This window comes from Parasteatoda tepidariorum, chromosome X2 (genome assembly GCF_043381705.1).
Source record: "Parasteatoda tepidariorum isolate YZ-2023 chromosome X2, CAS_Ptep_4.0, whole genome shotgun sequence".
NCBI classification, from domain to species: Eukaryota; Metazoa; Arthropoda; class Arachnida; order Araneae; family Theridiidae; genus Parasteatoda; species Parasteatoda tepidariorum.
Genome location: NC_092215.1, coordinates 6,006,622 through 6,078,710, shown reverse-complemented (window position 1 = coordinate 6,078,710; position 72,089 = coordinate 6,006,622). Strand labels below are relative to the sequence as shown.

General features: G+C 27.4%; 1 protein-coding gene across 2 annotated transcripts; it reads left to right on the top strand.

Moving 5' to 3' along the window:
• Positions 1-12,900: 12,900 nt before the first annotated feature.
• Positions 12,901-68,358, top strand: LOC107439758 (protein lap4). 2 transcript variants are annotated; one of them, XM_016052450.4, is made up of 28 exons: positions 12,901-13,176; positions 14,688-14,805; positions 17,135-17,213; positions 19,032-19,121; positions 20,581-20,701; positions 21,387-21,461; positions 25,717-25,890; positions 26,295-26,584; positions 27,342-27,408; positions 27,755-27,860; positions 27,976-28,064; positions 28,140-28,256; positions 29,889-30,000; positions 31,060-31,187; positions 35,729-35,819; positions 39,244-39,359; positions 39,435-39,512; positions 39,898-40,014; positions 40,697-41,272; positions 42,017-42,127; positions 43,586-43,648; positions 43,754-43,870; positions 45,482-45,598; positions 46,021-46,083; positions 50,560-50,769; positions 57,369-57,554; positions 60,063-60,115; positions 67,621-68,358. In XM_016052450.4, the coding sequence occupies exons 1-27, from the start codon at positions 13,027-13,029 to the stop codon at positions 60,099-60,101; spliced, it is 3,600 nt and encodes a 1,199-aa protein (XP_015907936.2). In that variant the 5' UTR covers positions 12,901-13,026; the 3' UTR covers positions 60,102-60,115; positions 67,621-68,358. The 2 variants fall into 2 exon arrangements, with proteins under 2 accessions (XP_015907936.2, XP_071044474.1); XM_071188373.1 differs by lacking the exon at positions 67,621-68,358 and adding an exon at positions 65,682-66,051.
• Positions 68,359-72,089: the final 3,731 nt, after the last annotated feature.

Below are 72,089 nucleotides of genomic sequence, written 5' to 3'. Positions count from 1 at the left end.
TTTATAAAATAAGTTCTAACTTTTGAAAATGGCACATTTAATTTAATGAAATTTGATTTTTTTTTCAATTATTTTCTCTTAATACACTGATCATTAATTTTACTAATATTTTACAAATTATATAATGATTTTCAACTCAAAACATTTCAAAATTAAAAAAAAAAGGAAACAATTGACAATTCATTTTATGTTGAATTGTCAACAAAAAATATTTACCTTTCTGTCAACAATAGGCTGCATCCTCTTCTTTTGTGTTGGATTTTACAAAACTCTTTTTAAATTATAAAATATCCCTCGTCGATGTAACAAATATATAATATAAAATGTTTACGTACAGTAAAAGGTCAATAAAACGAGTTCGGCATATTACGAGACGAGAAATTCGCTACTACGACAAATTTCCAAGTCACCGTCAAAATACTAATATAGTCAAACCCTGCTATAGTAAACACGGTTTATAGTGAACTCCCGGATACAATGAACTAAATGTTCACTCCCGTGCCTTGCTATACACTCGCATAGTGTTATTTATTGTGGATATAGTGAACCAAAAAAAGAGGGGAAGTTGGATACGATGAACTTTTTTCTGTCTCTGACTGATTTATTTTCTTCATTTTTTATATCATAATTTTGAAATTTCTACTTCAAAAAAAAATACATGTACAGATTTTTAAACCATATATAGTATGGAATGCAGCAATAAGCATTTTTTCTTTTTTTTCTTCATTATTGAATAGCATTATTGAATTGATTCAGCATTCAAAATAGCCGCAATCTTCCAGTTTCTGGACAAATGCTTCAAGTCAAAGCAGATGAATTTGCTGAGCGATTTGGTCAGACTACTGTTATGCGCCCGAATGCTTGGGTAGACAGGTTTAAAAAGCGGAATAATATAAATTCAGGAAAAATTATCGGAGAATCTGGAAGAGTGTTTCCATATCTGATGATGAGGATTGCTCATCAGCTAAAGATTATTAATCTTTTTTGTACGCAAGACGAAGAGTAATAAAAAATAAAAGTTAACATATTTTTGTTGATACGTATTATTTTTCAGTCATTTTTGTAATTCGTTTTATTGGTCATTTATTTAAAAAAATATTAAATAAAAAAGGGGCGTTTGAAACCATTAGTTAAAATTGTTTGCGGAACGGATATAGTGAAGTCCCGGTTATATTGACCGAAATTTCAATCCCCTGAAAGTTCACTATAGCGGGGTCTCTATAGCAGGGTTCGTATAAAGGACGCAAAAATAGTACGTTTATAATAGGTATTTCGAAAAAAAAAAAAAATTATGCTGTTTTTAAGTGAGCAATGTTGTACGAAAGAAGTTGTAAATGGAAGGCATTTTTATTTATTTCTGGTATCAATATAAAAAAGCAAAAAACGAACATTGTTTTCATTTTACTTTTCTAACCCTCTATTTTAATAAAGCAAAGTATTGTGTGTGATCACCGGCTAAGTTATCCTCTTCTTAGCTAACACAGTAGAAAATAGTTTCTCAAATATCACGAAACTTTTTTTGTTTTTTATAAAATCGTTTTCTGATGTATGATCCAAGAAAAAATTTCGTCAAAGTGACGATATTCACTTCTTCGAGGAAACGAATTTCGTCAAAATTAAAGAAATATTTCGTCATTCCATTTTTCCTATTTGATTACATTTAGTCACACGTTCTTCTTTTAAAACGATTTTTAAAGCACTCTTAACAAAATAAAATAAGAAACATCCACCATAGAAAAACAGTAAAACATGCACACAATATAAAAATATTTACCTATTTGACTTCGATCAGCAGCACCTTCTTCTTTTGAAATGGATTTTATAACACACTTTACGAAATATGAAACATCCTCTGTTGATAAAACACCGCCATTTCGTTTTGTTTCAATGATCTTTGTCAATTTTAAATTCGCCATAATAAATCTAAACCTTTATTCAATAACGCAAACCTCTTGTAAGAGCTTCTTAACATTCTACATAAGTCTGACTCAAAATGAGTGGATGTTGACACAGTTGCCACTAGTGCAATTAGTAAAGAAACCAGATATTCTGAAGGAGGAAATATTGAGACCTAAAACAATTTAATGGAGGATTTTTGAGGAAACTCAAATATTGGTAAATTATAACATGAAATACATCGCCCTAATAAGTAAATTAATGTTATTATATTTTAATTTCGACTAAAAAAAATTTTTTTACATTAAATTCCGTTTTTTTTTTAAATGGCAAAAGAGTTATCCTTGTTATGTGTAGGAATGAAAAAAATAATAAAAAAAATAACTCTTGATTTCGATTAGATGGGCTTCTTTTTATCAGTCTAGTAATAAAAAGAAGATAAATTTATCTTCAAAGCATTTCAAAACAAAATGTTCAGAAAAAAGAAGTATTACAGAAAGTTTTCCTTATCATACAGTTATTAGTGGCATAATAAAAACATTCGAACTATTATTTATTGTTAACTGACATACATTATTAAAAACGAATAAAAGTTTTAGTGGTAGATTCTGAATATATTTCTCTATAAAATTTTCTAAAGTACATTTATTGTACAAGGTAATTATAAGATAACTTAACCTCCACACTTAAGCATACTGTTAACGGGCACAGAATAAAATTTTGAGTAAAAGTATTATAAGGTATCTTCTCAAGAACAGTTTTCAAACTAATTCACGGTTATGGTTACTGTGACAAAATTTTAAAGTGACAACATCTACTTTTTTCATCGAAATGCAATTTAAAGAGTAAACAAATTACAATGAAGTGCATAATAGCGGCGACGCTTATACAGTACAATTGTTGCGACGCTAGACAAAGTTGAAGAGATCTCCGCCAATGGGCTCTCTTCTGCCTTCTCATTGCCATCAGAGAGAGCTAAATAAAGCTGAATCAATGACACATCAAAGTACTATAGTGTATCTACCACTACAAAAATACAATTCCAATTTCCTAGTATATAAGACATGTTAACACGATTCTATGTTGGGGTACCTTAACATAGATGAAGGTTGACATGGTCGATAACAACTATCCCCACATTGGTGACCTTCAGACGTGACGTGAACATGCCTACCTTGACAGAAGCTCCCACTTCGACCTCAACATGTCTACTTCGATGGATGGTCCACATTGAACTGTTGACCTGCTACATGTTACTGCGACATTATCCACCTCCTCACGCTGTTGTTACTCAGTCTCGATCACACACAACATCGACCTGTGTGCACTCGACTGCTAATGGCAACACAGGAGCAATCACGACCCAGGAGCCCTGAACTTAATTCAGCTCTCATGATTAGCAAAAGTATGGTGATCTTAATAAAGCTCTCCCGGCTTCTGACAAAACAGCAATGAATCAACTAGTGGTATCCGTTCATCGAATTCTATCACAGATAAAATTCTGGTGGGGGAGTAGTGTATCTACCACTACAAAAATACAATTCCAATTCCCTAGTATATACGACATGTTAACTCTATTCTATGTTGGGGTACCTTAACATGTACCCCAACCCATGAAGGTTGACATTTTCGATAACAACTAGCCCCACAATGCCATTAACTGGAGTTAAATTGGCCGCCGGGGTATTTGGACTTCAAATAACAGTTACTTATAGACCTTTGGGAGCTTTGTAAAAAATATGGCTTGCTTGTTTTATATTGTGGGCAAGATTAAATCAGAAGTGCTTCGATTTAGTAATAGTTTATCAATGAGAAATAATTAATTTCTAAGGTAGCTATTGAACAACAAGCAATTTGAGTACCTTCGCAACTTAGATTCGTGGAGCTATATGGAGTGGAAAACCTCGAAAACTTCACACGGTTTGCCTGTCGGCAAGGGGACTCTAACCTATGATCCGTCTAGCTCTAAGGATATTTTCGCGTCAGTACTGTGGACAGTGTGATCCAGATGCGGAATTCGTATCGACCGGTCGCCGCTGGGATTCAAACCCGGGTCATCTCATTGGAAAGCAAGTGCTTCGATTAACTAATAGACCGATTTCACTGATATTTTGTATTTTGCCATGTAAAATTGCATACTTTAAAATGATATGAAAATTGTATACTTTTCTATTGTATACAAAAAAAAATTTTCTTCGATTAATATTAAATGAAATTATTAAAAATAATAAATGAGCAATAAATTTTATTTTTTGCATGGATAAACGCAATATTTGAAAAACGAATTTTATAACTGTGAGCAAAAAATTTTCAATTCGCTTAAAAAGGGTTAATAAATGTAGTAAAATAAATAAAAAATAAAATTAACATTAAAGGGCCAAAAGTTTGAACTGTTCTTTGGACAAAGTTGTGGGACCATATTTCCCAGATTGCGGTGTCACCTAAAATGTTTCGGTTCATTAAATCAAAAGTTATTCAAGGTGTATGATTTTTTTTTCACTGTATACGAATTTTTTACTAGAAATATAAAACATGCCAAAGAAACCTTAGTTGACAGTGTACTCTTTTTTTTTTCTTATCAAAACAATTAAAATATCCTAGTTGTTTTCGCCTAATAAGGAAAAAATACGGAAATAGTCAACATTATTAAAATATAGTGCGCTACAAGGTTACAAAAAAAGGGAAACCAAAATGCTCGGAAAAATAATTTAATTGTTGGTACAGAGAAGAATAATTTTTGTTCTAAAAATTTTAAAATAACGAAACAACAGAGTAGTTGTCCTTTTATAAAGAACTAGTGCTTTATTAAGAATTGATTCCAATTAATGTTTACAAAAACTTAGTAAACATTATTAGTAAGCATTTTGAACATTTTAATTAATGTTTACGAAAACGCAAGTTGTTAAGCCATTTTAAACAGCTTAGTAAATCGTATCCGAATCAGTGAGTTTGCAACGCGTCAAGCATCGATGAATCCTTATATTGCGTGAGGTCATAAAGCATAACCTTAAAATGTTAAGAAATCTTAATATACTGCATCGTTTTCTTATATTTTCTCTTAAAAATAAAATAAAAATCGTCACATTTCAAGGTTAAATTCATGCCCTTCTCACAGCACACTGATCTTTTACGCTTTTTGAAACTATAAATGACAGTTAGAGTTGTTTTGAAATTTTGCTTCACTTTTCTTGAAACAACCACGATAAAATAGATAGAATCTTCAATTTCTAGCAAATTGTAACTTCAATTATATATATATATATATATNAAACAGAACTCATTAGATAAGTTCAAAATGAAGAATAAAACAAAGAAAAATTATAGACATATAAAAAGAAAGGGGGGGGGGAATAATAAGTAAAAAATAACAAACAATAGTTTATATAAATATATATATATAAAAAAAAATGAAATTTTATTAAAAAAACCGGAAAAAAAAGAAAATCTTTTCTTCAGCTCACACGATTATATCCGCAAAACAGAGTGCTTTGTTTTTCTCATTATTTTTCTTAACTTTCTTCGTGTTTTCTTGTATTTGCGCATAATCTGCAAGTATATAGAACTCATAAAATAAGTTAAAAATATCTAGAAAACATGGAAAATAGTAAAGTTTGTTTTAGTTGAGACAAAATTAGAATTACGTTCTGCTTCTTCCTTAGGCTATTTGAAGGACATTTTTTTTAAAAATTATGATTTTTTCTAATCAATAATCTTTCTTTTAAATAGTTATTTTATCATGATTTTTTATTATTATTATTTTATTATGTTTCTTTATTATTATTTCTTCATACTTTTGTTGGATACTTTTAAATTTCGACTATAATTTCCTGTGCTAATTTCAAAAACGACATCATTTATTTTATCTTTAAATAGTTTAACTAATTTGCGTATACGATCTTAATCATTATAACAGTGTAATCACTTGAGCTCATAAAGAAATGTAAACCTAATTCAACATTTTTTTTAAATTTCCTTAGGCAAAGTTAATTTCATTTAAGCTTAAATTAATAAAATTAAAACTACAAAAAAACTGAAGTTGCTGTTCAAAATAGCAAAGTTGGAAATATATGTAGAAAAGAAATTAAGCGTAAAAGGATGAAAGAATACATTAGATGAAAATTGCAAAATTTCATTATTTTTAAGAAAATTCATTAATCAAAAACTCATTAACTTGTAGATTTCAGTTGATTGAAAGCGAGAAAAGATTACCTAATCAATCGCATTTTAATTTTAGTTTCAGAAGGAAAGTGTGCATCTTGTGCAATTATTCTGCATTTATTACAACGAAAAAATGAGCAAAGGACAGAATTCGAAAACCTAGTTTTCATTTTTATTATGTTTCATTAATGTTTTTTCATAACTATATCATTTCATGACCTGACAAAAAAAAAGAAAAAAGTTGCGATACAATGGTGCTCGATTTCACTTCCTATGACCTAAATACTCAAAGCATCACTTTCACCACGTTGCTATTTTTTGTTTCGAAGCATGACCAGCTTGATAAACTGAAAAATAAATAATTTGGTCTTGTTCATAATTATTTGAGGTACTCTTCTATGATAATATCACGTTGCGATGTAGGTTGATTAACAAGATCTTGCAATTTCCATTCCCCACCGTATCTACAGTCCATGCCCAAATTAATCGACGCACTATAAGGTTCCATGTTAAATCTTTATTATCAAGTGATACTATACAGCTTCATTGTTTTTACTTAGATGTAACCGGTTTGCACTTATTTAGGTTCATATATCAATTAGTTAACATTATAGTATAATACGTTAAAAATAAATACAAATAGGAAGTATATAAAATATATCCTGAATAAAAAACCCATTACATGCATGTTTAAATATAAAAGTATTGCCTATAAACTCGTGCAAAACACGTCATTATTAAAACACCGTAATGCGTCTAATAGTTTAATCTATTTATTATTATATACTAACATAATGCCTGATATAACAAATATTCTATATTTATATAATATATCACCTAATTTATCTAATCTTCAAATTTATATTATATATCGTCTAATTTAAACTATTGATACACGAACGTAAACAAGTGCAGACGGGGTTCAGTCACGCAAATACAATAAAGCTGTATAGTATCACCTGATAATTAATATTTTACATAGAATCTTATAGGGCGTCTAATAATTTGGCCATAGATAATTTATGGGTTCAAGTACCAGATACAACAATGAAATATGTTTTTTAGAAACATCAAAATTTTGTGACCTATAATCACGATTTTACGTTACGCGTAATTTCAAAACCGTTTTGAAATCTCCATACTAAAGCTATTCCTGCAGAATATTCAACTCATTTGTTTAAAACTCACGAAGGTGATGAGAAAAATTTAATTAATTCAACTGAATGAAGCATTGTTGCCGATCTTTGTTGTCCTCAAGGGCACTGACATTGACATTTAAATAAAATAAAAAAATTCAAAATAAATCATAAAGTCCATCACTATTGTTTAAGAACTTCCGTCCTAAAGCATTGATGCATTTCGTCGCATCTTCCTATGATTCAATTGTAATCCTTGCCTATTGTGTTAATCTAGAGATATGTTTGTAAAATTACTCAAAAAATGCTTCTCAAAAGGATGAAAGAGTATTTTGTTAGATTTACAATTGTTTTTATGTGACAAATTTAAAAGAGGGATGAAGTTATAGCTCAACGAAATGGAATTTGATGATACTTAACAATTTGTTGATCACTCACTAGAAAACTCGTCTTTCTTTTTGAGACGTTATCCCGGTAACAGAATTTACAGAGTCAATCTGCAACCTAATCTTCATAAATTCAAATTTGTCTGCGACTCTAACACACGAAGGCAGAGACTATAATGGTAAAAAAAGGACAAAGTTTAGCATGTAAACAGCAAAATTTGCCGCATAAGTTGGATAAAAATTATACAAAAAATGTTTTTTATTTTTTTTATTTGTTAATTTAATTTACATTTTTATGCACTTTTAAATGAATGAATCTGCTACCCAATCTTCCTAAATTCATATTTGTTTACGACCTTAACACTCTAGGGCAGGGACTATAATCGTAAATATTGGGCCCAGTCTGACATGTGTACAGTGAAATTTGCAGATAAATCAGATAAAAATTATACAAAGAAAATTCAATTAGTTAATTTAATTTACATTTTTACGCACTTTTTTGAAAACTACAGTTATTTACACATGATAAAAATTTTAACACAACTAAAATGCTGTTGAAAACAATTTAACAGTTTTTATGACTCAATAATTGTTTCATTTCTAAGTCTTTTGTTTGAAGATCTCCATAAAATTTTTCACTTAGAAATATTATTCCTCATTATAACGCAATTAAAATAAATTTTCAATCAAAATGAATAAATCTTATAAACTTTTCAAAAATGTTGAAGTTTAAAAACATGAAATATAAAAAACAATTGACATATTTCGACATAGGAAAAAATTTCAATCTGAAGTTAGAAATTTCGGTATTGTTTACCTTTTTTTTTTCCTGTTTTTCTTAATGAAACATTGGACATTTTTTGGTGCAAGACTTCAGTACTGTTTTGATTTAACTTTATTTATTATTTATTTTTTTCAATTATTTTCATGCCAATAGCAAAATATTCGTAAATAAAAAATTTTAAAATTTACTGAAGTTGGGAATTTATTTATTTTTCCATTATCTTGGATTTGCACAGTTCTGTCAACACGACTCTGACAGCGTAGCTCCCCATTATCATAATCAGTCTCAAGAATATCAGAAAATTCAAGATTATTTTCAATTTTGCTATTAAAATGCCATTTAATTTTATAATCATGAAGTATATCGAAATTATTATTAGAACAAAAGTACGTATCAAAATAAATAAAATCATTAATTATCAATATAAATACCATTAAAAAATCAAAACTGTATTTTAGATAAATAAAAACATCGGAAAAAATTGTTTCAAAAATTTAAAAACAATAAATCCAATTTAATAACAATTTCATCCCCCCCCCCCAAATCATATATTCTCTTTAATAGATGGAATCCGTTTTTAAATACGCATTCACTGTGAAGAACCATAGCCCTTAATTAATATTTTTATATGTTTGACAAATATCACAAAAGTATATATCACAAAAGTTATACTAATGTAACGCGCACAAGCGAATAGAATTTCCTTGAAATCACTTTTCCTAAGGATTTTTATTCTTTCAAAGCATTTTCTTTTATTAAAGGAAACTTATAGAAGAACATTTTGTTAAACCATCAATAATAAGAACAAGTCGATAACAAATAGATCCTCCATTACTTTTTAATGATCGCGAAACAATCATATAACATTGGCAGTAATTCAGAAAGATGCTCTTCACTAATTGTTGATATTTTTTATTTATTTATTTATTTATTTATTTATTTATATTATTATTATTTTTTTAATAATGCATCTACGGTCATTGATCTCAAACATTGGCTATGACTTAGTTTTATTCCTCGACAATTCCTCTCAACAGCTCCATTCTTCAGGTAAGTGTCGGCGCTCTTTTTTGTGACATTGTTTTTAATTTTATTTATATATTTGTTAAGTAACTTGCATTTTATTAATCCAGCGCCCTCTTCCTTCAAGTGTCACACCCTACTGGCTTATAAGGATTGTTGTCGGGTGAGCAGGACAAGCAGGAACAGGATTTAAAAACAGCAAATTAATTTTATTTACCTCAGTGGCGTAGTGAGCTTAACTCGCGCCCGGGGCACAATACCTTTTTAGCGCCCCCCCCCCTACTCGAAAACCATATAATATTATACGTAAAATATACTCGCAAATCAATAAATATGTATATAATCATCTAGAATTAGTTCAAAAGATACCTATTATTTATTTTATATATTTATAAAGAAATATTTTAAAAACACGCAGTTTTAAAACAATAAAAAGTAAATATTTATTATCTCTAAGGAGATACGTATTTTTAACAATAGTATGATTATAATACATTTATAAAACTAAATACTATGTATAAATTTTCCTTACTTTTGATGAAGCAAATTTATTAATAATATCATCAAAGGTGATCATTTCAAATTTTTCTCCTTCCACATTTAAAAATGCTAGGTCACTTAGGCGATCTTGTCCCATCTTTGGTCGTAGATATGTCAAAATTAATTTTAATTTNAGTGAGCAGGACAAGCAGGAACAGGATTTAAAAACAGCGAGAACAGGAGATACTAATAGGTCGTGAGCCGAAAACAAATTTAAGAAAATTAATATTACTATTTACGTAAAGAATAAGGTTTGCCACGTTTTGAGTTTTATCCCTTATTTGGCTATAATTGTGTTAAATATCGGTTTTTGGAAGTATGCTTGCGAGGTCTTCCAAATGCATTTCTTTCATTGAAAGTTGAATTGAAAGAACGCGTAAAATTGTGAACACTACAAGTATACTAATATTGCATGGCGTGCTTTTCCAAGTGTATGCGTAACCCGGAAGTCTTACCGCTAACTTTCATCCCTAGCGCCACCCGTACCTAACGACGTCGTTAGCTATGTACGGTCAACCATTCATGCAAAATAAACATAAGCAATCAAATAAAATAAAACAATATAAATTGATAAAAAAACAACTTTCATACCTAAATTTTTTGAACATTTCTGCTTAGATGACTCTCTATAATTACAAGTCATCTCTGACAAGGTGAAAAGGTATTGCAGTGATAAGTTGCTTCAGAATGACGCAATACTCAGAAAAAATTAGGGAAAATTTTGGAGTTTTAAGGCCATTCTGAGGCAGCTTTATGGATGAAAATTTTTTCCCACCTGGTTAGAGAACTGGCTATTTTTTTCTTTTTTTTTCATTTTATTACTTTAAGAGTCTAATTTCGTCAACATGTAACAATTGATTTACAAATGTATAGTTAAAGAATAGTTATATAGTTATATGTTATATAGTTATATATATAGTTACATGTTGTTTGCGTTATACATCTTTTTCTTCAACGGGTATCGGAAATGATTGTTCCTGCTGCAGGACATTCTAGGGTGAGTGGTTATAGAGGTTTAGGTACCACTCATGATTGTGGGTGTTCAATAATCGAGGAGGACTAAATTAAAATACACAGTCACGCTAGTTCAATAAATTTTGCACATGAAAATTATTCTTCAGTCTGCTAAACATCTTTGAAAAGATAAATCTACTTCTTGATTTTACCTTTCTCAAGTTTAAATCTATGATAATTCATGAGAATTTTCTTTATTTTTCTGAAATATCGAGGATTTAGAAAGATTTCTTATTATTGAGAAGATACATACCTACTCTCCCCCTCCCACGAACGATACCCACGACTCCACAATTTTATGAACCAACGCAATGGTAATGTGGCCAGCATTACGCACAGTGCTGCTTATACTTCCCAGACTTATACTTTCCATCGATTTAAAACTGACTGGATTATTGGCCGCCACTGAGGATCGAACCACAATCCTTCAGAATGACAATATATTGCCTTTAATCACTAAGCCACCGAGGCTCACAAATGAAAGTGAATTTATAATATTATTCATATAATTACCATATGTGTCTTTATTATTACAAAAACTATTACTACTTGAATAGGGAGGAAAAACATCCACGGTAAAATAGAATTAATAAAATGCTTTGTCACTTTTTATAATGTTGATTAAGTAACTGTGATAAGTTAATTTCCAATTTTGAAGATTTTTTTTTAATTTATTATTTTTTTTACAGAAAATATGTCAGATATCGGTCGATTCAGAATACGATTTTTCACCCCGATGTGTACAGGCGTACATCAACGTCTGTGATAGATCATCAATAGAAATAATGCGAACGTTCTGGAGAACTCTGGATTTTTAATAAAATTTGGGATGGTTCTAGTAGTTCATTTACGTCGCACTAGAGCTGCACAATGGGCTATTGGCGACGATCTGGGAAGCATCCCTGACGATGATCCAAAGACATGCCATCACAATTTTGATCCACTGCGGAGGGGATGGCACCCCCACTACGGTAGCCCGACGACCTGCAGGCGAAGTCGAGCACTTTACGGTAGAACAGTTTAGCGAGGACCAATACTGCACACCCTCGGTCCCTACGCAGTCTGATCCAAGTGGTCACCCACCCGCACACTGACCGTAGCCAGTGATGCTTGACTTCGGTGATCTGCTGGGAACCTTGTCTTAACGATCAGTCCACTGCGGGACCTTTATGAATCTGTTAGGGTCTATTTGTATTATTATGATTTTATTTGCATTTATTTTGTAATTTTAAATGCATAAAAGTATGATTTTATAATGTTGAATATTAANCAGTGGACTGATCGTTAAGACACGGTTCCCAGCAGATCACCGAAGTCAAGCATCACTGGCTGCGGTCAGTGTGCGCAGTGCCGTTCCTGGCGGGTATGCAGCGAGTGCCCCGCACGCAGGCGCCCAATTTAAGGGGCGCCAAATTCAACTATTCAACTATATACATAGTATATAGGGCGCACAAAATTATTCTTGCACGCAGGCGTCCGCCACCCCAGGAACGGTACTGAGTGTGCGGGTGGGTGACCACTTGGATCAGTCTGCGTAGGGACCGAGGGTGTGCGGTATTGGTCCTCGTTAAACTGTGCTACCGTAAAGTGCTCGACTTCGCGCGCAGGTCGTCGAACTACCAAAGCGGGGGTGCCATCCCCTCCGCAGAGGATCTGAATTGTGATGGAATGTCTTCGGATCATCCTCCGGGATGTTTCCCAGACCGTCACCAATAGCCCACTGTGCAGCTCTAGTGCGACGTAAATTAACAACAACAACCACAAAATCCTTAGTTGGACAAAGAATAAAAATTAAAATTTTAAGGAATTTGCTTTTTATTTACTTATATATTTTCAGAAAATAAAGAAGTTGTCTATCCCAGAGACTCTATTCTCATTTCCTCAGGATCAAGCTGATAGGAATTTCGCAAGTGCTTAAATTTGATGCAGTGAGAATTACCAAAACTTCAGCGCCGAATGAGTTGAGCAAGCTTGGCATAAGCGTGATATTGTCAAGTTTGCAAAACAAAAACTAACTTTCAGAATCTGAAAACTCTTCTGTATGTTTATATTTACAACGAAATGAGACTGTACCTAATATTTCAGAAATATGTTTACCTTACTGCGTGGTTTAAATCAAAATCTTCAGTACGTTGACAGAAGAAATAACAATCTTAAAGACATTCCGGATGAAATTTTAGCATCAAAAAACTTAGAGGAATTACTTTTGGATTCCAATCACATCAGACAGTTGCCTAAGGTATAAATTTTTACTTATTCTTTCTTATTCGTTTTTCTAACAAAAAAAGGAAAATTAAATAAAACAAAGCACTTTATAATAGATCCTATAAAGTTCATCTTGTTTAATATTTTTTTTGATTTTGATTGAATAAATAAAGTATTTGTTTTAAAATAGCACAATTAAGTATTGGTTACAATATTTACCAGCCAGTCTTGTTTACTAAGTACTAAAAAATATGTTTCAATCTAATGCAAGTTTGTGTAAGTAACATACATTTTTTGTCATCCTTATCATAGTCTTCTTTCAATATAAGGGATTTCAGCTCTATCTTTCTATCATAGATTTTTGCAATCAAAAGGTTAAATTTTATTTTATAAAGATTTTTATTGTTTGAATTTACTTGAACAGATCTGTTCAAAAATATCCCTGCAAAGTAGAGTGTCTTTAGAGATATTTCTGTATTATTGGTATCTGTTCGCGTCAACTACAATTCCAAAGTCGCCAAAGAGATTTCAAATTTGTAAAAATTTAATATATATATTTATGTAGAAGAGTAATATTTTCGTATTGATATCTTCCACAGAATAATCGCCAAGGCTTGCCAACTTTTGGGCAGCGGCTCGTGCAAAACGAAAAAAATTATCGCAGGAGACCAACTTAAATAGTATAACTCATAATCATCCCTGGGAAAAGCTTAACATGTTTGTTTGTTTTTTTAAATACAAATTGCAAGTTTAAAATGTTTTTATGCCTTGGCAATTGTAGTTGACACGACAGATGTAAATATTCCTTGTTGAAGTTTGCTTGTGTGTGGTTACTAGTTATACCTTTTAAGCTGGTCCCCTTTTGTGATAATTTTTGAGGAAGATATTTCTGTATCTATAGATGTATTATAGCAATCAGCTGTAATTGCATAGGCGAAAAAGTACTACTAGCCACTTGAAGACACGCATACTATTGTACTTATAATACATAGAGAAAAAAAAAACTATATGTACATAGTGGTTTGCTGAGGAGTGGTTATGAGCTCCTTCTTTCTGTTTTAAATTGCCACTGTCTGGTAGTTGCTAAAGCTTGGTGACCATTTCCATGCAGGTACTAATACAGTAATTTTCCTATTTTTAAACTATGTAGCCTATGATTGTTACCACTTAAATGTTTTTCATTTGTAAACACCAACTTGAGTGTAATTTCTTCATAACAGAGTATTCTCAGTGTTAAGTGTAAATTCACTTTTTTTTTCATATTCTTGAATCTGAATTTTCAATGAATAATGTAAATTCATCAGATACTTGTTGAATTATTTTTGTTTAATTTTTAATCAAATGCTTATTTGCTATCCTCAAACAAAAAATTGTTGATTTAATAATTTATAAGTTTTTTATTTATTTTAAAATTAATTTTTGTAATTTATTATGTACAATTTATTATAGATGTTTTGTTCAAAAATATCTATTTTAATCTCTTTTTTTTTTTNTTTTTTTGCCTGATGTTAAAATTAAAATCATTGAATATAAACTCTGTTACAGGGACTATTCCGTTTACCCAGACTTAAGACTCTCACCTTGAGTGAAAATGAAATCTTTCACCTTCAGCCTGAAATCGGGAGCTTGTCAACTCTTACAGAACTTGATATTAGTAAAAATGGTTGGTATTTATTTCACATTATTGCATTTATTTTTAATTTGACTATATCATTAATTTATAAGATAGAATTTCAATTTTAAGTTCTTCTTTTTTATTTATCTTATGCTTACATTTATTTTTCCCTTAAGTATTATGTTGGCATTTGATTTATAGCAGATTATTAAGACTCACATCCCAGCATTAGTACTGACCTTCATGGTTTAATAGCTCAAAGTCTAGGAGATCTCTAAAATGCAAAAATTGTTACAAAACTATGTTAGATTTAGCAAATGTATTAAATTTATTTTAAGATATGTATGATAAATGGACACAACAACAAGCATTTGCTCTAGGTTGAAAATCCAAATTTCATAGACAAATTTAAAAAAATAGTTAAAAAAATTTTAGACTTATTGAATAAGAATAATCATTGTTTGGATCCAGAGTGCAGATTTAAAACTATTGTGTTTAATTTCATTTAAATAAGTGTTTAAAATGTTAAATTTTTAAGTTATGCCTTCATACAAATCTGATAAAGCTACATCTTCTGATTGGACTTCTTTTCCTATTTGAGTAAATCCAAATTTAAAAAGTTTCAAAGCCTTTTGTTTGAATATGTGCATGAAACTTTTGTGAATAAATTAAACAAAAAAGAGATTTAGAATGAAGAGACCTCTTTTGCTGTCAGTAAGGTCTTTAAAATAATTTAAACAATTTGTTTTTATGCCGAAAACAAGTGTAAAAAAAATTTTTTTTATGTTTGTTATGTAATTGAATAATTTGTATTGTGCTAACAAAAGCAGTGTTTATTTTCATTGAAGAATAGGTTCAGTGTTTCGTTATCAAATTTAGGGATGTTACGCTAATATTTTTAAGTATCCCTCTTTTCGAGATTAGAAATTAGATTGAATAAGTTAGGCATCAATGGCATGTAATTGTCTTTTCATACTTGCCAAAAGGCTCTGTTTAAGTGGAATTTTTAATATATATGCTGTTACAGTTTTAACAGAGGCTTTAATGACATAACCATAAATGTTAACCTCAGTAAAAGTAAAATATAGATATTATAAATTTGAAACAGAAAGAAAGACAATTATTATGAAATTTTTTATTCACAGCAATCACTAGAAAATTATATTTAACAATTAATAAACCTTCTAAAGCATTTAAACATTCTGTACATTCGTTTAGACGATCTGAACTTTCTGAAACATTCATTTAGATTGTTAAAATTATAATATGTTTTTCTGAAACAAGCAATGTATATTCACGTAGCAAACATGACAATTTTGTCTTTAAAAAAAATATTTTTATTCCTATTTCATTTCAGCTCACTATCAACAATTTTTTAAAAAAATGCAAAACTGAGCTTTGTTACTTAATTTTCAGATTGTTCAATGAAAATTCTTTCACTTCTGTTAGATGCTGGCTGCATAGATGTGCAGATCTGAGTGGAAGAAATAAAATGAAAGATCATTGTCATAAAAATGGTCTAGGTACAAATCACAATTGTGAAATAAATTTTCAGGAAAGGGTTAAGCAGTGTTCTAAAGGTTCTAAATTGATTGATTTTTATTTGAAAATTGATGTTTATTGACATAAGTTAAGTGTCAAAAGTGATGATGGGTCAAATTATGACCCGTCAAACTAAAATTTTTGAGTGCAAAATATGACTATGACCTTGCCTTTTGGAAAAAAATTCATTTAAATCTTTGTTTTGAACCTTTTACTACTGAGAAAAAACTATTCTATTGTAGAAAATTTGATAATATATTTTCTTGAATTTATAACATTATTAAAGTAACTTTTTTTACTCTTATTACTGTAAAGCTAAGTTGGCATATTTGCGCTTAACTTCCCTGATGATTAATGTTTTTTAATAGAGAAAAACCGATTTGTTACTTAACACTAGAAAGACTGTAACTTAGTATTATATATTGCTCAAAAGCAGTCAAAATAACTGGATTGTGAAAGAATAACTAATGTGTAAAGAAATTTGTTTAAAATTAATTTTTAATACTCTTTATATAATTTACAGTTATATAACAAGTTATTAATAAATATTAACAATAAAAAAATTATATGTTGTACAGAAAGTCACAAAATTCTAAGAAATTGTGTCATTATATACATCATTGTTTTTCTAATTGAAATTAAAAAGCAGTCAAAATGATTTCCTTGGGCAATCTAGTGTTAAGAAAGTAGCATCCATGTTCTGAATTTGATATTGATAATTAAAAGGTTACTCATAGTTGGAGCTGTTAGTTAATTTTTATTTTTTTAAATGTTATCACATTGTTGCAATTTATTTAAATTTTGTTTTTCAAGACTGATTGTTTTTTATTTTTAGATTTATATGATATTCCTGAAAATATTAAAACTCTAAAACAGCTGCAAGTTGCAGATTTCAGTTCAAACCCTTTAAAAAAGTAAGTTGTAGACAGTTGTTTTCATGTAATGTTACCTATGCTATGTATTTTTTTAAAATGTATATAATGTCTCTCTCCAGAAAAGCAACAGCAACATTATGAAGTGCATAAATTTTCAGTATCTCTATCATGATTTCCCACGTAAAAATTAATTTAATTGCTTAAAAATCTTTACTCCACTCTATAAAATCAAGAAATTAAAGAAAGAAAAAAAGATTTTGTATGCAATTAGTACATATTGAACACTAGATACACTTAATATTGTGTTAAAAAGTGATATCTCAAAAGCAAGATTCAAAATTTGTGGGTATTATTATTTATATTTAAAAATTGAGGTGTTTAAACCATGCTGAACTAGATAAATAGCTGTTGAAATTGTGGAGAATCAATGGTACCATTTCCAAACCGTGGAGAATCAAGTGTGTGGATTTAAAGTAATGCATGCATTGTAATATAAAAAATTGAAATACAAAAACTATGCGAAAAATTTTAGCAGTTTAGTGTTGTAGGGAAAATTGTAATAGACTAAACTATGTATTGAATTTGAGGTGAAACAGAATTGTCAAAAGTTGAACATATAAACCAACTTACATAAATCTGTGGTGTAATATCTAATATCTTGCAGTAATGTGATTGATTCTTCAAATCCATGATTTGAAAATACCATAGTTTTTCTTAATGCATTGTATTAGATAGCAGCATTAAAAAAAGCATATAAAAATATGTCACTATTAAGTGATGAACATGTTTTTGACAATCACACATTGGTTTAGTGTTCAATGATACAATTACGTAATTTATAATTATAGAAATGCTAATTGTTACATTATACAAAATGCATCACATACATATATGTATAGTAATATATTGAAAAAGCCATAATTTGGTATAATATTTCTTGTAAAGTGCTGAAGCAATCGAATGTCAAAAATTCCATAAGCAGTTAAAAGAATCTGAAAGAATTTAATTATCTGATATTTTGATAAAAAAATATGTAATTAGTTGTTGATAATTTAAATTTACATAAATTAAATTTTTCAAATAATTTGACTTATAAATCTTGAAAAACAAATTGTTTTTAACTACAATTATTTTTCTTAATTTTTATACTACAAAATATATTTTTAAGATCTCAGATCTATCTTTATCTAGATTTTAAAAAGACCTGGGTTCAGGGGACCTTGTCATCCTTTTTTAAAAATCTAACAATGCTAAATCAAGATTGTTACCTTTTTTAGAAGTAACCAACAGTATTTTAGCAAAAATTGTTAACTGAATTCAGAAAAAAAAAATTGACATTCCAATAATTTTCTAAAATACCTCTGGCCAAGATATATGATGTCTTTTCAGATTAGAAAGAACTTGGAGACAATACATATCTGTTTCCTGGATTATCATTTATGAGTTACATAGTATATTAGTATCCTAAATATTCTTTACTCATTTCTAAAATATTTTTAGCTTGAGTTTTTAAATAAAATGAAAGTTAAAATGAGAAAATTGCAATTAGCTGTTGTTATAAATTTGTCAAACTTTTTATTTTTGTCATAGAAACTCAGTATCTGATAGTAATTTAAACTTTTTTAATGTTATTTCTTTATTAATATTTTACAAGAGTTAATAAAAAATGCAATTTTTAAAAGATATTGCTCCCTGTCACTTCTTTAAGAAAAAAAACTTAAATAAAACCCTCAAAATTATGAACTTGTTATACTGTGAATTATTTTAAATTTTTTTGATATAAACTATAATGTGTGCATTCATGTTAACACAATAAGATATTCATGTTATTGTTGTTTTTTTTTCATATCCTTGAAGAATTCCCTCTTGTATTGTATACCTTCAAAACTTAACAGATTTGAAGCTAAATGATGTCAATCTAACGGAACTGCCTTCTGATTTTGGACGGTAATATTTATTTACTGTTTTGTAAAGTAAAACATCTTGTAGTTGCTTTGGTGTTATAACTATATTAATATCATTATATTAGTTTCATGAGTGTTTTAAATTATATATTTCAACAATATAATTTATAATTGAATATGCATATAACAATGATTTTCAACGAAAGATTTGTGTCTCTTTCTTGAAAAAGGAAGCTGCTTTAGTAAAGCAATGTAAATTTTCTGTTATGTACAAGGGCTCCGGTAGCACAGTTTTTTTTAGGCACTGCTCACATTACTTGTTGGAGAACTGGGGGTAATTAGTTCGATCCTGGCAGCCCACAGAATAATCAATGTGTACAGGCAGAAATATGAATGCTAAATCTGTCATGGCTAAAAGTCATCTTCTTGGTTGTGTTGGGGAAGTTTGGAGTGAGGGATACCAGCTCAGACACTATCCACATGGCCTGACCAGGATCAAAATTATGTGGCATGGCTGTTAAAAGATAGATTCCTATAAATTGGGCCATGGTTGGGTGAAGTTTAATATAAAGGGTGCTAAATTTTAATTGGTATTCCTCTTTTGTTTTAAAAAAAGCAAAGTATAATTTATACAGTTGAAAAAGGAGAAGAAAAAGAGATTTTTTGTTCAAAGCTCTTTTATGATATAAATGTGTTTAATTGAATTGAAAAGCATTTTAAACAAAGTACACAGTTTTTTTTCTGATTATTATTAAACAAAATTATAGAGTGATTTTAAAACTTTACTACTATAAATCTTTGGATATTTGACGATTGAGTACACTTACAATAAACTCTTTTGTGTGTAATTCATATAGAGTAGTTTTAATTCTATCATTTTATATTTTTAACACTTCTTAAAATTTAGACATTTGTATTAATTAGAATACTACTGTGTCTAGAAAGTATTTTCCGTATTTTGAAGTTCCTGACATCAGTGAATTATTAATTGTGTAGTTTGATAGAAAAACATCCCATATCAAAATTTCAAAAATTAAGTATTTTATTTAGTTAAAAAATTGCAATTAGTATGTTACATTTATTATATTTCATTTAGCCGCTGTGGGATCTTCGAGATAACTTTCAGTAATCATTTTACTGAGCACTTTAAAAGATTGCATGGATGTATTAAACTTGTAGCTCTACGAAGATTGACATATCATACTATATTCACAAGATGCTTGGTTACACAAAAAGTATCCTAGTCATGAAAATAAAAATATGTGGTACATTATAGCTCTTTCTGGCTCTTAAAACTCTAAATTTAAAATAAATCTAGGCTTCTTTAATAAAATAAAAAACTTTATTAGACTGTCCTCAGAAAGGTTTGGTTGAGCTCGTTAGGCTTGCTTTTTGTGCTCTTAACTATTTTAATTAAGCATGATGGTTCTTAGTTATTCAATTTTTATCATGCTTGTAGCTGCAGAAATTTTTAATCACTTTTTTTTTCTTCCTAATTTTAGACTTGTTAATTTGAGAGTTTTGGAACTTCATGATAATATGCTAAAAGAGCTCCCATCCTCCTTTGTTTCCCTGAAAAATCTAGAATGCATTGATCTAGCAAGCAATATGTTTGAAGAAATGGTAAGAAATTTTTATTTTCAGATTTTATATTCATATTTGTAATTTATTGCATTTGAATATTTTAAGATTGTTGATTTGTGAAAGTTGATTGTGAAATGTTGATTGTAAAGAAGTTATTGGTGCTCTTATTGCACTTAGTAATTTTTCAACATCACAAATATTCTAAATATGGTTTTACGTTTTTTAGGTGTTCAATAAGCATAAGTTACATTTTGCACAATATTGTTGAAAACTTACAGTTTTTACCATAGAGGATTTGATATTTCTCTATATGAGTTAGTAGTATGATATTAAAAGTTAGTAGTTTTTTAGAGAAGTTTGCGATACAATGAGCTTGCAAAAAAATAAGATGATTAAATGAATCGACATTTGTTAAAAAATATATATATATTTATAATTTATCCTTATAAAATTTTGAGAGTTGTTGTCACAATTAATTGGAGTCTTTTAGTGTGTTTTAAGACTAAGTAATATGTGATGAAATATTATAAATAAACACTTTAAATGTCTTTCGTAAGAGGTAGATTTGAATATATATGCTTTTCAATTTTTTTTCAATCAGTGAGATGAACATAAAATAAGATAAAGGTTTATTACATTTACAATTTCAGTATTTTATCATGTAAGTATTTCAGTATTTTATTAATTTTTCATTATTTATATGAATTTATTTTACATTTTTCAGCCTTCATGTTTGTGCCAACTCTCAAAGTTGCAGGAGCTTTGGCTTGATTCCAATGAAATATCTTCACTTTTACCGGTAATATTTATTTCAAATAACAATATTGATTTTTAACTAATTTCTGTTATTTCTAAAAATGTCTTTTTAACCATAAGAATAACCATAACTCTACAAAAGCAGTGTTAAGCGTATTTCTATTGCATCTGTAATTGTCTCATTAAAATATTATACAAATTACGTTGTTTTAAAGGAAAACTTAGAAATTTCCATTTAAATATATATACAGTAAAACTTGTGTAAGTTGACCACTTGTGGTACATTGTTTTAGTGGTCAACTTAGACAAGTGGTCAACTTATAGAGGGGGTGGGTCATTGTTTACTTTTCTGTTTCCTATATCATGTTGCTATTTAATTTTTTTTTTTTTAGCTTGACTTAAAAATTTTATTCAGAAAATATACAAATGAATGTCTTAAGAAATGTGTTTAAACCTGAATGAACTTCAATTTGATACATTGTATAATTCTAATATTTAACTAATTTTTAAAAAAAAAATTATTTCGTTAGTTATGCATGTGAAGTGTTTAATAAATATAATTTCTTAAAATATCAGAACACGAAAACATGTAATTTGAAAACTTTAACAAAATAAAATTATTTGAACACTTTAAAATTTATTTACTACACTTAAAGATCAAAGACCATAAATAAAGGATCAAAGCATATTTCAGAGCATTCATTTATTCAAATGCTCACTATTGCAACTGGAAGAGCAACTTTTCAACTAACACACCTGTTTTCAATGAACGGATGAAAGAAATGGTCAAAAGCTGACCCCTTACAGTTTCCCCTGATGGTCAACTCACAAAAGATTAGCTTTTTACACTATTTCACCAAACAAGTGAAATTTTAACATACATTGCCAAAATGACAGAAAATTTTCTTAATTTTTCTTTTCTGGTCAACTTATGAGGGTTTTAGAATAGAATTTTCATAATACTCCTAGATAAAATTGACTTATTTCAGTGGTCAACATACAAGATAGACAGGTGGTCAAGTTACAAAGGTTTTGCTTCTTTATATTATATAGGAAAAATTCCGTTCTTGATAATTGAGGTCAACTTATGCAGGTGCCCAACTTACAAGGGTGGTCAACTTGGCAGGTTTCACTGTATATATATTCTAATGACAATGCTACGCAGTATAATCTGACTAAAAATGAACTGATTAAGCTGCATTTTAAAATTGTACAACTTAGGTATTCCTTATTTTACTTATTCATTGATCTTCCTTTTGTGATGTACTGAGATTAAAATTGATATATTTGTCAAACTCTTTGTTGTGTCTTTGAGATCTATATAGACTATCACAATGTGTTTAAAATAGAATTTAAAACATACTTACTGAAGCTATTAATAAAAGTTAGGAGCTTGTTATGTCATGCCAAATTTTTGTTTTGAACTCTTTTCTACATTATTATTGGTGCTTTTATTTCTTATTAACGAGAAATTTACATTGTTTTTCATTATAGATAAAAACTATTTCAAATTCTACTTGCATGTTGATGTTCAAAAATTTTTAAGTAAAAGTACATACTGAGCAAATGTTTTTATACAAATTTTTTACCACATCTGCTGTTTAAATAATATTTAGTGGTTATTTTATTTTTTTTAAATGGAAAGAAATAGTTTTCAGCGACAACACTTTTTTGTCTATGGAGCGGATTTCTATCTTATAAAAAAGCAATTTTTTTTTCAATATATTTTAATTTTGCACTGTTGTAGTTTAAAATGAAAATTCCTAGTTTCCACTAAAAGTTTTATATTTTGGAATCAATTGTCAAACTGCTGTGGATCATTTGAATGACTTAATTATTTTTTTAAGGAAATCAAATTAATAGTTAGTAATGAAAGTGGTGGTTGGACTAAGTAAATTTTTACTTATCTATTTTTCAGCAAATGTTCATGACATTACATTCATACATTTGAAATCTTTTTCGTATTTGATATTCATCTCCTTTTTTTAATTTCAATTAATATTGATTGAACTTTACCAATTTTTAAGTCGATATTTCAAACTTTAAGACCATCAACTATCATATTCAAATATTTCAGATGTCTGATGATTGAAGTTTTTCTTAAGGTAAAACCATCTTATGAAATAGGAACTCAAATTAACAATTAAAATTATAAATTTATTAAGTGATGAATGAAGGATCTTTTATCGACTATTTTCAGCAAATATTGTTACATATCTTGTGGGGGAAAACTGTGTAGCTTAAAAAATTTGGATTTATCTTTTTATTTGTTTTTTAAATAATTTATCTCTTACAACAATTCAGTAATCGCAGATTTATTATTCAGTGATCACATGCAAAATTATAAAAACCTTATTTGATTAAAACCATCTGAAACCAAATTACAAGTTCTTATGAAATATTAGATTGAAAGATAATCAATTGACCAACATTTTTTAATTAAATATTAAAACATTTTCTCTTTGAAATTTGATAATCCAAATAATAATTAACAATAAAAATTTTTAACCAACTGAACTCTTGACTAGTTTATATTGTATCAAGTTTTTTTTTTCTGTTTGCTTTACTTCACTTTTATCGATTCATATTATATAACAAAAATATTTTTACTCTTCTTTGATCTTCTGCTGCTACTGTAATCAAACTCATAAAATAATTCAGTCTTATGGCTTTTGCAAGCAAAAAGCATGGTTTCAGGAGTTTTTCAAAAATCACAAAGGTTTTAATAAACCATGCAATTTTTAAAAAACCTATGAAATTGGCACACATGTCTCAGTGCAAGAAGAGCATTGTAGAAGAATTTAACTTATTAAAAATTTATTTAGCTAATTTTTTCAGATATATAATTGACTAATTTTTTTAAAACACAAAAATTAATTAATTAGATTCTGAGATTTTAATTTTTTAAAACTATGATTTGCTGAATAAGTTGTACGAAACTGGTTTGTATCATGTAATATTTATAATTCTCTGATTACCATATGCAACTACCGTTCATTTTTGTCAGTAATATATTTCAGTTAGTATGTAGATAAGAGCAAAATTTAAAACTACAGGATTAATTAAAGCAAATTTAACATTGTCATATTGTTTAAAATTAAATTTTGTACATTTTGTGTGAAAGCTTATTTATTTATTGGCTTCTATTAATTATTAACTATTATGTTAAATTAATTGCAATTCTGATGTAAAACAATTCTTATGTCTTACAGTTCTTACATTGTATGTATAAATAAAACCAGTTGTTATTTGAGATTTAAGCAAAAATTATAATACTATTTTCACTCATTTTCAAATTCTAATTTTGTGAAATTAAAATAAGTAGTGGGAAAATATTTATTTTTTAGTTCAATCAAAACCTTATTAAAACTTCCAATAAATTATATTACTGCTATTCAACATATTTTATCAAACTTCTGAGCATAATGACGTTGAGCATATTGTCATTAATTAGCTTGTCATGAATTATGTTTTCCTTCCTTTTTACTTCATATTTCGCAATTTTCTTCTAGCCTCTTTCAGTCTGTAGAAAAACTAGGTTTCTTTGAAGTAAAGATAACTAAATTTAGTTAAGATCTCAATTATAACTCTCAGAGAGAAACCCCTACCTTACCATTATAATGCTATCTCTAACTATATAATTGCTATCACTATTATCAAATATTTCTTCCAAATTTAGCTGATAATATTTTTCAGATATTAAACAAATATAAAAGTTCTTAAATGAGCCATCTAAAGCATATTTCAACACAAACTTACATATTCTTTATGTCTAAATCGAAAGTTTAAACAAATGTGCAAATAAACATCACATAACTAGTTATTGAAAAATTTAAAAATCTAATTACAATTAAGATATTTTTCAAACATTTATTTTTAAAGTCTGTATTTTTAAGTTGCGTGTTGAATAAATTTTTTCAACTAATATAATTTATTAAATCATTACTTTTATTTCACACTTTATTTAAAGAAGATGCAACCGATATAAAAAAAAAGTATGTCTTGTTGCTACTGACCAAATAAAATTTGCATTTAACTATTTAAATAAAATCAGATGTATTTTTCTTTAAGTGCAATATTCATGCTCTAATGATTTTAACATGCCTTAGTCCATTTCTCTTTGTGTTTTTATAGCTGAAGGAGACATTTTATCAAGTTTATATTTGTTCTTAAAAGATAAAAACTTTATAGATAACTTTAAAAAGTTAGTCAATATAAACTAAGAATTTTTGTCCAAAATGAAATGTTAAAGTAGTTCATGTTCTTAAAAATTATTAACTTAAAATTGTTCATTTCAGGATATTAAAAAACTTAAAAGTTTGAAATGTCTTGATATTTCTGAAAATGAGCTTGAATTTCTTCCTGAAGAAATATATGGTTTAGAAAATCTCACAGATTTGTATATTTCTCAAAATTATCTACAATTACTTCCAAATGGAATTGGAAGCTTGAAATCGCTTACAGTCTTCAAGGTATTATATTATTTTCAATACTTTCTATTTTTGTATACCTCATTTGCTTTAAATTGTTTGAATAAAATTATATTTTCAGTTTCTTTTGCTTGTATGGTTTTTATTTTTACAAAATTATTAAAATATTTTAACATTTTTGATTAAAATATTTTAAACTTTTTAGTACACTTATAAAAGTTAATTTTTTTTAATTTTATTATTTTGTGTAAAACTTATGTACTTAAAACTAAGAAACTGTAGAAAACCTGTTTTCTTGTAATTTTTTTGTTAGTATTATTAAAATGCATTTTTTAAAATTATTATCATTAAACAGAAATTGTATCGATTACTGTTGTAAACTTCAAACATAACATATGTAAACTTCAAACATAACTTAAATATTTTAACAATAATATTCTCTATAGGTTGATGGTAACAGATTACTCTCATTACCTGTGAGCTTTGGAAAATGCACTAACATGCAGGAACTGGTGCTGAAAGATAATGAGTTAGCATCCCTTCCAACTTCTATTGGTTTACTAACAAATCTGAAAACTCTTATTGCAGATTGCAATAAATTGAGTAGTCTTCCTGGTGAAATATCTCAACTATCTGAATTAACATTGCTCTCATTACGAGATAATTGCATTTACTATCTGCCAGAAAATATTGGTATTATGAAAAATTTGCAAGTCTTGGATCTTTGTGGCAATAGGTATGTTAAATACAAATTTGCTTATAAATATTATTTTATGACTTTTACTGAAATTTCAGTTCTATAGTTAAAATATATTATTTTTTATTAGAATAAAAGCTACATTTTAACCTTTTGTTTTAATCATTTTATTTATTTAAAAACTTATAAACCATTTATTGCAAATTTTTAATACAATTTTTATGTTCATTTAATTTTAATTTTTTTTAAAAAAGAAAAAGGATGATAGTTGAGTATGGTTCAAATTACCTAAAAATTCTATAAAACTTTTCTTTTAGCTTTCAATAATTACTTGTAAAAGAGAATTTCTATTGTGGTATTGAGGATGAACAGAAAAAAGTCAAGGCTAATCTTTTTTTTTTTTTTTTAATTGACAAATAAAGGTATTTTATGTATGGTTATTATTTAAATATAAATAAATAAATGATTCATAAGAGATTAAACTATTTAAAATTTATTTAATTTCTTTGTTAAACCTATCAAAATGTTTAAATAAAGTAAAATTGCTAATAAAAAACTGAATATATTTTAAATGTCAGATGCAGAATCAGAAAATAGAAGTCTCTGTTTTAGATTAAAATACAGCATATAATTATAACCTGAAATTTAAATGCCAGAAAAAAAATTCAGAAAACTGTAAATGTTATACTACAAGTTTTACAAATTATTAATGTTGGAATCAGTAGAATTTTTTCTTAAATGCTTTTACTATTCCTAAATATATATATGTATTAACAATGTTTCTTATTTTACTTAGGGTACAATACCTTCCAACCAGCATTATGTTCCTGAATTTAAAAGCCCTTTGGCTATCAGAAAATCAAGTAAGTGCAATTTTAGTCACGAAATTTTATTACTCCTGGAAATATACTGTTTTGTATATTTTTGTTTTTTACATAACCACCCTCTTTGAAGGTCATCATTTGTTTTGTAATCGTTGGTAAATCGTGGTTAATTTTAGTTATAATAATGTGGTAATTCAACAATTGCTTAGTAGGAATTTTTCCATTCTTATTATTCCAAGTAAACTACAAAACACTCTTTCAAAATTCTTAAGTACTATTTTTAAAATCTTTTGAGAAAAACTTTTTATCACATCACTAAATAATTTTGTTGTGTTTTTCAGTTACATGTTTCATCAGTTTAAACTTAAAGTAATTTTTTTTTCAGCATCAACCTCTATTAAAGTTCCAAACAGATTATGATTGGAAGGCGCAAAGAAATGTTATGACCTGTTATATGTTACCACAGCAAGATTATGATGTTGATTATTCAGGTATAAATATCCTTAATGCTTAGAATATTTTTCTTTTGAAACATTTAAAGGAAAATTAACTTGGGGTGTTCTTTAGTTTAAAAAAAAAGACTAATCTTTCATAATTCTTTTCTAGTACAAACTGCAGAAGTTGAAGAAAAGATTTTCCCTAACAACCCAAGAGTTGGATTTGCTGTTGAAAGTGATGATGAATTAGACAAAGATGTAAGATTGATGAACTGCTTTTAATAATTCTAATTATTTTGTTGCTGTGTTAAATGTTTTCAATATATTTAATAGGCAGAACTTGTTCGTCATGGGACTCCATATCCTAAGGATTTGAAAACTAGAGCAATTAAACTTTTATCAGCAAAGAATAAAGTTGTGAAAAATGGGGATGATGGTTGTGAGAAAAATGTACCTATTATTTTCTTGATTTTACATTTTAGAATACTATTTTGGATTAATTAAATGTTATATCTTTTAAAATTCTATTTCTGGTAATCAATATATTTTTTAAACTTTGAAAATATTATCATTGCCTCATAAAAAGTTTTGAGCTTGACTGTTTGTAGGTAGTGTTAAAAGTTTTTTTTAAAAAAAAATTTGTTATGAGCAAAGAGACATTATTGCATATTATAGATTCAAAATACCATAAATTTATGCTTTACAAACAATGGTTAGCTATGGGAGAAGTAATGGTTAAGATTTTCATCATAATTAGTTAGGCTGTTTTATTGAACATCCAATTTTCAAAGAATGCTTAATATTGTTTATCAAGAAAAATTTTATGAAAATTAATTCACTAGGCCAGGGGTGGCGAAACTTTATGCACCAACGGGCCATTTTTTCTAAAAAAAAATTTTTTTTATGAGATTCTCGACGCTCAGGTAACTAAAAGCTCGCTCAATAATCAGAAAGAAATGGACTGTATAATTATGCACAATATTTATTTATTATTATTTGGAAGAGAGCTTTTTTGTAGCTCGTTACAGCTCTCCTTCCACACACACACACTCTCTTGTGTTACAAGTTATACTAGGTGGCGCTACAAATCCGTGCGGATACAGAGATCATAGACGTGCCGTCAAATAATTTTGATTTCGTGATTCTTGGGAAAATAATGATACAAAGTATCAACTCAAAACTCTTTATTTACTATGAAAAAAAACACATTTTGCAATGTCTCAGTTATACGCGTAGTTCAACTTAAGGTAACATCGGTGTGACTTCTGTTGTTGTAGATAAGATGACAAATAACTTATATTAGGTTGTAAGATGTTAGTTTAAGCAGGAATATTAATTTTTTTTTTTACTAGCCATTTATTGTTAGCTTGTTTTTTATGGTTATTAATTATTTTTTGGCATTAATTGTTAATTTTTTTGTTAATAACTGTCGATTTTTTTTCTTTATGAGTTTTAATTTAATTGTTAATATGCTTCATAGTGAACTGTGTAATCTCTTGCGTGCCCGAAATATTGTGTCGCGTGCCATGAATAGCACGCGTGCCATTGGTTCGCCATCCCTGCACTAGGCAATCAATATAAGCGGAAAGGTTTTAAAGTTATCATACAATAACAAGCATAAAAAATTTTTAAGTTTCAGGCAATATAAATGCCACTACATTCTCTTTTCCTGACAAAATCATAAACTGCAAAAGCAAATCAAATCAAGTTTGCAGCATATTATTTTATGTCCTGCATTCTAGTTCATTTATTCAGCCAAAATTTCAAACCAATTTGTTCTGTTAAATCTTGAAAATTATACATTTAGTTTATACAAACCTTTTTAACTTTAAATAAGTGTCATATTATTATAATGCACTTGCAAAATATTAATTGTCTATTTGTTTTAGTATTTGTTGACAACAATAATGAGAGTTCAATTATAATCAGTAATTGTTTGATAATCTTTAAAAAGATCTATTCTGAATAATTTGGTATATTTAAAAAATTACGAATAATTATCACATAAATAAATGAGGTTACTCAACAAATAAATGAAATTACTCAATAGTCATACTTAATTTATTGAAATAATTTTTTTAGGATCTTTTAAATGGTAGTCATAAGCCTGATGTTTGGAAATCAGAAGAAAATCCACGAGTATATTCCACTTCACCTGTTGCAGATTCTGGTGTATCAAGTGCTGCTTCACCTGGTATCATATTTTTTTGTTTTCTAATTCATCATAATTCATTATATTATATCACCATTTTCTTATTCATCAAAGTAATAATTAAATTCAAAAACGTTTGTAATAATTATAATTAATTTTAATTTAAAATGTCTAACTTAGTTTTGTTTTTTGTATCCATAAACTTAGTAATATTTCACATTGTTACAAAATTCAAATTTTTATTTTTAAGAAAGACTTGTAATAAATAACTTTTTTTCTCTAATTTACCTGTTAAGGTAAACTTTACATGCATCATCTTCAATTTTTTATGTGGTATTTATATGAAATTTATTAACCGCTTCCCTTATTATCCCGAGTTAACTCGAACATAGCAAAATGCGCCAATAAGTTTTGTTTTTATTTGGCCGGAAGCAAAACAAAAAATTATAGTAATCTGCTGTGATTGGAAGTTTGGCAATATTTGTTTGGGAGTTTTGCTATTTGTAGGTCTGCAGACGTGTTTTGTGCAATTGTATACACGATGATTGATGAATTTACATTTAAAAAAAAAGAGTTTAAAAAATGGCGTTGGTGAGCGACAAGTGGTTTCCAATCTGACAAGTAATGGAAATGAATTTTCAGATTATGGAGATGTGAACACATACAAAGACTAATATTTAACTTTTTTCACTTACCCGAGATAATTTGTGATAGTATGATGGTAAATTAAATATTTTTTACACATAAAAAAATTAAAATTTCAACTTAGAACTTATATATTATGTTTTGTTTTAGTTCCTCGTAATTATTAATGAAATAAAAAAATATATTGATTTTGTGTTTTTTTTTCCTTCAAAAAAATTGGTAATCGGTTAATACGAAATTATTAGTTTTGTATTTTTTGTTATTTAATATCACTTCAGGAATTTTTAATTAAATTTTTTCTATAATTTTATAAATCTATATTTTTTTAAATCATTAATTATGATATTTTATTTTTTGTTCATGATATGCAATAAAATATAGGGTAGTTTAAAAAAAAATTGTCTGCATTATTCTGCACTTAAAATTAAATTAGAAATTTTTGATTTTATCCTATAGCTAATAATACTGCTGATCAAATAAATTACAATCATCAAGCTTATGCTCAAAAAAGTAATGCTGCTAGCCTGGAATCAATGCGTGGCTTAAAGTCAAGTGCCAGCACTGATATTAGCCTTAATGAACTGGTATGTATTCCTCTTCATCAACATCTTCAAATTTGTACTTATATTGATAAAAATTTAATAAATCAAAAATTAAAACAGACCTTGAGTCTCAACGCATCATCTGAAGTAGCTTTTGTTGAAATGATTGACTTTTTCCCATTAAGTTCAATGTTCATTTATCACAGAACCTTCTTAAAACATGCTAGCATAATTTAAATTTTATACAGAAAAAGAAATTTCTTTCAAACACTAATGCAGTGTGTATTTTTATAAATGTCTAGTTAATATCTTGAAAAATCTGACCTAATATTGTTTAAATATCACCTAATATAATGGATAGTTTGCTCTATACAAGTGGTTTCCAATCTGACAATCTGGTTACACGACTAAACTATATAAATCAAGGCATTGTTGCTCACAATACAAAATTTAGTTGGCCTACAGATGCAACAGTGTAAAATTTAACAAATATTACCTACTTAATTTAATGAACAATGATTGTTTTTATCTGCAAGATGTGCATCACTTAAAAGGTTTTCTTTTTTTAACTACATTATGGAAGGAAAACTGTTTAAGATACTTTGTTAAGAATAGTGTATACATATTTTGAAAGTAATTCATTTATTTAATATTGAATAATAAATAATTGTGCATTTCTTTTATTAAGCAAATGAGAAATTATGTGAAAAAGAATGAATATAAGAATAGAAACTGCTGTCAACTTTCAATACCTCTTCAATATTTTCTATTATAAACTCTTCAACTGCAATATTATTGCAAGAAATTTATATGAAATAGAAATAATTACTTATATATATATGAGTAATACCGGGGTGCTAAAATTATGACCTAATGAAGAGATAGACTGTTCGACCTAGAAATTGTCAGATCTAACCAAGATATTCATTTTTTATGTGCATTATATATCATTCCCGAAAAGTTATAGATGTATTACTTTTATTATAAATGATTTTTTTCTGAAATAAGTCAAACCACCCACTCTTATCCCATGAGTGATCTAAAATCAGCTACACATGTTAACTAAATAAGAAATTTAGAAATGCTAGAATTTCAATGAAAGACATCTTTATTTTATATGGTAAATTAAGAAAATTTTGCATGTTATTTTCATGTGATGTAGTTTAGGCCGTACTCAAGGGGTAGATAGAGGGACAATTGTCCTAGGGCCCAGGACTGCTGAGAAGTTCTCTAAAATATAGTTTTTATTAATGTTTTTTTTAAAGAAAATAGTAGATAATTTCTTTTTATCAGCATAAAAACTACAGTTTTGTTTAAAAGATCTCCAAAAATGCTACAAAATATGAAAATAAAGTCTTTTTGTGGTTTAGAAAGGGGCCTGTAATAAAATTTATCCTGGGACCTGTAAAACCTCTGTTCAGCCTTGGGTAAAGTTATCTTCTTCCTCCACTGCATTGCTACTTTCTTGGGAACAGCATAGACATAAATTGAGAGGCATCAAACCTCCTCTTCTCCCACCAACAGCGGTTATCAGAATGCAGCAAAACAGTGCTACTATTGGACAAAATTCTTATTGTTTATTAGAGTATTAATTTTGAATAAATATAATAAGATGGACTAAAAGTAGTTTCATTATAACTGTAATGACCAATAAATAAGCACTGCTTAAAAATAAGAGAACATTAGTGAGTTGATGTAATAAATTAAACTTATCTCCACAAACGCTGCGAATTAATAAGCAACAATACTCTAATATGATCGGTCCTTCTTCTTGACTAGTAAAATGAAATTCAGAATTTGTTTGCTAAAAATCAGAACTAATTTTGCCAAAATCAAGGTACCTGGTTTTATCCCAGCACTGGGTTTCACACCCCACTCTCTCCTATATCTATACAAAAACAGAGATCAACTTATACAATAGTTTCATAAAAATTTGGCTACTTCAAGGATAAATAAAAAAAAATTAGAAAGTTGAGAAAAATAATTCATTACTATGTTTTAAGCAGGCAACAAGGAAAACGAAATTTGATTAAAATTATTATTAATATTGATTTGTGAAATTTTTAATTCAATACATTATTATTGTTTAGGATTGGTTCATAGGAATTTTCATGTTATAATTCTATGTATATATTTTTTTTAAAAAAATATATAGTACAAAAATTCGTTTAAAGTATGATGTCATTTTTTTCTCTCTAGGACCGACTTGAAATGTGTTTAAATCATGCTGTTTTTCATACTTATCTATAAATTTTTAAGCTTTCAGAGGTTTGAGAGACCAGAATAAATTACGAGCGAAATAAGGCGATTTTGAACTCCCTTATATCAGGAAATGTAGCAATGAATCTGTAACTTACTTTGGTTATTACATTCAACATAAAATTTTGTAAGTTTAGTTAAAGTATTTATGGAGATACCGTCATTCTTATGAAAAAAATTCTTTTTTTGTTTGATGTTTTTCTTTTTGCCGTAGCCTTCAAAAATATTCGATAAAACTAAGCAAAATTTTTAAAGTAATTTTTAAAAAGAAAAATCATTCTAAATTTGAAAAAAAAATTTACAAACTGTGCAATATATTTTCGCATTTAAAGTAGTTCTTTCATATTGTAAATGTGCGGAAACATTGAAAAAGAAATTTTATAATTTTGTAATGAATTGTATTTGGTAACTAATGAAAAAAAGTTCTATTTGAATGTCTAGCAAATTTAAAAAGTTTTAAGCAATTTTCTAAGTAGTTTTTGTAAATTTTGAAAGAAATCTCTGAATGGTAAGAGGTTTTAAACAAATTTCATTTTGAATCATGAAACAAAACTTAAAAACAAATGATAATACCTTATAATAATCACCCATACACCAAAATATGATGGTACATTGAACTCTCGCTACTACAATATCCGATACAACAACTACCTCTGTTACAATAATATTTTGTGGTCCTGTCGAACTTTCATATGAATGAATGTTATCCTACTGTCAGTATTACGATATATTCTTAGGCAATAAACCCCTGTAAAACTTTTTTTTCCTTCAAATTTCAACCTTATTTTCTCCATTTATTAATGGTTTTTAAATGTAAAAAAGATCTTATTTTATCATTTACCATTTTTCCATTTTTTTTTTTTTTTTTTTGAAAAGAAAAGACTCACTGTTGGCCACCCCAAGAGCTTCCATTCTTAGAATTGCCTCCCTTATCTCTTAAGAAGTCGCAGAGGTTTTATTCCTATCTGCATGAGTCACAAATGACCACAAGCATCACACATTAACTTCTGAAAGAGATTTTTTTACATAGAGGGTGGGTGGAGCACCATTCACAAACAAAAATCATTTTCGTACTTTGAACTCAATGCATACTTTGTTGGTTGACTTAACAGTCAGAAGAATAAATAAACAAACAAAAATATTGGATTATTTTCAATAAAAATGGTTTTCAGATATGTTTTCTTTCTTATTTTATTTTGATTTCTTTAATATTTAACCATAATTAACATATCTGCAAATTAATATTTACATTTATAGTTAATACAAACATAGCATTAAAATTTTTAAATAAATCTTATTGTGTCCCCAAAGTATATGGGCTATCAATATATAACAATATATCCCTCTACAACAATATATTAATTTGGTCCAAAAAATTATGTTGTTGCAAGGTTTTAATGTATAAGGAAATAAACCTGCTTTTATGTGGGATGATCCCCCATAATGTCAATGTTATTTTTAATAAATCTTGTTTAAAAGTACAAAATGACAATCAGGAGAAACCCCCTTAACATTCAGGACTAGTTTTAAAAAAGTAGAAAAATTGCTTAAACACTGATTGAATTTTTTTAAATTTTCAAGATATTAAAATCTTATTTTTTTTGTAGGTTACTATTCAATACAAAATTCTGAAGAAAAAATTTTTTTGTTTTCTGTGCATGCACAGTAGGAAAAAACTACTTTAACTTCTCATATCTTGCACAATTTTTTTTTTCAAATTTCAAAATTATAATTTTGTTAATTAAAATTTGCTCCAAAATTTTTGATTTTACTAAATATTTTTAAATTTAATGGGAAAGAACAAGTGGCTATATACTATTTTTTTATAAAAATGTCCATGTCACCATAAATATTTAAGATAAGCTTATACAATTTTATGGAGTTCTTGCATTTAATAACTTAAGTTATCAATGCATGTTTATTTCTGTAAGGATGTTCAAAATATTTTTTTTCATTTGTAATTTATCTCTGGTCCCTCAAACTTCTTAAAGTTTTAAAATTTATTAAAAAGTAGGAGAAATCGCATGACCTAAGCACTTCTAATGTTATAAAATAATCCTCTAAGCATTTTTTAAGAAGTTTTAAAAAAATGTCAAGAACTGAAAGTGTCTCTTCAATTATTATAGGATAGTGTATGGCATTTTTTCTAAAATAGTTTGTTATTAAGACTTTCTTTTTCACCTAATGTTTCAATTTTCTTCTTTTTATAGTTCAGACTTCTTTTAGTAGTACTATAACTAATGTAATTTGATTTATGCTTCTCCAATTATTTTATTATTTTAAATATTTTTTCATTACTTATTTTTTCTTTGTATGAATATTAGATTGATAATTCAAGTGAAAATTGTTTATCCATGAGCAAAGGAAGCATTTCTTTTGATTCATCAAGTTTATTAGGCTGCAGACTACCAGTTGGTAAGATGTCTCAAAATTACTTTAGATGTTATTAAGATTTTTTTTTCATACGGGATGTAACAATGCTCAAATGCAAAAAATTTTGTATCTCATGCATTAGTTTTATGCAAAATCTTCAAGTTTATGTAGGAATAAAGTATTGAAAGTTGTATTTAACTTCGTTAAAAAATATATTATGATACTAGTAAATGTTATTGAATTAAGCAAATATGAAATCCTTTTTTTTTTAATCATAATTTAAGAAAAATTTCAAAATGGCAGATTTCTTGACGTTCAAAAGTGTATGAGTAACTTTTTCATTTTTAATATGTGTTGATTTTTGTGAGTGTGTGTGTTTATGTTAAAATGTTTAAGTTGTACTTAACTGCTCTTAGTATTTTTGTTAAAATTACTACAAGCATCATTTTTAAACACTGAACAGTATAGCTTTCAATACTATTATGTTTAAATAAAGTATATATGTATAAGAGAACAAATGTTAATCCTTTAATTAAATAATAGTTGTTAGTAAATTATGGTATTTTTGTTTCATATATATTTTGTTTGTTTTATAATATTTATATTCACAGAGATGATTGTGCTAAAAAAAAAAATTTTAATTTCCGGATTTTCCTCTAACCGTGATCCGGAAAGTTTCGGAAACCCAAATCCATAAATTTCAAGAAATCATCGATCACATTTATACATAGAAATTCTTGCATATTTTATTTAAAAATATTAGAACTAGAATATATACTTTGCAGCTCTTTTATTTGTAATTATTTTTTCTGGTATAATAATAAATGTAATTAGACATAAAAGTTAACTTTTACATAATTATACATTTAAATTATGCTACATATAATTTATTTAGAATTTCATGTTTTGAAAATATCAAAAATTTGAATTTAATTGAATTGCCATTTCCTTTTATCCAAAATTATTCCATTGCTTTTTATTTTTGAAACAAAATCTCTTGAATATATATTATTTCTATGAAGGATTTCTTTTAGTTAGTTGATTACTCATTGATACTCATGTTTTCTAAAAAAATTGATTTTTGTGTGCACTTTATTCTTTTCTGAACACTAATCAACATTTCTTCTCAAGCATTATTTTCTCAAACACTGCAAACCAAATTCATCCTCATTTATTAAGCACCAGAATTACTCTAAAAGATAAAAACTGAATTGTAATGAAACAGGCTCACGCTTCTTTATTAACCCCTTCACTTCTTGTATTTGCTGAATGGACTGTATTACAGCATTATTTCCAGCATATCTGCGCACCTGGAAAGTCATGAATTTCGGTATTGAACAAAATTTGTCATGAAATGTCCTGATTTTAACTATTTTTTTTTAAAAAAAATAATGGAAAGTTACGGATTTAGGTCACCCGAAAGTCTATTTTTAAAATGGAATAATCCCCCCCCCCCAATTTCATGGTGTACCGTATATCTGAGTTTGTAACAAAATCCCCTCTCACAGTCATATTTTATTAAAATATAAAATATTTTTATCATTTTCTTTAAAACTTGCGCTGTTCTTTAAAAAAAAGAAAGAAAATACATCATTTCTAGAGCGAACTATCTTTTAAACTTCTGTGATTTCTGAATTTTTGTTATTATTATTTATTTTTTTAATATTATCAATTTAAAATTCCAGCTGAGACAAGCCAGTGATTCGTGAATTTTTTTCATTTCGAAATGAGAACCGAAAAATCAGGATTATTTCTTTCCTCCTCCGATATGCAAGAAAAGTATCTTTAAAATATGATTCTTCAGAAAAAAAGAAAAAAAATTCTTTGCTTTTGTATTTTTTTTGCCAGCTATTTTATTGCTTCAACTCTTTCTTTACTCTGTTTTTTTAAATTTAAAATAAATATTTCAAGATGCAGAGTATAACAGTTTTGGGTATATCTATCATTTCAATTAATGTTATTATGCTTTTTTTAAATTTATTGTTGTGTTTTCGTCGGAGAAAATAGTAACTTCATGAAGTCATGAAAAATTCTTGGAATTAGTCATGTAAAATCATGAATTTGAAAATCTAAAATGTAGCAGATACCCTTTATTTCTTAATACACATGTATTGACTTGTTTTTGGTTAGATAACTAACTTTAGAAAGTCAGTGTCTTACTAGCATTCAATACTAGTGATTAACAGAGTCCTTTTGGTGTAGATTTTTATTATAGTATATATAAACAGACTTTTTATTAACAAATATAATGTAAAAAATTTAAAGGATGCATTTTCAGTAGTGGATTATTTACATCAATCCCGCAAACTGCTCCAGATAAACAAAACTAATTCATCTAATGAGAAATAGTTTGTGTAAAAGCTAATTATTAAAAAAAATAGTCATAGAATTTGGAAAAATTTTAAAACTTTACTTAGAAAAGTAATTGACCTCAAAAACATACTCCTGAAGTGCTTAATAAATAGAAAATATCTATTCAAGTTGTTGCAGAAAAATTAAAGAAGTCTACGTAAAAAAATTTATTTGTACTTGCCTGAAAATTATTTTTTGCAACCTTTGTCTTTTTTCATGTTACATATTAATTTATATAAAAACTAATTGCAACACATTACTAACATCTTTACTGGTAAAATTTATTCATAAATATAATTGTAAAAGAAAGTACAAGGTTCTTTATAATACGACTGGCTTTGGTCGTTTAGGTTCTTTTAATTTCATTTTTGTCTATATTACATTTTTCTACTCTAGTTGATGTTTCTGTGTAATTAGTTCTTGTAATTGATCATGTTTTATGTAATTTGTCTAGTCCATGTTTCTGATTTAATAATTAAAATAAGAGGAAAGTACATTAAAAAATAAATTTTGCATTTCAGGGCATGTTCTCGCATTTTTTATAACAATAGAATTTTTTAACTTTAGTAATTGTTTTTACTAAAGAACTAAATATTACTGATGTTTTTAAAGGTCTATCTTATACATTATTACTGTTGAAAGGAAGAATTATCTGAAAATTAAGTTCAGTAGGTGCCACAAACAATTTCCTTCTTTTGTCCGGAAATTTGAATTTAAAGGGTACAACAAAAGTTTTAAAATAAATTAACTTTTGAAATTGGAATCACATTATTAAACTTTTCTAAGTATTATAGCATGGATTTTTCTTATGGCAATTTACTGTAAATTTAATTGATTTGCAAATTTCACATGCAATTATTAAACATAATGATATAATATTCTGTAAAGGGTCCTAACACCATTTTTCTACATTAAAGCTTAATTGTTTTTTATATATTACCAATCAAAATATGCTATGATGCGAGAGTGACAATGTTTCTGTGAATGCTAATATGTTGATTTATATTTTAACTGTTAAATTCAAATACTATCTTTCTGTAAATCAAACCTTGATATCTAAGAGTTTTGTTTACATCTCATGTAAATGTACGGAATTTTATATTTTCATTTACAGGTAATTTACAATATTATTCCGATGTTTACAATATTATTGTTGAGAGAGAACCTACTGGCCTGGGTCTAAGTATTGCTGGAGGGAAAGAATCTACTCCATACAAGGGGGAAGATGATGTAATATAGTGTATCAATTTTATTTGACTAATTTTTTCTATTTTGTTTCATTCTTCTAATTAAGCTTTTTTATAGGGAATATTTGTTTCTAAGATCATAAAAGGAGGACCTTCAGATAAGGCTGGATTAAAAGTAGATGATAAGATTTTAAAGGTAAATCAGTAACTTTAGTAATTAAATTAAATAACATATAATTTTTCAGTTTATTTTTTAAAGAGTAGTAGTTAAAAACTATTTGCATTTTTATCATAATTTGTTCTTTTCTTAAATGATAATTACTTAATGTTTTATCTTTAAGGGATTAAAATAGTATAATATTCCTTTAGTATATTGTTTATATAAATTATAAGTCATAGTATACTTCATAAGTCATTAAACTTTTCTGTAAGCATTAATTAAAAAAATTTATTTTGGTAAACACTGTTTTATTATATCTCATTTTTTCAGAATATTTAAATCCTATATAAATTTTTTAACTCACATAATTGTCGTGTAAATAACAAGACAATGCCATCATTTCTTTCTTTTTTTTTTGTAGGTCAATGAAATACCATTGCTGGATATTGACCATTATACTGCTGTTCAAATCTTGAAAAATGCAGGAAATAGTATAAAATTCACTGTTCTTAGAGAGCGTGAGACAAACTTAAAAGAAGTAAGATATTAATAACTGCATACTAACTGGCTATTAATATTATGTGTAAAAATTAGGTTCTAAATGCTGTACAAAATATCGCTGTAGAAAGTTTACTATTGTGAATGTTTTATTCTTAGAGTTTAGTTCTTTTTATCAATTGTATGTTAATTTTGAATCTATACTTAAAAACTTAACATTTTATTTTTATGAATATTTCCTTGAAATTTTAACTTCTTTGCAGTTTTGCACAGGGTTTCATAAGTTTTATAGTTTCCTATTTATTCAATGTATTACATAAAATGTTAATTTATGTCGTGTACAAATACCCAAAAATTGATTGATGTGTTTTTTACTTCCTTTTCAACAGAATATTTTTATAATTTTTTTTTATGGAAATATTTTTACTCTCTACATTGTAGCAATATACTTATGCTTTTGTTTACCACTAGCTTCCTTCATTTTTATACAGGGGATTTTATATTCTCCCATAGTTGAACCTCACTTCTTTTGCATTAACATATTTTGCCAATTTTCTTGAAAAAACACTCCCTTTTATGAATTTTTATAACCTACGTTATGCATTCAAACATCATTAATAATACCTTTCTCTTGCATCTTTGCTAAAGAAAAATAATCTTAAAATGTTTTTAACTCTGTTTAAATTTGATTTAAATATTTTTATTTTACTTTTTACACTTAGAAGGATTATCTGCTTGCTAATGTGCCAAAAGATGTTGCAGATTGCCAACATAATGCTATTACTCAGATGCATAACAGCATTGTAAGCCCATCAGGAGAATCAAATAACAAGTTTAGAATAGGATATCCTTCAGAAACTATTAATAAAGTTCCAGTTGTAAGTTATAATCCATACTGTGACAAAGGATCTGATTTTCACCAAATCTCCAATGGACCATCGTCTTCCTCCACATTTCAGCATGAAAATAAACTGACAGCATTTATTCCTGAGATGACATCTACACCTACAGTTTTATCTCGAGCTTCTAGTAAAAATATTCCTGATGTTGTCCAACCGTCTACAATAGACTCGGTTATTCAAACAGCTGCATATGATACTAAGGACAAATATGTTGGCCCTGTTGTTAAAGTCACGATTCAAAATCCACGTCCTTATGTTCCTTTATCACCAGATTTACCTCCTCTCACCAAAAATATGGGTAAATCTTTAGAGACTCTCACAAGGTCATCTTACAGTGAAACCACTCTCACAAGACTCACTAATAATTCATCATCATCAAATAAGCTTTTAACAGAAGTAAGTTTTTCAATTATTCTTAAATAACATAAGCCTACAAAAATCATTGTCCTACAAATCTTAAGATTTCTGTAAATTTTCGGGCAGAAAATCTAAAAATGTGTAGCATTACCTGCAACTTTAAATCAAATTATTTAGTTGCACTTAACTGCATTACATAATTAAAACTTGTGCTTAGTTCAGAAATAAAAATTCATGCATACCACCATAAACTTATAACATGCTACTTTGAACTAAAATTATTAGGTTATTTTATTAATGAAGATTTTTTTGAGGAAAAGTTGCCATCTTATTTCTTAATTGTATGGAAACATTACTTTTTATGCTACTTTAACTTAAATAATATAATCAAAAATATGAATAAAAAATTGATAATGAGTATTATAACTTGTAATAGCTATAATCAAAATTTGTTCTAAAGTATATCAAGAACATTTTCTATGAAATTAATTATCTTTCTTTCTATCTGAATTATGTCAACTAGAATACAAATGAATCTATTTTTATAAAACATACTGAGCTAGTTCTAAGATCAAGCTTTTAATTTTTAACATTTAAAGCAAAGTTTAAACTAAGCTGGAAAATAATATTATGAAATTGTATATAATTTCATGCTCTAGAGTAAAATATTTAAAAAGTCTTAGAATTTTTTTTTAATTTCGGTTTTCTGAATTATTAATTTTTGTACTCTCAGTTTTGAGCAAATTATATTATTAATTATGTTGACACAGCTATCAATTTTAGGAAGTAGTTTTAGTAAGGTCTAATGGATCGCTTGGACTGAGCATCATGGGTGGTTGTGACCAATCTTGCTTTCCATTTGGTGAAAATGAACCTGGTATTTTTGTTTCTCGGGTAAGTTTTGTTCAACACATTATTCCAATATAAATCCTAACTTTTCTTAGTATTCATTATGATTACAAAGTAAAATCGGTATATTTATCTTCATTGATATGGTTCTTTAGTAGTTGTCCAAGATTTCTATTCATCTCTATAATTTTGTAGTTTTTAAACCTAACTTATAAAGCAACAAAAATGGGTTTTCTAATATTTACATAAACTTGCTTCTGTAGAGAACTTTTATTTTACTAGCATTATATTGGAAATTGACGCAAATTAGAATCGATGTGTAAAAAACTCTTATATTGGAATATAAAAACAGTATATTGATCTTTATAATATCTTTAGAACAATAAAAAGATTTTTGCTTAACATATTTTGCCTATAATTTCAAAAGGAATTTTTATGTTATGTGTTGTTGACAAAAAAAATTAAATTTCTTCTTAACAATGTAGCTTATTTACCATATTGTAGAAGTAATGAAGGTTATCATAACTCTTACTATGTTTCATTTTTGCAGTTCTGCTTTTAATTCATATCATTTGGGGTTTAGACACAGAAGTTGTGTTATAGTGAAAGTCATAGTCAAATATTATCAAAGAAAAAGGAAATGCTCTGATAGATTATACTTTTGGAATCAGAAAACAAAAATTAAGTTAAGAAAATCAACCTTAATTTGTTCTCTTACAATAAATATTTATAGATAATAAAATAATTCTGATATGACTCCTTTTCATCCATATTTTGATCGTTGTATTGATTAAATTTTTTTAGTAAAAACAATCAACTGTTGGTCAAAACATCGGAAATGCGTGTTGTGCCATGCAAAATTCTATTTGACCACGGCACTGATATAAAATATCGCTAGCATTTAAATAAGTCATGGACTTGAATCCGATTGCTGTTTGGCTGACCTTAAACGTTTTTTATGATTTATGTTATTATTTATCCAAAACAAAGATTAATAGCTTAACGCTTTTATTTAAAAAAAAGTCTTCCATTTAATCAATTTGATCCTGGCTCAAATTAACAATGCCTATATCAATATCTTAAATTCTCTGAATAATTATCTGAATCATTAATGAGCATGTAATTTAATTTAATTAAATTGGATCACATGCTCATCAATGGTGATAAAATAAATTTAAAAAATATAAATAAAATTTTAAGATAAACATTACTTTCTTAAAAATTATTTGCATGTATTATTGCAATTTTCAAAGATTTTGTAATAGTCTTGCTGCCATTGTTTAAATAACATACATATGTGATGTGTGTGGGTCTAAATATTGTAACATTGTATGTAGTACTGTGACGTATGTTGATTAAATTTTGTAATGGAAATGTTTTCCTAAAGAACTGCTTATCAGATGCTTATAACATTCTTATTATTTTTGTATCTTTATTTTCAAACTTATTTTATAGTGATATTATGAATTTTAGAGCCTTTTTTGTCATATTTTTCTCTGACAGATTGCACCAAATGGAATAACTGCTAAAACAAAGAAAATACGAGTTGGAGATCGTATTCTTAAAGTTAGTTTGAACTTTTCTTTTGTGTGTTTTTTTTCAAACTGTTATTGAAAATGACCAGGATTAACTATTTCAAATAAAATAATGTTTAATTTATTGTTTTTTTAGGTTAATAATATTGATTTAAATAAAGCTACCCATGCTGAAGCAGTAACTGTTCTATGTGCTGCTGCTAATGAAGTAAAACTCGTAATACGCCATGATCCTCTGCCAACCGGATGGCAGGTAAATATGTTTACACATGTTTTATTTTGCATTTTAATGTTTCAATTATGTGGTAGGTTTAAGTACTGAAATTTAAAATAGTTTTTGATGTTTGCCTTTTTTTTTCGTTCACTGTTCTTATTGCAGTTATTTCACCGTAAAACAATTAATGTTTCAAAACCTTTTTAATATAAAAAATGGGATTTGTATTGCTGATAAATGTGAAAGGTAGTAGTAAATTGTTATTTTTTTATTTATTTTTGTTTACTTTATTTATTTATTTTTGCTTTGCTAGATTTTTTTTAAATTGATCTTTCAAAAATTCCATTTATGATTTTAATAGAAGGGAGTCTAATGTTTCTATTTTAAGGAATACCATTACTTTAATCCTTCGTGTAAAAGTAAAATTAAGTAAATTTTTATAAATGGTGGAGATTTTTTATTACAGTCCTACTTTTGTTGATTAATTAAAGTAATTCATAAATTTAGGATGATTCTTCCAAATAAAATATTTTAAAAAATTGTTTCATACAATAGTAAACCTATGGTCTACAAGCTAAAAGTGACTTGTTAGACTTTTTAAATGCAAACTCCCTAAAGACGTTAGCACAAATTTCTCATTTAATAAAGCTTCTTTTATAATTTTGCAAATTTATTTGATAAATACATGAAGATTGAATTCAGTAATATTTATTCTCATTTATTTATATTAAGTGCATGGAAAATAGTTATTCTTTGAATTTGAAAAATATGTCTAAAAAATGCAAAACAGTTCTGTTTAATCTTTTTTTTATTCATTGTTCTTAAATAAATTTAAAAAAGTTGCAGAGTTGTTGCCAGAAATATTTCTAAATTATTGAAAAATAACAAAGGTTACAGAAGTCATTATTTCATTCTTTAATGCAATGAATAGTATGAAATTATTCTTAAGAAATAAAGATCCTTCAGGAGGAACAGTGTTGAATGATTTTAACTTTACAAAAAATCAAGGAGGTGATCTGGATTTCAACAATATTATGAAGTAGAACAGCCAAAAAAGTTTCTTGATTTCATTTACATTTTTGTGCTTATATTTTTTAAACTTTGTATTTTGTATCAGCTTCTTTAAATCAAATTTGGAAATGTCCTTATTGTTTCTAAACTTATTCAAAGCATTTTAAGATAAGAAGTATTTACTGTTCTGGGATATTACTTTTTATTTGCCCACGTCATTTCTTTTTCAGGTTTACCTTCTTTATTTGTGGGTCAATTTTCTCTAAATAACTTGATTTATTCTGCAATATTCCTGTTTTATGGAATAAGTATTAAGTTAAGCTAGCTTTCTTACTGAGTAATTGTAATAATCTTCTCATAATAAAGAAAAAAGTCAAGTCTTGAAGGCTTAGGAAAGTTTCATTTTTATTTATATCAACAAATAATATTTTTGAGTGATTGAATTTTAAATTAACTTTGATTTTTGATACATTTAAGTTACTGTTTTGTTTATAACAATAGGAATATGAAACCATGTTAAATTTCTAGACAAGATTCAAAATAGTTATATTATAAACAATTTTTGATAAAAACGTATATTTTACTTTATTATTTGATCTTCTGTTAGATTTAATTAGTATCTCTAATATTAATTTACAGGAAGTAAATATTTTTATGGAAGGTGATGAAGTATTAGGCATTGAACTGGGAGGAGGCTTGAGTGGTAGCCATGCAAATCCTTATGATTACTTTGATGAAGGAATATTTATGACAAAGGTAACTATATAACGTCTTGAAAGATCTACTGATTTGATTTTTAATTGTTATTTTATATTAACCTTTTTTATTTTAGTTCATTTTTTGTTTAATATCAACATTTTATAAAGGTTACTATGCCATCACATCTCATTTTTTACACACTTCACTAAAATGTATAAAAATCAAACAAGGCTTTTGAAGATATAGTTTTAACCATTCAATTGTTGACTTTTAGTTCAGCTTAGAATAAAACCTGGTTATTTTTCTTCAGAGGAAATACACAGTAAACATCTTTTCAAATCTTCTAAGCAGCTTAAGAGATTAACCTGTTTTCCTAAAATTTTTGATTGCCATGTTTTCTTCAAATTTTCATGCTAATAATTTTTAATCATTTTACTTTATAAAATGTTTTCAATTACATTGTTATTATGATTTTACAGATTCATCCCAATTCAGCTGCTGAGAGAAATGGTAAACTAAAAATTGGTATGAGAGTTATAGAGGTAAGTTACTATAATGTAAATAAGAGACATATTTGGTTAAATTAAAAATAGTAAGATTGTTTTTCGGAAAAACGTTGTATAATTAGTCATTTAGAAATAGATTACTTTTAATTAAAGTATTATGTAGATTATTTTAAGAAAACAATATAAAATTTTTATAGTCAGCTCTAAAATAATAAACAAGCTTCAAAGTAGAAAAAGGATGAAGTGTAAAATTTACTAAAGTACTGGAATGCATCAAGTTGGAACATTGCTGGATTTAGATTTTAGATGCTTTAGATTTCTCAAAATAAGCCTGTTTTTTTAAATGAATTAATTTGCTTCACATAATTAAAAAAAACATTTTACTTGTATTTAAGCTTTAATGTAGCTCTCATACATGTCTTAAAATTGTTTAATTAAGTATATGAAAGTAAATATCTGTATGGTCTTACATAAATTTATTCTTTAGGTACTGAGTAAATGTAGAGTCAATAACTCTTTGATTTATTAATCATAAAAATTTAATAGCTTGAATTCATTGTACATAAATAATTTTATCTGCATTATGGCAACATATTGAACAAAAAATACTTAGAATTCAGTTTAATGATCTTTTGATGGACTATGGGTTTTTCTAGAAGTTTTCCATGTCAATCTTTTGCTCAAAATAATTGTTTTCAGTTTTTGACCTTTAAGATTTGTGAGCCTTAAAGCTCAATACATCTGAGTTTGAACCAGCTCTAAAAAGAGTATCTGCAGGCCTAGCCAAAAATATTTTTCTTGTATTGCTGTTTTCTTTCATTCACATTATATGGCTTGTTCATTTGATCCTTTGAATTTTATGCTGAATAGTAGTTATAGAGTTGTTTTGGATGCTTAAAACAGCTAATATATGTTAAACATGAATATCAAAGGAGTAAAGGAATCTACAATTTTAAAAAATGTCAATTTGAGAAAATGTTTATTCTATCCCTACGTTGATCAATGCAAAATTATCAATAACCCAATCATTTCTATGATTTTAAACTTATACTTTTACAGCAGTGTTATTAAATATGCTATTAATATACATTGATCTCAAATGTTTAAAGAGTTGATATCAAATGTTGTAAAAAAAAAATTTTTATTAAAGGAATTTGACAGTGCTATTTTCTGTAAGCCAGATTATAAACTTTTTTGACAAAAGAAATTTTTTATAACTCTTCAAATCTATTAAAGTAGTTTTTAATTTGGCAACTTCCATTTGTGTATTATAAATTACCATTTACGTGTATGTAAAACTTCTTACTTGATATAATTTATAAATATAATGTATTTTTGAAAAGAATACTTTTCTTTGGAGCAACAAAATTTCTCCTAATTAGCATTTAAAGTTTAAAGCTCAAAATTTTAACTTAAACAGTAATGTGTACAGCTGATCTCTATTTTTTTCTCTATTTGCATCAATATAAATATAATGATTCGGAATGTTTTAACTAAAGTGACCACATTTTCATTGAGACAAAGCGGGACAAATGGGATGAAATGAGAATTACAATTTAGTTATATATATTTTATTGTATACATTTATATACTTGTACAAAAATATATTTATTATTAATTATTGGTAACTATAAAAATATTTGTAAAAAATAATAATTGGAACATCATGATTTTTAATCAAATGAAATTTTTTATTTAAAAAAATTATGATTTTCTTTCATGGTCATATTTTTGATCCTAGTGAATACTTTGCAATAGATTTGGATAATTTATTAAAATGTCGTGAAATATTTCGCATGAATTGGTCAAATTATATTATACACTTAATATAGATTTTAAAGTTTTAATGTTCAACTGCGTTTTTTCAGTTGTACATATTTTATTGATACTAGAGAAAACACGTTCTGTTGCTGCATTTGCTCCTGGAAGAGAGATCACAAATTCTACAATTGTCAAAATATTTTGATAAGGAATATTCTCTGTTTAAAATGAAGGAATAACTCCGTCCATTTTTGTCTGTTTCCACATTTGCAGACAACCGACATTTAATTTTTTCATCTGTAACATATCTTTTTACCAATGACACCTCATCAAAAAGATCAATTTCGCAAATAATGTTTTTCGGAAAATGGTTACCAATATATTCTAAAGATTTTTCCACATATTCCCATAAAATCTCCTTTTTCAATGTCACCCAATGAAAATTTTTATTATCTTCGAATTAAACTGTCCATTCTTCAAGATATTCCAAGCAGTTATTATAAAAGTTTTTGACATGTTTCAGAAACTCAGGTAGTTTAATGGCACCTTGTTCTTCCAACCAAGTGATGTCTTTTCAGATAATTAAAGGAATGTAATCGTTATCAATTCTTTCTCATAATTTTGTTTTTAAATTATTGATTTCACTTTACTCTTCCGTAATTGAAATGTTGTCCCCTTCAATAATTTTCGCAGCATTGTGAAATAATGTAGCTTGGTTGTGGATGAACTGAAGAAAAATTTGTGATGTGTCATTTTCAAAAAAGAGCTGCAATATTCTTGGGCATTTATCTTGTAATAAAAAGTATGATTTTAATGGTTCGTATATTTTTAAAATATTTTCTACAGCTGGTAAAAGAGCTAGCCATCATGTTTAGCTGTAACCAAGAATTCTTATATATTCACTTTCACAAAAATCCTTCAAACTTTCAACACGCACAGTATATACCTATAAAAATATGAAAACATTTTTGCAACAATATTTTCAACATCAACTAGAAGTAAGTCAGATGCTGTTTGAATAGTATTATGTAAAATGTGCTATGCACATCCTAGTCCAATAATTTTTTGGTTCGAATGCTCGTTAAGTTTCGTAAAAACGTTATTGATGCCTCTTCTAGCTTTCCCACCAAAATTTGCGTTAGTGTTATCTGCACAATAGGCAATAATTTTATTGTTCAAATTATTATTATTTAAAATAGTACTTATTGAATCAAAAATTATTTGTAAAGTTTCACCCTGCAATGAAATGAAATCTAATATTCTAATTTTAATTCCTGTTTCTGGATCAAAAAATTTAACAATTGTGGGAAATAATTTTAAATCTTTGTGGTTGGAAGCATCAGAATATAGGGATGCACATTTTTCTAATATTTTCTGCAATTCTGAAAATGGATATAGTGAAAAAATATCACAAATAATTGCTTCAGTTTCTGTCCCTGCACATGCAAATTTGTTGTCGTATAATGTTTTGATCATTTGCGAGGTACAATCCATTGATCCGAAACTTTGATTGTGGCTTATGGTGCGGAAAACAAATAGCCCTTCCGCTAATGCTAGCTGTTCTTCCGTGTTGCCGAAGCTAAGACTGCAAAAAAACTGTTCCATCTTAGACGAGGAAGCGGCATTATTCAAAAATCTTTTGTGCCTCTCTGTCACTAGATGTTTAGTAATATCGTTTTTTCCACCATGTGAGACTGAAATGGAAATTCTCTGCTTAGCTCTTCATTAAATTTGCATTCTCTTTTTTTCTCATCTTTTATTCTGTGGGTAAATACTGGAATTAATTAAAAAATTTACTACAAAGGCTAAAAAAGAGTATTAAATTTTACCTTATTGACCGTTACATTGTGGCGACTATCTAAATTAAGCCGAGACATAAGGACAATGATCAAACACCACTGAGTAAATCTAAGTCGTTACAATGCCTAATTTAGTTTATTCTGCATGTATTTTATGTATTTTTTATTTCTTTATATTCACCATAATACTTAATAAATAATAGGTTATATATTTTTACAGTAGATTTAAAATAAGAAATGCAGATATTTTCTAAAAAGCGGGACATATTGAAAAAGGAGCGGGACATGGGACAGTCCACCAAAAAGTGGGACTGCCCTGCCGAAATCGGGACGTGTGGTCACTTTAGTGTTAACAGCCTTCTGATCATAACTATAAAGTATAAAAAAATTACTTATTCATTTTACTGATCATTCATTTGTAACTAAAATAGTCAATAATTATAATAATTTTGTATAACTATAATAAAACTGAAATAGTAATAATTTTTATTCAGATTTCTTCTTTTTTTAAACCACCTGATCAGCTATGAATTTCCTTAAACAATCTGAATACTTCACTAACTAAAAATGTTTTTTAAAAAAAGGAGGCAAATAAAATGAATGTCTTATCTTGGTAAAAAGCTGCAAAAAATAATTACTTTGTCCAAAAACAGAACTATGCATTCTTTAAATTAGTTTTCAATTGTTTGTTTCCAATTGTTAATCTTCAGAAAGAGCTGTAAAAAAGCCATTATTAATTATTTAATTTTTAAGTACTAGTAAGTAATTGTACTTTTTAAACATTGTAGCTGTAATATTTTATAATATTGTGAAAACAGAAAATTTTTTAAATACATTTCATGCTTTATAATATGAAATAAATAATATATGCATATGTTTTTACCAACTCCTTTTTGTAAAATTATCTGAATTATGTTAACTCTTAAACTTATAATTTTATCACTTTTTATAGATATGCAGTATTTCTGTTCTGGGTGCTACTCTTGAAGAAGCATATAAAACACTTGAAAGTAATGCTGGATCAGTATCTATAATTGTATGTGATGGATTTAATTCACATTTAGATACATCTTACTCCTGTTTACCTGCCTCAAGCTCAGTAACTATCAATTCAGTACCATGCATAGATAGTGATGATGAGGCTGTTGAAATATTCCATCCGGTAATACTTAAATTTGCATTTGCATTGTCTTGTATTTAATAAAGTCTAGATGATAAAAGGTGTTTGAACTAAACCTTATCTATGGTATTTTTAGCTCATATTGCTGCTATGTGCCAGAAACACATAGCAGCAATATGTCTTTAGCATATGGAGAACAATTTGCGTCCAGGCAGTATATTACCAGATAGACATAATAACTTATGTTCTGCCCTATCTCTTTTTTTGTAGAGGTAGTGAAAATTACTTCTGTTATTGACATTTTCACTTAAAAAATATTGGTCATCACTCAACAACTTGTATCTACGTTTTCATTTTCATGCTCACATCAAAAATATGTCAAATCATCAAAATACATATTTATAGCTTATATATAAGTCTTATTTTTTAGTTCATTTCTAAAGTATAGTTTTAGGATTGTTTGATGCATCATGTAGTTCATATTTCTTTCTTTTAATGCAAGCAAAAATATTTGTTGTTGAATTTCAATTAAAACATAATAGACGTAATTAATGCTTTATTTATTTTAAATAAAGTGTTGATTATAGTTATCAGTTTTATATATTTTTGACCCAATCAAGTGAAAGAAGAATACTGCACTTTATCATAGGACTTTTTATTTTTGACTGTTTATTGATTTTTTTAAAAAAAGAATAACTCATGAATTTCAAAAATTTATAGTACACGTACCATGACCTTATTGTATTACTCTTACAAGCAAGCAAAATTATTTGAAAATAAGTTATAAGTTTACTTGTATTGAAAGAAAGTAAAAAAAGTTCAAATAAATTATTTGAATGTCAAACAAACGTAATTGGATTGATAATAAAAATGAGAAGTCATAAACTGTACTTCATAGTAAATTTTTCTACTTTTGAATGTTTATCACTTGTAAGTATAACCTTTCACAGTAAACCTTTCAACTGCTGATAAACAAGTTGTTTTTATTGTACTGTACGTCTTTGAAATTTATGTGAGTAATTCTTTATACAAAAACAATAATTTTTCAGTTTCATATAATTTAAGAGTTCAAAAGATGACATGCCATTTTTTTTATATCCACTGATAAAACAAAAAAAAAACACTTAAAAATTAAAGCACAATTTTTGATAAATTTTTTAAAAGCTTATTTATAATTCAACGTTTTTCTTTCTTCTTTATGTATTTCAACTGCTGTATGAAAAAATATTTGTGTTGAAGCTGTTTTAGTTTAATAAATGAATGTGAGTAAGAGAAGGTAGGTGTTTCAGAAGAAAAGAGTAATTTATTCAAAGTAGAGTAAGTGTTTTTTTATGTCATATTCTTTGAAGGCAATTTTGTTGGCAAACCCCTAGCAACTGCAAGCAAAGAAAAGTTACCAATGATTTTGAGGATAAGGTTAAGTTAAAGATAATCACTTATAATATATTATGACTTTTAATCTTGTATAACATGCTAATTACTCTGATGTATTTAATATCTGTCTTGACCTCAATTAAATTATTATCATGCATGGTCCATATATAATTATCCTTTCAATCATCATACCTAAATAAATCATTTTGCCTAGTTAATATCATTATAAGTTTTAATTATTCTTCTATATTTAATATCTGTCTTAACCTCAGTCAAGTCAGTGTAGTTAATGGGAAATAGTACTCCTTTTAATTAAGTTTTAAAATAATGCTATTTAAGTCTATATTTGTTATCTGTGTCTGAATTATCGTTCAATCTACTTGAAAATAATGAATATGAAACAATTGAACATAATTACTACTATAAATAGAACATATATATATATATATAATAACAGGGCAACAACCCCGTTAATTTTGATAGTGTTTTTAATTTACATAGTAGGAAACATAAGCCGATAGATTTTAACAGGCTTTATTTACTGGAGTACGGTGTAAACAGAAGTCTCACCCACTCTCCCAGCTGGAGGGTGGTGGACTAATATCAAGACAGTAGCGGCGAAGCTTAGGTTGGCGTCATCGTACAGCAAGAGACAAGCAAAGACAATTGCTCCTGCATTATATACTAATGGAAAAAAGGTGAAAAGGCTGAGTCTTGTAACCTTACGCATTAAGGAAAATCATTTAATGCTTCCTAATATGAAAGTAAAAGAGGAATAAGATTCTAAAAATAACTCCTCGTTTGAAATATAAATCTAATTATAATTCAATGGCATGTTTTCATCCTTGAAGTCCCAAAATAGAATATTTCTACGCTTATTCTTTAACAAAGACATTTTATGAAAACGAAAGAGTTTTAATGCTTTTATTAATACAAAAGTATTTATAATTTTTGTATTACATCCCCCCCAAAAAAAAATTTTGGTAAGCCAAAAATAAAAAAATTTAGAATACTTTAAATTTAAAAAATTTAGGTTGGTATGACTGTTCCTTTTCCCTACTACAAATAACATTTTTTCAATTATGTGTAAAAAAATTTATTTACAATGACAAAAATAACAACATGATAATGTAATTTATCTGTTTAGTCAACTAAACAGAAAGAAAGAAGAAACATGTTTATATAACTATTCTACTAAAATTTTCAAAAAAATTTTTCACACAAAAATATACAAAACTTTTATGCAAGCGAACTGGACAACAAGTGTCATTTAATCAGAATTTAAGATTCTGTGTGGTTAAGGGCTTGATGAAAATCTGTATTCCCCGTTAAAATGGAGGAAAACAGAATTTCATGAAGCAGAGTGATATTGAGAGATCCAGACAGGTCTATTCAAAAATAGTTTATATAATTTTTCTCATCTTGTTGTGAGAAAAAAAAGTTCAACTTCCATCGCCCTCACATCCAAATAATGCTGAGGTAAACATCTCCACATGCGATTCGGATCTGGATCTCACAAAAAAAATAGGGTTTGCTTCTTCTGTTGAAGAAAGTAAATAAAAAATTATTTTCCTTTGGACACTAATCATGACTTTGAAGCGACGTGACATCACTCATTATATTCTGCATTAATTGTTTTTATAATTAAGTAAGAATTTAAAGTTGTAGTTAAAACAAACTTAAAGTTCATAATTAATTATAAAAACAATTAATGCAGAATATAACCATTCATTGCGCTTCAACTTAATTTCAACATTTGTGGGCTGTGATATTTCCTAAGCTTTGATACATGTACTATTTCAAAAATTTGTTTACTTAAATTATTCTTTTAATTTATTTTGTAATTAGCTTCTTGGTCATTCTTTCTTTTTCTTTTTGTTACCCTTTACCTTATTTTTTTTTCATCATTTTTAACCTTAACATTTTGAGAATTCTGCTGTCTAATATGCAAAGATAAGTTGTCATTGTTAGAATTAGCAGAGGTGATCAGTCTCTTACCAAATTGAGTAACAACTGACCCGACACAATCAATAAACAAACAAAAATCTTTGCAAGTTTGCAATCCTAATAAAGTATATGGTAAATCAGTATCAAGTATAAAAACTTAGCTGAGTTAACAATTTCGCCTATCTTAAGGGGAAACTCACAAATTTTGTTAAGTGTTAAATGTCCTTTTGTTTGGATAACATTTAAGTTTTCACATTTTTTAATAGGAATATTTAGTTTTGACCAAGTCCGAAAAAGTAAATAAGTTTATTTGAAAACTCTTCATCATTAAATCCAAAAGAAAATTGTGAAAAATTTAATATTTTTCTAAGATTTAATCTTGATAAATCATTAGGAAATAAAAGTTTTAATAATAACTTAATTTTGTTTGCCGTCACTAATTTAATTGATGTTTGAATCACGTTTATTTCCTTTAAAAACATTTTAAATACACGATAAATACAATATTATATCATAATTTTTTAAAAAAAAGCAATATAAAAACAAGAAATGCAATCTAGCTCTTAAATATATTTCTCTATTCAATTATTCAGAATAAATTATTTAGGTCATTTGACATAGGTAATCATAAATTATCACTACTAATTATGAAGAAAAAAAAATATGCATTCTTTTGAAATAAATTTCTTTCCTTCTTCTTCACATGTATCGGTGTTTAAAAAAAACGTCACTTGATTTTAACACTGGTGTGCTTCATCACTTTACCAACAGGTATTTTTAGGACACCGAGAAGCAAATTTTTGTTGGTCATTTTATACTAGCACATATGTAGCTCTCCGTGATTTTCACACGCGTATGGCACTTTCACTTGAATTTGTTCACCAACACACATTCTTAATCTATAGGTGCTGACTCACTAACATGGATGATGTTTCTTCCAACTTAGATGAAAAAATTTTAGACATCAAGCGGTTTATGGATTAGACAAGCTCGATCCAACTTTCTTCTGATAACAGCAAGGTAGAGGAACAGACGGGGTGGGATCATCCTTCCTTCAATTTTTTCCCGGTGTCAGGGATGGGAACCTTTGGCAATTCAGCAGTAGTTAGGCTTAAGATTCAACTTATTGAAATTTGTAATAGTTTCCTCCAAAGGGTTTCCTCAGCGAAGCTAATATCCTGCGAGGCTTTTAATAACAGGGCAACAACCCCGTTAATTTTGATAGTGTTTTTAATTTACATAGTAGAAAACATAAGCCGATAGATTTTAACAGGCTTTGTTTACTGGAGTATGGTCTAAACTCTCCCAGCTGGAGGGGGGTGGACTAATATCAAGACAGTCGCGGCGATGCTTAGGTTGGCATCATCATACGGCAAGAGACACGCAAAAACAATTGCTCCTGCATTATATACTAATGGAAAAAAGGTGAAAAGGCTCAGTCTTGTAACCTTAAGCATTAAGAAAAATCATTTAATGCTTCCTAATATGGAAGTGAAAGAGGGACAAGATTCTAAAAATAACTCCTCCTTTGAAATATAAATCTAATTATAATTCAGTGGTATGTTTTCAGCCTTGAAGTNATATATATAAATATATACATATATATATATACATATATATATACTACATATATATACGTATTCATATACATATTTATATATATATATATCTACAGTCAAACCCCGCTATAGTGAACCTTCAAGGGACTGAAATCTCGGTTCACTATAACCGGGAGTTCACTATATCCATTACACAGGCAATTTTACTAATTGTTCCAAACTCCTCTCTTTTATTACACATTATTCAAATAAATGACTGAAAAATATTATATAGTAACAAAAAATGTGTTATTTTTTATTACTCTTCGTCTTGCGCACAAAATAAAATTAGCTGATCAGCAATCCTAAACATCACATATACAAAAACACTTCCCGTCTCTCAGATTATTTTTCCTGAATTTCTGTTATTCCGCTTTTTAAACTGTCTAATCTGCCATTCGAGCACATAAAAGTGATCTCACAAAATCGCTTAGCAAATTCATCAACAAATGTCCAGATACTGGAAAATTGCAGCTTCTTCGAATTCTGAACCACTTCATGCTTCCTCAACATCCTTGTGATCTGCTTTTTAACTTTTTTCTGCCATCGAAATTTTTTTTCATGAGAAGAAATTGTTAATTGCCTATTTTTCCACATGCTACAAACTGTAGATTTGGATAGTTTGTGTTCCCTGCAAATATCAGCTTGATTCCATTTTCAATTACTTGATTCCATTTCCATCTATTTTCAATTTTTCTGATTATGCCCATTTTATCATAAATGGAGAACGTTTTACGTTTAATGCTCTCCATAGTTAACTTTGGGACACTTGTTTGCAGGAATTTTTTAACTGAACTGAGAGCAAAAAGGAGATGAAATGAGGGCCTTATCAACACAGATCAGCGTCCAACCCTTTGACCAATAATGAATAATTACTCATTCCCTCTGACAGAAAATGCATATTGATCCCACTGACACCTTACAGGTGCATCATTTGCCTGGGTTGGAAACATCTGCTTGGTTTGTTTAGGGATGGGAAAGTGAGATAAAAAGTAGCAATCAATAAAAAATGCTTATCGCTACATTCCCCTCTATAGCTGGTTTTAAAAATCAGTATATGTATTTATTTTGAAGTGGAAATTTCAAAATTATTACTAAGAAATTCAGAAAAAAAACTGTCAAAGACAGAAAAAAGTTCATTATATCCAACTTCCTCACTTTTTTGGTTCACTATATCCTCATAAAATAACATTATACATGTATAGCAAGGCACAGGACCAAACATTTAGTCCACTATATCCGGGAGTTTACTATAAACCGTGTTCACTATAGCAGGGTTTGGCTGTATATATATATATATACATATTATATATATATATATCTGTGTGTGTAGCATAAAAAGCTTCAACTGATTTTTTTTCAATGTTATTCCTTTATCTAAATCTTTTTTTCTATTTTATTATTTTAAACTAAATGCTCTTTCTCACACTTTAATATTCACATTCTGTCTTTTAATCTATTTTTAGCTTCAAGTTATGCATTAATTAGGATTTTTGATTTTGTTTACGTTTTCTCATAAAAAATTTCGATTTTATTTTATAACTTCTACTTTGTGTTTATATATATATATTCAGTTACATGTTGGTTAGGTAATTTTTGAATGAATTGTATTGGACAAATATTCTTCCAGGAAATTGTTATTACTTTTGTATATTGTAAAAAGTTTTACTTCCCTTTAAAGCATTAAACTTCATTTTTAAAGATATAAATTTTATTTTGTAGTCGAATGCAGACGTGTCCTGTGATAAAAGTGTTGATGAGAAGGTATTGGATGTCATCAGAGCAGCAGAAAATTTAGTATCTCCTTCACCTCAGATTTTTGTACAACCAACTTCTTCATTGAAAAAGAAAAGAACTACGACCATTGTTTTGTCAAAACATGTTGTTCATCAGCCATCCCTGGATGAAGTAAAGATATTTTAATTTATAAGCCTTAAAATATGTGTAAATTTAAATTTATTTATAAAAATAGACACATTATATAAAACATTCATTTACAGTAGTGGATGGAACAATTCAAACTTATTTATCCTATCAGAAGCATGTTTTCAGATATTTTTCAAAACATTAAGGAGTATAGTAAAAATGTCCAGATCATTAGAAAAACCATTCTAAACAATATAAAACCTGTATGAAAAAAAACTTGACGAAATTGAACTTACGAATTAGCATATCCTTTTTCTTTAGTTTATACTTGTATAGAAAATTTTCATCATTTTGAATAGTTTATATTTTTTAGTATATTATAAAGTTTTTAATCATAGTGAAGAACAAAATCATAAACTATATTTGTATGTGGCAAGATAAACCCACAAGAAAGATGAAAAGATTAAAACTACAAATTAGAAATTTATTCTCAAAGAAGAAGTAAATTTGGGGGCTGAAAAAAAATTTAAATTAGTACAAAGGTTGTGAAAAGATGCAAAAGCACTATATGCTCATCGGGTCAAAAAGAAAGAAAATGAAAGATAGAGTAACATTTTGAAAATTAAGTTACCTATATAAATTTTTAACAATGGCATAAATGTTCATTCTTTTAGGTTAGTGTTACACTGTACCCTCTATCTTAAAAGATGTGTTAGAACTACTCATCCATGGTGGTATGCTGCTGCCTAACATCAAAAAAATAAGCTATTGCAAGATTCTCATCAATAATTTTCAATGCATCTGATTGATTAAATTGTTTATGATTGTTTCACTTTATTATTTATAAATCATAATAACAAAACAAACGACCATTTTATATAAGGATTCATGGCAAATGCACAGGGATTAATCTTAAAAACCACTTCACAATACTATTGCTTTTCAATAGCACTCAAAATTCACTTCTTTAAAACCCATCAATTATGATTCCCTGTGGCCATGCAGTGCCATAAACTGTCATGCAGTTCCAGAAACTGCCACTTGCTCTCAATTTTCAATCAATGGAAAACAATTCACAGTGATGTCACTGATACAGGAACCTATAGCTAAAAGGTGGGAAGATGAGAAAATTACACAAATAAGACAAAATTTGTGTATTTAAGCCAAGCATTGTGTATTTAAGACAAAATTTGTGTATTTAAACAAACTACACAAATAAGGCAACATTTATATCTTTTGAAAAAAGTTGAATGTCAGTGAGATTAAGAACATTTACATTTTAAAGAAAAAGCAATTAAATTTCATTTGCAAAAGCAAAGCATGTTAAAATTTTTAAAGGGAATAAAACCTTGTAATAATAGAAAGTTATCACAATTCGACATATTAGAATTTTAAGGAGAATAAAACCTTATGATAGTAGAGCATAATCAGAACAGTACTATCTACCAAATTATGTAGAACTTAATGGAAAAATAAATAATAAGATAGATTAACACTATTCAAAGATTGAACATATTGTTTTATAATCAAACTACAACTATTCTTTAAATATGGAATGTCATAAATACAGGGTAATTCAGATGAATATTCCATTAAAATTTGCTATAATTATTTAATTAAGAAGAATTAATCAACAAAAATTATGAAGAATGTAAAGAGAAGTTCAAAAATTTGTTTATTTACTTCCTGACTGTTCTAACCCCGCTCCCCTTGATTTCACAGATAACATCTAATTAGTAGTCAATTGTATATATTCTGAAGCACATCTGGTACCGCCAGCAAAATGTGCATTTTAAGTTGCCTTTTCTTATGGGTTACATCAAAGTCCGTGTGCATGTACCTTCTTTGCCAAAAATAGTTCTAGAACTCAAAATATTTATTTTTAATGCTCTTTTGTTGGTGATTGCGAAAGCAGATATGCTTTTTTAATCACCAACAAAAGTTTAAGTGTGGCATGAAATGGACTGCCAATTAGATTACCGAAATGTATCAGATGTGAATAGTAAAATTTTGAACTTCCATCTAAATTCTATGTAGTTCTTATCAATTAATTCAGTTAAATAATTATAAATTTAATTCAATTCATTAAACTTTTCAGTTAAATAATTATAACTGTTGTAATTGCTTTATTCATTTTGAATAACTTTGTATTATAAATCTATAAACTTTTTAAAAAAACTCAGTGAAGCTTAGGTTTGTCTGCAATGTCTTAATGTCATTAAAAAAATTTAAAAAAGCAGTTGATTTATAACATTTGATTTTTTTAACAGGGAAGTTTTTTGTTTTTCTTTCCTTTTGCAATGGATTTATATAGTGAATATTAGCGATATAAATATAATTTTTGAGATATCAGGTTACCATGTGCTCTAACGAATAAGAGGCCTCTGACAAATGTAATAGAATGCAGTAATTAGTCAAGTCCAAATTTTCTGTTTATGTTAGCATTGATTTTTGACAATTTAATCACCAAGTTTATTACAAATTTAAGCACCTTGTTTTTAAATTATTCATTAATATGTTTATCAATTATTACATTTATTTTTCTTGCAGGGTTCTCAACCTCAATCATATCTTCCATATGAAGTTTAATGAAATATGAATAAGTAAGTGGTTTGTTTACATTGGAATTTTTAAACTATTTGCAATTTTAGTTTGTATCCTCTTGTTCATACTATTATACTTCATTTCACCTCAAGTTGGCACTACAGGGAATGGTAGGAAATGTAATACTACGTCATTGAAAAGTAGTTCCTTGCTATTTTGGAATTAATTACAATTTAAATAGGCGTACAAATATAAATAAATATTGTATAATAAGAAAAGTTTATCTTGAAACGTGTATTAGAAGTTTTATCATGTTTAAATGTATTTATCTTGTAAGTGCCTTCTCAGAAAAGAGAACTTGCAAAGAAGAAGGAGGTGTTTTAATTTGGGGGTGAATTAGTTTCTGATGTTGAGAAATTGGTGCATTGGCTATATTTTTGCACTGGTCGGCCAGCTCTTTCGAGTTTGCTTAGGTGTCATGCTATTATCATTTATTGCTATTATTGTTATTTATTGCTATTATTGTTATTTATTACGATTTTGCTACTTATTTATTGTTAACTTGTTTTTTTATAGTTATTGATAGTTATTTTTTTATATTAATTGTTAATTTTTTTGCATTAATTGTTAATTTTTTTGCATTAATTGTTAATTTTTTTGTGATTCCTTGTTATGTTGTTTTTTTTGTTGTTAATTACTAAATGTTAGCTTGTTTTTTTTTTGTTAGTTATCCTTTGTTCTTTTCTGTATCTTCATCAAAATTTTAGTAAGAATCTAGGTGTAAAAAAAATTGGCACTTTGCTTTCTGCAATGTATTCAAATACTGGCCACTTTCTCTCCTTTTTTTGCTGCCTCATTCCCCTAACTAACTTAAAGAGTTACCCAGTTTATATGACAGCGGCTGCTATCTAGTCTACCTACCTTTCTCAGCAGTGCCAAGTTGAGGTGAAATGGAGTATAGAGCTAATTGACAAAATATTTTGTATGATTACTTAGTTTGGAATTTAGTCTTAATTATTTTTTCTTCATTTTTTAATTACTTCCGATTTTTATTTTCTTATTTTCCCCTGATTCTGCTAATTATTTGGATTTAGTGGTAGAAAGATAATTTTTTTTTTGTTGTCTGATTAATTTCTCAAGTTATGATTCTTTAACAGTTACATTTTAGTTGTTGAAACACTGATCTAGATCGAAACTCCATAAGCCGAAGCTCTTACTAGCTGTTAAATTTATTCATTCATTTGGGAACTAGCTATTAATATCTGCATTTTTATTAATTGCTTAGAAAGAAATAAAAATATGAGAGGCAGAATATTTTTTTCCTACCTTTTATTTGAGAGAGAATAGTTATTGTGCTGATTTAGAAAAATTTAAATAGATATAATATGCATGTTACATTAAAAAAAGAAATGATAGTCATTAATGTTAACTTTTTCACAACAAAAATTTTAATCTCATAAATCCATACTAGGGTTTTAGCATTTTTATTGGATAAGAAGCAGCATTAATATCTATGACTTTATGAGAATAGTATAGTGTCTTCATTTTATTTTGAGTTTTGGAGTTATTCAAATTTTATATTGGTAGTAATTTTTAATTTTTAAGAAAATTATTAGTAACTATGTACAAATTATCAATTTTTAATGCTGCATAACTTATCCATTTAAAAGTATTTCTCTCACTACTTCATGTTTAATGACTATATATTAGATAATTAAAAAGTATTGTTGAAAACGTAAGAAGATAGTTTTGGTTTGAATAAATTCTGCATGCTTTAAAAACATCAACAATCATAAACTATTGGCAGTCATTACCTAATGTGTTTTGTTTTTAATGAGTTTTAACACTTAGATGAATTGCATAGTAAATATTAATTTTTGTACATTTCATTGAGAATTTATGCTGTAACTATTGCGGAAAATATAGTATTTTATTGCCATTGTTACATTTTTTTAATGTTATTAGGAAACAGTTTGTTATAATCTTAATAGAAGAATGATCATTTTGAAAAAATAGTTAACTTTTCAAGGATTGATCATCTTGGCAAAATTGCTCTAAGGTTTTCTTGCCACGAACTTCTTTACCATTAAAAAACTTGAGAAACTAGTTTTTTTATCCAAGAAAGCATACTGCTGAAAGTTTGGAATAAGTTGAGACTAAGAAGCAGAGGGTTAAATTATATTTACCTTTTTATTTCCAAGGGAACTTATTTTTTTAAGTTATGTTTTCATATAAAATGAAATTTTATTCCTAGTGGTAACAAATACAAAGTACTGTTGCTGTTTTATAACAATTTAAATAGAAAAATTGATGAATAGAATAAGTTTCGCTCAGAAAATAGGGATATTTTCCTTAGACACATGAATAAACTGTAGGTGTGTATCATTTTACCATAACATCATAAAAACATCATTTTACCACAAACTGTAATAAGTAATATGCCTTTATCTATTGTCCTACTTTTTTTCTGGGCATTCCCTGCATAGTGCAATTTATGGAATTTGCATTTTCTATCACAAGTTCTATAAAAAATAATAAACACCCCTTAAAGTTTGTAATTTTTTTAAGAATATTTGCTGCTTTTAGAAGCTTTAAGTAGGTTTTCTTACGGATACTAAGAGTAATTTGAAATAAGGTATGGTTTTAGAAAATTACTTACAGTTAATGTTTGAATGTGCTTCAATCTATATTCTCTATAGTCCAAAAGAAAATAGACATTATAATGTGAGGTCTCTATATTGTGACAACATGAAATTCGTCCTAATATTTACTTATATTTCATAAATGCTAGGTTTATTTTGGCCCAAACATGTTGTATTTATGTAGAATTATAAAACTGGCTAATATGGAGTTTTTTTAAGCCAATAAAGTATTATTTAATCTAGTACACTAAAGTTTAATAATGCATCTAAATATTTTCAAATAACATCTTTTAAATTTGTGCATAAACTTAAGACATTCACTCAGCAATTTTTTCTAGATTTTTAAACCAAAAGGGTATGATGTCTTGAAATTATAACACATTGTGCTTCAGATTTAACAATCACATTACTATTAACTTTAGCAATTAGTGTTCTTCAATCTACTTCATTTAAATTCTTAATTTCTGCTCTAAGCATATATTATTATACTGGTTGGGAACAACCATTTTTGCTAAATAACATACGTCCAGAGAAAAAGCAAAACTAAAATCAAAAAAGAATGTGAATAATACCACATGTTTCAACTCCAAAATCAATCACCTATTGCAACACTTCACAAAAAGAGTACTAAATACAATTTTGAAACAAGAAAAATATGATTGATGAATATATTGAACTTTTTGAAAAGAAATTTTAGAAGGTTATGATTATTTAGGAAACTCCAATTTCTAAATGTTGTTGCAATGTACACTTCAAATTCTCAATAATGATAAGTAATCTATATTTTACAATTCTTTTGACCATAGATTAAACCAAAGACCTCCTAGGCTTAGGAATATGTGGTCCTGTCTAGGACTGGGCTATAAATCAATGCATCGCGAAATATCGATTTAACACATATATCGTCTGGCGGATATAATGACTTTCGCTTTAGGCGATGCATCAGAAATCTAATTTAAGCTGCTGATAGTGACTTTCATTTTAGGCGATGCATCAGAAATCTGATTTAAGCTGCCGAGAGTGACTCTCATTTTAGGCGATGCATCAAGAATCTGATTTAAACCGTCATGTAAGACAACGCTCGCGGTTTAACGATTTAACATGTCAAAATACTTGCCTACACTAACGCTGTCACCGCGGGGACGAAGACTTTTGATTTCGTCTAACTGCGGAGGCGTTATTAGCGTCTAGCTACGAAGACGATGTTAGTTTCATGATGTTGAATAACGAAAAGCTCCCGGTTTCGTGCGATGATCGGCGTTGAAACAGAACGCTATGCATAGTTTCTTTATGCGCCATTTTTGTCTTTGGAAGTTTACTTTTTTTTAACATTATTTTCAGCTGGACTTACGTTATTTTGTGATCGCTGTGCACTATACTACTTAGCGATCGTTTCATTGTGCATTATTGCGTCACTTTTTCATCTTCTTCTTTTTTTTCTTCCTTTTTTTGTCTGTCGGTATTTAACGATTCTTGTAAAAAGAATTTAGTAGACCTACGGTCACTTGGCGATCTTTGCGCGATTGCTGTTATCTTAAATTTTCGTTCTGAACTCAATCTATTAATGAAAAGAAAACATGAATAAAAAAAAAAGATTCTTCATTGTTTTTTTTTTTTTAGTTATTGTTTTTCATTTTAAGCGATACAATTTAATAGGGGTATTTTGTATTTAACTTTGTTATAAAAAGTTTAGTTTTTTTTTAAATTTATTTAATGCACGTAAGTATAATAATTTGATAGAATTTTATTATTTTTAAACAAATAAATTTTCAGTGGTTTTTAATTTTACAAAAATTTGGCTATTAGTTAAAACAAATATATTTTTTATTGAATAAAAAGTTAAGCAATGTTTTGACCCTATTTAATAATTTAACAATAGAACTTAAAAGTATTTTTTTTAAATGTTTCTTAAAATACTTTCAATACTGGTTTGTTTCATAATTTGTTAGACAGTCTGTATCATTTTTAAACAAATAAATTCATAGTCGATTTTATTTTCGAAAAAGAAAATAATAATAAATAAATTGAAAACTTAAATTTATTTTTACATTTATTAAGTATAGAATTAGACCATTAGTTAATACAACTTTGTTATTTAAAATAAATAAGTTAAAAAAGGTCTGACAATGCTTCAAAGGCATTTTTTCTACAAATAATTTAAAAAACGTTTTACTAAAGTTAACATTTCTTTAGTTTGTTTGTTTTTCTTACTTTTTTTTTCCTTTTAATTTTTAATGTATGTATGTAAAATATTTTGTTAACTTTATTATTATTTTTAAACCAATAAATCTTAAGTCATTTTAAATTTTTAAAAAAATTAAAATAAAGCTTGAGTTTGTTTTTACTTAAGACATTTAGTTTTTAATAAATTTATTCCTTTTATTTATTTTTGATTAATTTAAGGATTTCTAATAGATAATTTTTGAAAATATGCTAAATCGCGATACATCGCTATACATCGATGTCTAACAGACAATGTATCACGATAAAAAAATTCTTACATCGCCCAATCCTAGTCCTGTCCCTCTTTCTTCCTAAATAGAGAATTCAAGATTTTTCATGTTTGAGCTGTAACATTAAAAAAAATAGTGGTTTGAATAGTTTTCTCAAAACTTTTGCAGTCAATTGACAGGTTTTCAATGGAAAAGTGTTAGTTTTGAAAACACAAAAATGTACACCTGTTTTTCGAATAATTTTTGGGTAATTAAAGAAATGGAAACAATTTTGTTCACTATATTGGAATAAACAGACGTTTTAATCGCTGTTAAAATGACATTCGTCTATCGAGCAGCAAAGGGGACTTCATGTAATGACCATTATAATGGAAGAGTTGCACTAAGGAGAATAAACTGTATTTCTATTTAATTATGTGTGTTATACTTCACTGCGTGTTGAGTTTTTAACTTTTGTTGTTTAGATTTTTTAATCATTTTTATAAATAGATATTTAGTTGAATTTATGCTTGGGTACTTTTTATTCTTAGGAGCACATCTTTTCACACTATCATTTTCATGTTCATTAAGCCAAGTGGTTACTGAAGACTGAGCATTCCATTTTTTTACTTTGAATAATATCTATATAAGTTTGTTTAATTTTTAAATATTTGAAGTATCATATTAGACAGTTTTCTGTGTGCAATTGTTTATTACTATTAATATATTATTCTCTTTCCATTTTATTTAAATATTAAGCTATCTTAGATTGAAATATATTTTTATGTTTTCTATAGATTTTTTTTTTCTGATTAATATATTTCTATGTCTCTACAGTGAAAAAGTGTGTTGTAAAAATTGTTATTGATTATCATTCTGTATACTGATTTTTAAAAAAAATATATTATCTTATGTTTAAAACTAATGTGTTAGGCTCTGTCTTTCAAGTATGTGAATTTGCATTTTCTTCTCATTTTTAAGAAAATTAAGACTAACCGTGTTGATTCTCTTGTCATTTTATTTTTTAGTTATATTGAAAAAAGTTAATATTTTCAGATTTTTAAGAATATTGTTAATGCTGAAAATTTGATTCTGAGATCAAATAAATGTGATAACTATCAAAGATATTTGAAGTAAATTTCTTAAATCCATCCTATGTGGAAAATCAGATTAAATTATTATATCTTTGAGTTCTGAGTTTTTCTAAATTTTAATCTAATTCTGCAAATCCTTTTTTTTTTATTAGAAAATATTACGTAACAAGAATAACTCTAAACTAACATTTTTTGTAATTAAAGTATTAATTATATTTTAAATTTCTCAATTATGAATCAAATTTTTCTAGTGGCCTATTACAAATTATTATTATTATGCTTATAGTTTTGTCCAGTGTGCTTATATATGCTGTTTATTTCTATAGAGTAATATTATGCTATATGTGATGGAGTAAAAATGTCTAAATGTTAAAAGTTTTGAAGTTTTCTTCTATTAAGTTTAAATGGAATTCAATATACTATTACAAAATATGTGTGCCTACTTTTTCCTCTTAATTAGTAACTTTTCGCTGAAAAATACTGATTACATCTTTCTTCCCATCTCATTAACAAAGCAGTTTCTCTGTAAATTTATTAATTTTTTTTAATTTCCTCATTTATTTTTAGATACATACCAGTTTTAAGACACTAAGATGCCTTTGTGATTAAGTGTAAAAAATCTTTTTAACAAAAAAACTAAAGTAATGAATAAAATGTTGACATATCTTTTTTTAACAAAAAAAATTATGTTCTATTCCTTTTCTGAGCTGAATTATTGAATGAAAATATCAAGCATTGAAGAGTTTTGGAGTTTTTAACTTTTTCTTTCCTGGTAAGGATAATATATTTGTGTTTTAAGCATAAACTTTCACGAGTTGCAAATTGAAGCAAAGTCATTGTTTTTGTAACTTTTCTGAACCAATTCAGTTAAAAATTACATAAATTACACATAAAAAGCATTTACGCGTAATATATCAAATGTAATTTGCTAAATTCTTGTTATTAGTAATTTTTTGTTAGAAAAATATGGCATTTTCATATATTATCAAGACCAAGAAAAAATCCTTTAAACAAATGCATTTTGCTAATATATAGAAATACAGGAGAGATAAAAGGCATTTACTTTTTTTCATTTACAAATTTTTTTACCTATCTTTTCATTATTTGAAAAATAAAAACAATCTGGTGTTTTGTTTGGTTTTACTTCAAGTGACTTAAAAAGCAAAACAAAATAATAGCTGCTCTTATACTTTAAGAATTAAATTTATGATTTTTAAAAAAAAAACTTTCTCACTGTGCTTAAACTGGTATTTTTTTAATTTAATTTTAATTCTTGATGCTTTCCTTTTTTATTTGTCCTTCTCTTTTCATTTGCACAGTAGACATAGTTTCTACCATTATTTATTGTTTAAACTCATTGCATAAAATTGTAAGTGTTTTTTGATTTTAACCCTAGATAATTATCAAATGTGTAATAGTCTACCGGCCCATTTTGTGAATTTAAGATGTTCCTGTTGCGCTCACACTACCTCACTCACAGTATCTTCATAACTGATAAAATGAATAATCTGAAAATGATAAACATGACTGTATGCTTGTTACATTTTGAGATTTGCTGTAATCGTTTTCTAACAGCTGAATGTTTAGTTCTGTCAAAATAAACATTGAAGATGTATCAAATATTGAAAAGCTAACAGAAGACACAACTAAAAGTGTGGTGAACAAATTAAGAAGTTGTACTTTCTCTATACCTGAGAAATTCAGAATGACAAAATATGTATGCAACTATTGCAACAAGGCTGTTTCTGGAGAACACTCTTTCAGCATTTGCTAAGAATTGCAAATGATAATTTTTACCAAATTTCTATTTTTGATTTAAACATTATAATACTTTTTGAGTTACGCTAATTTGTTTGAAATAAATTAAGAGAATATGCTTGTTTTTAATTTTAATTTACTAGTCGAATGTTTAGTTACAGATTTACATAGATTTAAGTTTAGTTGTTAAGGCTAAAGTTGCATCTGGATCTGGTGCAATCAAAATACACATGCTTTGTGTCTGACAAAGCCTCAGAAATTTTGAAAAATTATATAATTGTGTTTCAATAACTATGCAATGTAACATTCTCATCATAAAATCAGTCATTGAATTTTATAATATTTCCATGAAAGATAAGTGTGCAAAAAATAAAAATGTACAGGAGACTGTGTAAATGAAGAAAGTTTCAGATTTGAAATATGTACTTCTTTACAGATGCACACTGTCTCAAAAGTGATAAGAGAAAAGAAAAATAATTTATCCTTGAAAAGAAAATAAAGTCTGTAGTTAGGAGTTAACGAGATTTTCTTTTGTTATTAATGAATAATTTAATATATACTTTCGTGTAAATGTATTAGTTTTATTTTTTTTTTAATGAAAGCATGTTTTCATTAAAAAATATTTTTGTGATTGAAAAAATGTGTTGCACATTTCTCTCCCCTATTTTTATGTCTGTTATTAAAGGATAATTAATATTTTATACAGTGGGACCTGTTTATCTTGAATCTTACTGGAAAGGTAAAAAGTTTGAGATATAGAGGCTTCGAGTTATAGAGGTACTTTAAAGATTTCAATTTAATTAAGAAATTCTATTAAAAGATTCTATTATTTAATTAAGAAATTCTATTAAAAGATTCTAGTATTTAATTATTTAAAATTCTATTATTTAATTAAGAAATTCTATTAAATTTATTGCATTCTATTCTTGCAAATCTGGCACTGTATTTTTAGCGTCAACAGTTTCTTCTTCTTTCTTGATGCCTTCAACCTCTTATTCATCATCTTCACAGCTATTTTAAAACCATTTTGGATAATTTTTAGAGACACATATCTTCAAGCAGAACAGTCATTCTGATCAAGCACATTATTTTTGGAAGAGAACTTTTTTCATCAATTGGCATCTTCAAGTTCACTTACCAACTGTTTTCTATAGTTCACTTTAAAACTCTTATTTATGCTTTGATCCATTGGTTGCAATTTTGAGGTGAAATGAATTTTCTATTCCTTCTAATCTATGTTAAAAAGCTTGGTGGTCACTCCATCCTACTCATCAACCCCTCACTTACTGCCAGAATCATTGTATTCTTTTTAAGTAATGGAAGTGCAGAGAAAGGGATCAAAATTCTAAGAAACACCCCCTACCTGTTCATCTCTACTCCCTGTGGGTTCACAAAATTCATCTCCGTCTGCAAGTTCTACTGACAAAGAAAGTTATGTTGTTTGGACATTTCTGCTCTATTATTAGAAATTCGAAAAACGGAGGTTTTGGAAAAGATGCTCAATATAAACACGGAAAATACATTGATTTTAGATAGTAAATATAAGAAATTTTGAGATAAAGAGGTTCGAGATAAACAGGTTCAACTGTACTTGATTGCTAATTGTAAAAACATGAATTTACTTGTAAAACACATTTATCTAGTAACTGTTTAATGTTTTAACACATTTCGCATTTTGTTAACTGTACATTTTGAACTTATAAGTGTTGTTTTGTGGGAATTTTGTATAAAAAAAAATATCATATTTTATGTATTTCTATAATTTAATGAAAATTAAGTAAATAAAATGATTGCTGATTTATTCTTTTGATTTTTAATTTTAGTTACCGCATTATCTAAGTGTTTTCTTTTTTTAAAAATTACGTATTTAATTTTTTATCTAGGCTTTTTAGGCAGTTATAATAGCTTTTTTTATATGTTATTTCAAGAAAGCTCAATTTCTTACTAACATTATGTAATAAACTGTAAACCATAGCAGTCCAAACAGCTTATTGTAATGGGATAAAAAAAAGTCCAATTTTTTTTCCTGCATACCTTTCCATTGCTTAATACACAAAATTATTCCCTCTAATTTTATTTAATACAACGCTGCAATTTGAGCTGCTTACTTTGATTTTCATGATCTGTGATGTTGCATACAGGAATACCATTATGGATCATTAAACACAACTTTAAACTCACCTTATACATACAGGGCTCCCACTAAAGTTTGGAACCCTCTTTACTTACGAACTGCTTCAACTAAACTATAAAGTTGGTGTCCAGGTCTAGTAAAGAACTCATATGTTACTTGGTAAGACCCCCTTAGGGTCATCTTGTACAAAACAGAAGTATTAGCATATCTACCTTGAAATCGGATAAAAAGAATTAAATAATAAACTGTGGAGCGTCATCTCTTTAGTATGCATAAACATCTTGGAGATACTCAGAAAGGAAAAACATGCATTTATTTGTTCTTCATTTCCAATTGTAAGATGTGTAGAAACCAATCTTAAAAGGAGAAAAACAATAACTTTTCAACACATAAACATCTCGAAAGTCTTGAAATTAAAGTTATTTTTTAATATTAAGTTGTTGTTTTTTTCAATAAACTGTTTATGTTACCCTGTAAAAAATCTTGATTAAGCAACTATATATTTTAAGTGTTCCATTAATCTTATTAAATAGTCTTATTAAATCTTATCTCATAAATAGTATAAAGTCACAGTATTATAGCCAGACACCATTTTTTTTAGCAGTAGGCGGAACCAGTTTGTAAGTTCAGGGTTTTTTTCCATACTTTAGTTAGCATCCTATACATTAAAACCAGTTATTACAAAACACTGTCTATACTGATTATATTTTATTATCTAAAATCTAATTATTCCAAGAATAGATTTACTTAAAGTTATAAATTATTGTATTTGCTAATTTTATTAAAATCAATTATGTTAATATCAGAACTTTATTATAATAGTGTATGCTAATATCATAATTTTATTATAATATTAGCATGCCCAAATCTTGTAGCAATAAGAACAACTTAAACATTCATGTTCTAATACAGGCATCACAAATTTTTACTGACTCGAAAGTTTTATTTATTTTTTAAAAAAAGTAATTTTTACCAATAACAAAAAAAAAATTTATGCATTTTTATTTTTCTTCACAAGAACTTAAAACTCTGTTGATTATAACTAAAAGAATCGATTGTTTTTTACATTCATAAATGATATTCAAACGACTTTAAAAAAAAAAAAAAAGTATGTTTAGTTGTTTTGTGCCTATGAAAAAATATTTCAATTAAATGTGACTTGTAATATATTGTTTTAAAAGAGCAGTTGCCATAATTAAAATAACGTAAAATAATCAAACTGATTCTCTAAAAGATTGAACTACTATAAAAAGTAATGTTAAATATTTATTTCTCATTATTTAAAATATATATATATGCCCAAGTACAGTATAAATCCGCTATAACGACAATTCACAATAGTCGATGGAATTATGTGAGCTTGGCTTTATGAGTAAATACACATATTTATTATTAAAATAACAATAAAAAAAACTGAAAAATGAAATACACACACATACCTTGTTTATTTTGAGCTATTTTGTTTTCGTAGGTAGTTACTTTATTTACATCACACTAGAGCTGTATATTAGGCTATTTTATTTTATAACCGTTGTTGAACAGCTGACCCAATTTTAGACTCACAATAGGCTATTGGCGACGGTCTGGGAAACAACTCGGGGAATGGTCTGAAGACATACCACGCAATTTTGATCTTCTGCCAAAAGGATGGCTCCCCCGCTCTAGTAGCCCGAAGACCTGCTCTTGAAATCGAGCATTTTACAGTAGAACAAGCTTAACGAGGGCCGATACCTCGCATTCTTGGTCCCTACACAGACTGGTCAAAGTAGTCTTCCACCTGCTTACTGACCACAGACAGTGATGCTTGACTTTGGTGTTCTACTAGGAACCGTGTCTTTACGATCAGTCCACTGCGAGACTTGTTTTCTTAGGTCTGGTCACATAAAAAGTTTCAACTCGCATGAAATTGAGAGGACATGCCAAATTATTACTCAACCATCGAGTCTCCCTCTTATATCATTGATTGTCTTGGA

Bases quoted from the DNA above. Each gene is read 5' to 3' on its own strand.
- LOC107439758 (XM_016052450.4), top strand. From the start codon at position 13,027: ATGTTTACCTTACTGCGTGGTTTAAATCAAAATCTTCAGTACGTTGAC. The intron at 17,214-19,031 runs GTAAGTTGTAGA...ATATCCTTGAAG, and splicing joins AGTTCAAACCCTTTAAAAAA to AATTCCCTCTTGTATTGTAT. The intron at 30,001-31,059 runs GTATCATATTTT...TTTATCCTATAG, and splicing joins ATCAAGTGCTGCTTCACCTG to CTAATAATACTGCTGATCAA.